At 31.4% G+C, this 72,089-nt stretch overlaps 2 protein-coding genes across 3 annotated transcripts; one reads left to right on the top strand and one right to left on the bottom strand.

Moving 5' to 3' along the window:
• Positions 1-9,458: 9,458 nt before the first annotated feature.
• LOC133703130 (uncharacterized) lies at positions 9,459-10,503 on the top strand. Its single transcript, XM_062127563.1, has one exon. It carries the CDS (start codon positions 9,848-9,850, stop codon positions 10,385-10,387), a length of 540 nt encoding a protein of 179 aa, XP_061983547.1. The 5' UTR covers positions 9,459-9,847; the 3' UTR covers positions 10,388-10,503.
• A 13,788-nt stretch (positions 10,504-24,291) lies between these two features.
• LOC133703100 (protein LIGHT-DEPENDENT SHORT HYPOCOTYLS 10-like) lies at positions 24,292-38,797 on the bottom strand. 2 transcript variants are annotated; one of them, XM_062127525.1, is made up of 3 exons: positions 38,102-38,797; positions 24,950-24,972; positions 24,292-24,565 (listed from the first exon to the last, which is right to left on the bottom strand). In XM_062127525.1, the coding sequence occupies exon 1, from the start codon at positions 38,658-38,660 to the stop codon at positions 38,127-38,129; it is 534 nt and encodes a 177-aa protein (XP_061983509.1). In that variant the 5' UTR covers positions 38,661-38,797; the 3' UTR covers positions 24,292-24,565; positions 24,950-24,972; positions 38,102-38,126. The 2 variants fall into 2 exon arrangements, with proteins under 2 accessions (XP_061983509.1, XP_061983508.1); XM_062127524.1 differs by lacking the exon at positions 24,950-24,972 and having other exon boundaries at positions 38,102-38,795.
• Positions 38,798-72,089: the final 33,292 nt, after the last annotated feature.

Here is a 72,089-nt window from a genome sequence, read left to right as displayed (position 1 = left end):
TCATCAAAATTGCCCTTGCTACCAAATTTAGCCCTAAGACGACTACTCTCCCTCTTCGGACGAGACTTATAGAGGCCATTCCTATATGTATAAAACCTATCTATGGTTAAAGATAACATTTTCAGATTTCTTTTCAGAGTTTTCAGCCACACTTTTATCTTGAGATGAAACTACCCTTCTTGAATTTTTCCTAACTTCTCTATCTTTTTTGTTAATCCCACTTTCAACCCTAGTCTTCAATCTCTCAAACCTACTCATCATCTCCCCAAGCATAAATTCAATTTGTTGGCGCAATTTAGAAATCTCTTTATCTAAAGTTTTAGTATTTTTTTGTGATATACTATCTAGAGATATTTTTTTATCCTGCACGAAAATATTAGTAATAAAAAAATAATATCTCATACCACTCGTGTTTGACATAATTTATAGGTTTTTTTCACTCTATTGCCGTACTTTAATTCTTAAAAGCAACTAGCAACCTATCAAATAAATCAATAAATTTTGCAATGATCTTATAGAATAAATTTAAGACTTAAGAATTAAGAAAATTACGAAACTTTCAAAACTAAACTATGATGATAAATTCACAAATAGCAATGCAAATTTATGTGAAATAAATTTAGAAATAAATTGATAGTCATACGTAGGGAAATCATTGATAGTTCACATCAAAGTCGCCTTCATTTGAAAATTATATTTTCTTGAGACATCATACGTTGAAGTCCTAAATGACCACAACTAATTCAACTCGTCAGTTAATGGTTGAATAAAAACATCTATATTTATACTTGGACTATTAGGACTACGTATGACCATAGATAAGAACATGAACTCTAACCTTATACATATCCCTGGTGACAAGTTGTAAACTGTGAGTTTTATTGGCCAACAAGAATGCAAATGACCTAAATTGATTAAATATATTTATACATAACCTAACTCATACATTCCATGGTTCCATTGAAAACTAATAATGCACCCTATTAAAATGCTTTCAGGCTTCACCATCGGAAGGTTGCAGCATGAATCCATTCACCACATCATATGTAAGATGTCATGTCATGTGCTCAACGGTCTTTGAAGACATGAATAACCTTTGCAATCAATGAGTGATTGGGAAGTATCATTTTCTATATGTGATAAAAGTTATTCCCTTGTCAGTTCTAAGTTTATACCGAGCATGCCTACAAGTTCTACACTTGGTTAAATTTATATTTTCAAGGTATCATAGGCCAATGGGTTTCATCATAGATTTAGCAGTATAAAAGTTTCTTTTCAACCTATTCCCTTAAGGTAAAATGCTTCTCATCTATTTGATGAATCTGTCATAATTGGCCTCACTAGGCCAATGATCTGACTAGATGGTGAACACTTGTACAACCATTGATAATTTGTTATGATTTATGCACCCATTCCATAATGGTTCATCAAAATCTTTCAAAAGTTATAAGAAATTGGTTGCATCTGTATTTAGTTCTTCATCTATAATTAAGTATTCACATGCATAACCTTGATTTATTTTCATTGCATCCATAACAATCCTCTTATAACGATTGCTATTATCATCTACACTCTTTGCACATTACTAGAACTAGAAGTTAACCTAACCATCCTTTCTACTATAGTCTCGTAAGGCAATATGGTTCTCCATATGCAAATCAATACAAATATTTTTCCATGAATTCTTTTTATAGAAGATGCATCGTACCAACATCTAGATCAAGAAATTTTTTATTTTTACACCTATTACATGAACTTCTAATATCATCTCCACTAATATTTCTCAAATTAGATAGTACATGATTAATAAAACCCTCAATCTCATTACAATAATCCATCTTACGCGACTCTTTGAGAAAAACTCAATACATCAAAAAATGATCATCCATTACCTATTTGAAACCTATATAGAATATTGATGATAACATGTTTTAATTAATAATGTTAACTAAAAAATTATTGGTACCTAATTAATTAGTTATCATTAGTTGAATTCAAAATTATTAAATCCATTTTAATAGTACCCATTAATGATTATGAATTTTCTCCAAGAAAATCAAATTCCACCAAATTTACCTAAATTTTCAACTTAACAATAAAATTGATAAAATGTGAAATGTACCTATTAAATAACCCATTATTTGTTTCATTATAAAACACCTAAGTTACAAATCAAACTCAATTTCATAAAATGACAAACAAATATAATTTTTTAAAATCTCAAACAAACCCTAACATGTACAAATCAAACAATAAATTTCTATAGAAAAAAAGCTATAAAACAAGTAAGCACACAAAAAAACTACATATACTACATAAAAGTGCCAAACAATAATAAAAAAACGGGTTACAAAAAAAAATAGTAGGTTTGCTTACTTCATATGGTGAATCTTCAAAAACAATTTAACCAAAACATGATAGACTGAGTGTTGGGGTGGTTGGATTTGTGATGATAGGAGCTTGATTTGTGATAAAATAAGAGGGAAAAAAGTATTGTTTTCAGAAAAAATAGAAAGAGGAGGAAGAAATGTAGGTTATAACTTAAATATTACCGACGGATATTAGTGACAGTTACTGTCCTAACCCATTTTTAGGTTCTTCCTAATTACATTTTATTTTAAAAAAAAAGGAACACGGTGCCATTTGAAACGACACTGTGCATATTCTTCTCCTCTGCAAATGCAGAGATAAGGGAGAAGAAGGCTTTTAAAAAATTTTCCCGCTTTTCTTCCCCTCTCTCTTTCCCTTCCCACTTGCACAAAACCCATACCTATAAGCCCATGCCGCCATGATGAAGAGAACAGGAAACCATGCCCTGCCAGCAGCTCCCATCACCCACCTTACCCTGAGTCATGACAGGGGTAAGGTGATCCTCTCCTCCTCTACTTATAAATACCAGAGAAGGAACCAACAATGGGAGGGCAAAATTTTAGAGAAGGAACAGAGGAATGTGAGAGAGAGGGGGAAACCGAACAAAACAGAAAGGGAAGAAGAAGAAAGAAAATAGAGAAGGGAGGAACGGTTTTGGGTAGAGTTTGTTTATCTCTGTTCTTCCTTCTTTCTTTATTTCTGTGTGGCTTCCTCTGTCTGTCTCTGTTTTTGCTTCTTCTTCTATTTCTCACGATGCAGGGGTTATTATCGATGACGGGGAGGATGGTGGCTCTAGTGGTGGCGCTGCTATGCTGCTCCTCCTTCTATGCAAAGATATCAGCCCATGTGTCTTCTCTTTTATTGTTTTTTTTTTATGTTTTCCTTCTCTATTCGATTCCGTTTCTCCCCTCTCTGTCATTGCTTTCTCCTCTCTTCTTCCCTCTTCTCTTCCTTTTTCTTTTGTTTTGCCCGAGCTTCTCTCCTCTCAAAAAACAAAATTTTATGTTCGTTTGTAAACCCCCCTGTCTTCTTTCTCAAATCATTCCTCCCTTATCCATTTTTTCTTCTTCTTCCCTCTCTGTTTTGTTTGGTTTTCCTTTCTCTCTCACACATTCCTTTGTTCCTTCTCCAAAATTTGTCCCTCCCATTGTTGGTTCCTCCTCTGGTATTTATAAGCGGAGGAGGAGAGGATCACCTTACCCCTGCCATGGCGCAGGGTAAGGTGGGTGATGGGAGATGCTGGTACGGCATGGTTTCCTGTTCTCTTCATCATGGCGGCATAGACTTATAAGTATGGGTTTTGTGCAAGTGGGAGGGGAAAGAGATAAGGGAAAAAAAGCGAGAAAATTTTTTAAAAGCCTTCTTCTCCCTTGTTTCTCCATTTGCAGGGGAGAAGAATATGCACAGTGTCATTTCAAACAGCATCGTGTTCTTTTTTTTTTAAAAAATGGAATGTAATTAGGAAGAACCCAAAAATGGATTATGATAGTTGCCCCCCTCTTTACAATGCTTACAGAGCAAAGACTTTACGTAGTTTGCTTGTAAAGAAAACAAAAAGAAATAAAATGATCTGATTATCTTAGGCAACCTGTCCATTTTGAAGAAAATTTGTCTACTTTCACGGGCGACTTATCCCTTTTGAAGAAAAACAATCTATTTTCACGGGCGACCTGCCCACACATACTCACACTAGTCTATTTTCAAGGGCAACCTGCCCACACACACTCACGCTGGTCTATTTTCATGGGCGACCTGCCCACACATGTTCACAGTGGTCTCTTTTCAGAAGCGACCAATCCACACACTCACACTCATTTTGGTCTATTTTCAGGGGCAACCAGCCCACACACACTTACCCTGGTCTATTTTCATGGGTGACTTGCCCACATACACTCACACTAGTCGTGGTCTATTTTCATGAGCGACCTGCCCAAGCATACTCAAAGTGGTCTATTTTTAGGGGCAACCATCCCACACACTCACGCTTACCCTAGTCTATTTTCATGGGCGACTTGCCCAAGTAAAAAAAAGGATGAGTTGCCTCATTATGATGGGTGACCTATCCAGGTGAAGGAATGGTCTCATTATAATGAGTGACCTACCCAGATAAAAAAAACATGGAGAATTTGGTCGAATTGTAATGGGTGACCTACCCAAAATGAGAAAAAGGAAAAGTGGTCTTGTTGTAATGGATGACCTACCCAGGTGGAGGAATAGTTTCATTGTAATGGGTGACCTACCACCGCGACAACAACACCACCACGACCAGCACCGCGAGCCACCAGCGCTGCCCGGTCAGTTTCCTTCTCTTGCTTCTTCTTCGGTCGCTCTCCACTGTTCACTAGGCCGGACAAGACCGGCCCAACCCAAAATGAGTGGGCCGATCCAAAAACAAAATTCAAAAAAATATTTTAAGAAAAATTTGTGATTTCCCCGCGTATTTTTTTTTACTAAATTTTGCTTAATATTGGTTTGTATTTTTATATCGTAAAAATACAAATCTGGTATTAAAATACCCGGTTTTTGTCAAAACTTAAAAAAAAAAAATATTTTTGTTTTCATGCATATGGCCAAGTCTCTTAAGGAAAAAATTACATCATATTTTCATACAACAAAGAAAACTTCAAAAAAAAAATATTTTAGTAGGCATTTTGGCTTTAATAACCATTTTATTAAAGTCACGAGAACTTGACCAATATTTCAAAAATTCCAAAAAAATTATTTTGTTTTCTTAATATCAGGGATTATGAATTTATACGTAAAACGTACTCCCGATATTAAAAAGATAGTTTTCTTTTATAGACATTAGAACGGTTAGGCTTTGCCCCATAAGATAAGAACCTCCTTACTGAGGAGGGCTTTGCTTGAACAATAGACAGACCAACAATTAAAAAACATCACAAGACCTTAGATTTTTATTAGACAATAAAACAATGCAGCATACCTTAGGTAGGGTGTATTTGGGGTGCTAATACCTTTCCTTTACGCAACCAGTCTCCATACTCGATCTCTGAGACCAGTTAGAGTTTCTAGTGACCAAAATACTAGGTGGCGACTCCCATTCTATTTTTCTCTAAAAAGAGACAAGAATTCCTTGTCTCCCCATATTTTCCAGATACACACACATTAGTATGGAAGACGATCGCCGCGACACCGCACACGTACGACATTTATATTTCATTAGTAATTCCGTTTGTGATACTGACATGTCATATATTTTTTTTTCTTGATTTTCAGCCGTAATTCACCAAGGGAAACAACGACGTCATTTACCGATAATATCTTTTTCATCATTATTTCTATTTATATTTGATAATTTTTTGGTAGTGTTGTATTTCCTATCCAATCCAATATCTTACCATTTTTAGGGGGAAATAAAATAAAATAAAGAAAAGTGCTGCTGCCTGCAGGGATGAGAGAAAGAGATCACAAAATGAATCTTACCCTCACATGTAGTGCTCACAATTTCTCTAAATTCCTTATCCTCTAAATAATCTGATAAAAGAGGAGACAGTAGCAAAAAACTAAGCTCACTAAATTTGATATTCCATAAAAATCGGCTTTTATGACCTCTGGTGGGCCTTCTCACTATGCAATTTGACACAATCCGCAAATTTCGAATGTGGTTGAATTTATTCCTGGAGCCTTGCTGAACATCCTCATTAATTTCTTTGAATCAATTTATTAATTTTTATCAATTTCTTGATAAAGTATCTTTAGAAGAAATTGGCAATATTAGAATAAATGTGCTCGAAGCCAGTTAGAGAATGTTAGTGAAAGTTTTTCTTTTTTGACATAAAAAACTGAGTTTCCATGTGGACTACGAAAATCTTAAATTAGTCTGAGATCGGAATGTGTGTTAATTAATTGTTTGACAACGAGTGTTTTTTTATGAGTTAATTAGCTAGAGCCGACTAAAAGTTTTTTGATTTTTTCAAAATATTAAAACCATGTTGGACTATATATAAAGTTTGTTTGTAAATATTATGAAAAGATTGTTATAATTTTATTGGAAAATAAAGGAAAAATTTAATGGTTTTTAATAAATTAACATCTGAATATATTGTTGATTAATCTTAAAATTAAATTAAGTAATATATCTAATATATTTTAAATTAGTTAATTTTAAATTTGAATTTGAATGAAAAAATAAAAAAAAAACCAAAAATACGCTAAATACACGGGCCCAATACGCCTGACCCATTTTAAATAAGACCAAGAACATGGGCCTGTCATGTCATGCCATGCCAGTGAGCTTGGACCTTTTCTTTGCTTTTTTTTTCTACCCCTTTCTTTTTTTGATTTTTTTTTTGTAGAAGGCACATCTTTTGTTTGCTTAGATTTCAACCATTAGAGAGGTAACCGAAAATTCTAGCTAGAGATTTTTGGACCCTAAAATTCATTTGCTAATTAATTTTCACATAAAAACAAATAATAAAAATCCACAACACCTTAATAAACCAAAAAATCGACTACAACACTCATAAGTATATCTAAAAACAAAAAGTCAAATAAAAAAATTTCTTTTAACACCTATTTACTTTTCTCAAAAATCTCTCTTAACACCTATCTACTTTTCTGGACAGAATAGAGGGTAAAAAACACATTCATAAAACTTTTCTTGTTGAATAAGACCTATTAACACCAATAATAACCTTTTTCATGGGCAAAATATGATCAACCAATAACTTTCATTATTTTCCAATGATTTCCTCCCTCTTTCAAATCGAGGAATTGAAAAATAAATAAAATGAGATTTTGAATTAAAGTTAAATTTATAGGAAAGTAGATGGAGTAAATAAAACTTTTCACGCTAATGTTTTTCACTTTAATCCACCTTTTTTGAATCTTGCCCTTCCTTGAGAAATTAGAAGTAATAGGCACTAATTTGGTCACAAAAGAATCTAATCAAAGAGAGAAAAAAACAAGTTTAATTATCAAAATAGAAAAAAAATGAAACTACTCCAATTTAGAGTGAATTGTGAAAGAGTGAATAATGCCAAAGTGTACATTGAATTCTTTACATGTTTTAGTTTTTATTAGTTATGTGACTTGCATTTCCCCATAATTTGGATAATTCATTTCAAAGAAAAAATAAATAAGCAAGCTTTTCTAACATGTTTTTTTATATAAATAATTCTAAGATTAAATCAAAAAGCTCATACATGCATTTAATTAAATAAATTGAGAATAATTTATGTCAATAAAATATAATTTTTTTTTTGTTAGTGATAACTAAAGACTAAATTAGAAAAATCAAGAGATAGATGTAAAAATCAAACGATATTTAACCAAATAAAAATTAAACGATATTTAACCAAAGAATAAATTGAAAAGTTGAGAGATATACGTGGGTGTGGAAAATATATTTTCAACCTGTTTTAACCCAAAATACCTAGAAAATACCCTACACACCTTGACAAATCTATCAATAGTCTCAAATAGCTCAAATAACGATCCGAAAACCTAAAATCAACCCAAAATAAAAAACTTAGATCTATAATTTCAAGAGATGGTAAGGTAAATAAGACTCCCCTCATCAGATTGGAACCCCTGATACTAAGATCGATGTTTTTGTGGTCTAAATTAATGTCAATCTAGATTTCCTCTCTCCAATATCTCAAACTAGAGATTAAAAAAATCAAAAAAATAAAGTTCTAGACCAAAACTGAAATTTTAAAAACCAAAGGATCCGAAAAGAAAGATATTAGAAAGTATAAGTACCAAAATGAACTTTTCAAGTAAACTTTAAAGGTGCCACCAAGTTTTTTTGCCTTTTCTACTTTAGACCACAATCTTCCAATCATGCTCTTGCTTAATAAATCAAAGCCAAACAACCATCAATTTAGTCACAAAAGAACTGAATTGAGAAAAAAAAAACTTTAATAACCAAAATAAAAAAAAATCATCACAACACTGTAAAAAAGTGAACAATGACATAGAGAACAATATTTCTCCCACAGTTTCTTATACTATAATTGTAATAATGTAATAAATGCTTGATTTTGTGATGTAAACAGAGATAGAAGATGGTTACAACATCAAAAATACCCTAAAAATGGACCCTCCTCTCCATACCTCACATGTTGCCCACTAACATCTACATCCAAACCATTTAATGGATGGGCCACACTTTAGATGGGACATTACAAAGATTAATCGGCAATCGAACAATTTAAACAGTTTTAACTACCTTGTTTTTCTTGTAGCAAATCTCAGTGTGGGCTCACAAATCGATTGGTCTATGAGTCAATGTGAAATTATAGATGTAGATCAAATCAATCATACAGTAATGAAAATCACATTCAAATGGATCATCTTGAGAAATTTTCTCAATTATCATGATGGGATTTTTGAATTTTATAGTTGTTTTGCTTCCCAGGTAAACCTCTCAAGTCTTAACCACCGCAGGAGGAAAGAATCCAAACAATGACGTTGCCTTTTCCAATATATGAATGAACATACACCGAAAAACAATATATTTTATTTTTCTTAAAGCACAGAGGCTGGAAACAGTAGCATTATTGAACTGTCTTTTGGCAGAAGCGCGAGTAGACAATTTACCTTCTCTTGAGTCGCAGCGCTTCCCCAACCTAAAAATCTACTAAAGAGATAAAGCAAAAGAAGCCTACACCACTTCACTTTCCAGTGAAAGCCACAGCCCACATGATGTGTTTGGGGAGGTAGAAAGAAAGATCACCATTTACAGGCCCTCTCTCGAAGGAAGATTTCTCTATGCCCTAACTCATCCGATACCCACCTCATTCCAAGCCATTCTAGTCTCTTTTAAAATGACCCCACCTAATAGTCTCTTCACCTAATCCTTCTGGCTGATTCAGTCGTCTCTTGACAAATGTCAAATCTTGATTGATACACATGTCTTGGATCACCCCCTCGCAGAAGGGTCTTGTCGTGGCTTACTTGGCAGTCCCAATCATGCACTAACATGTGTTGCCCTTACCCATGAGCCCCCCAACCTTGCAAAAACCAACCCAAAAGTATCGAACTTGGTGAATATAAGGCGATGGGAGGGTCCCCAGATGATGGATTCAAAAGGCAAAGTACAGAGTCAGGTGCAATTATTAATGCCATGAATTCCATCCTAAGCGAGCGAGCGAGCTAGCGAAGTTCCTCTCCCCTCACACCCAAAAAGCAGAAGAAAAGAATTAAAAGGAAGCAAAGAAAAGCTTTAAAAGAGACTATCTATTGAAAATAAAAAATAAAAAATCATTTGTGCAAAATTCTCTTTAAGTGACTGATTCCCACTGTTAGATAGCCACAAGAAAAGAAAAGAAAAGAAAAGAAAAGAAAAGAAAAAAAAGACCCTTCTCTTTCACCTTTCTCTACCTCTTTCTCATATATTGATCTCCATCAATTTCTACAAAGCTCTCCCTTCTTCTTCTCCCTCTCAAATATGAAAGACTCGTAGAGAGAGAGAGAGAGAGAGAGTGACAAAATCACACACAAAGTACTAGCCATGAAGAACACCATAAGGTGTTGTATCTCTTGCATTCTACCATGTGGAGCTCTTGATGTAATTCGAATAGTACACTCTAATGGTCGGGTAGAAGAGATCAGTGGCACAATCCGTGCAAGTGAGATCATGAAAGCATATCCAAAACATATCTTGAAAAAGCCCTCTTCACCTTCTGATGATGGGTTTGTTCCAAAGATTGTTATAGTCCCACCAGATGCAGAGCTACAACGTGGAAAAATTTATTTCTTGATGCCAGCTCCACCAACACAAGAAACCAAGAGTTCTCGATCATCAAAAGGTTCAGGTATGAGAAAGAAAAGAAGAGAGATTAGTAGTAACAACAGAAGTACTGAAAGCAACAACTCAAGCCATATCGTTACCAACTCCATTTCATTGACAACGAACCTTCTCATTTCTGATCAGTATTTGAGTGAGATTCTATCAGAGAAGCTATCAACACAGAGAGATCGAAGAAGAGGCCGTGCTGGTGTGTGGAGACCTCATTTAGAAAGTATAACAGAGACGCCACATGATGCATAAAAGAGGGTTGAAATGTCAAGTTATATTGAGTTCTCGTTTACTTTTTAGAGGTTCTTTTGATTTTCATTAGGGTTCATCAAGAACTCCCTTCTTATTCAAATTTTATCTTCTTTCAATTTGCTTCTTTCTTAATGTATATAGAGGCATACAGAGAAAAAGAAAAAATAATGCAAAAGTCGGGGGTTCAGTCACAGTTTGGAAATTGTGGAGAGAGATGATGATCATATCCTGAACAGTTGTGGTGGGATCTTGATTGGTATCATACCATTAAAGGCCGTATGCAAGCTTTGAGCTTCATTTAAGTGTGGCTTTCGTGCTCTACAGAACAATATTTCCTGGAAGCTATAATTCCGTAGTCTTGGGAGACGGAAGAATTAAGAGGTGCAAGCAAATTTTCTTTCGAGTTCAGTACTTAATTTTGCTGTTGTTGATAGATAGAGATCCCACTTCTACTGTGCAGTACCTGGCATTGTACCTATCGAATTTAAGAATGATTGTGATATAGATGATGATTATTACACTACAACTGAAAACCTTCAGCTACAATTCTGCTCATCATTTTGTTAAATTGATCCTTATTTTCTGAATCAAGGATAAAGTGAAATGTCATTGTAGCTCAAATTGGTCTTCCAAGTTCTAACTGTGCCTTTTTTTTTTTTTTTCTGTGACAGGATGCTTGCATCACTCTCCATCTGTAGACATAAAGCAGAATATGTAACTAATATGTTATAATGTTCACGATTTAACTGCATATATATGCAACATATAATAAGCCGGGTTAATTAATTATCTTAACAATGGATTCCAATTTTCCACCCGCCCGTGTGCAGTGATCTTTCGATGAAAAAGTAGCCAATTTTTCATCCATCGTTGAGGTAATATTTCTCATTATAGTAGCTGTTTTTTTTTTTATAATAAAACAGTGTTTTTTATTTTAAAATATAATATCAAAACAATCTAAAAGTATCAAAAAAAATTAATTTAAATTAGAAAAATTTTAAAAAACAAACATGAAACCACACGAACAGACTAAGCGTAAGTGATACAATGAAGAGGCAGTGCTAGCTTCCACAAGAAATCGTAGAATATATATTGATTTTAGATCATGACTCGTGATCGTCAATGGATCAACTATTTATATTAGTTTGTTGAGGTAATCTGTACAAGATATTGTTTTCTTCTCTCTTTTTTCCGAGTAATTAGTGCGAGGGTGGAGGCCTAGTGCTAGCCCATCAGCCATGATAGAGGTCGCACCCATCGCGTACGTTCCCTATAATCAATAGACCTTGATTAGATGATCAAAGTGACTTTGAGGTGGATGGAATAATAGTCCCCGCAATACTTTACACCATAGAATACATAATAATGCACTTCTACCAAGCTTGCACAGCCCACAAGTGGGCTGGCTAGCTGGGGCATGGCATGTCCTTCAGCATTTTGTTCTCGCGGAGATGATTATTAGATGGTGCCAACAGCATCTGTAAAGGTAATTTACAGTAGATTTTGACCTTTGAATTGGCTGGATGGACTTTGAGCAGCCTCTGTTCAAAATCCTAGGCAAATATTTTGCAAGTCCCACCATCTGGGACCAATGAAAAGGTGACAGAGCCTTGATATCATGGGAATGTAATCTAATTCAAAATGATGCAAATCCATGACTTGTCAGAGTGGCAGAGAGTCAGTTCATACACCAGCTTTTGTTATGCTATTTGTTTCCTTCCCCTTTTGATCAGTACTCCTCTTAGAATCCCACCTCAATCTGATCAGCGCCAGTTCAAAACATGAATTTAACCTCTAAACAATCCTATATTTTTATCTCCTCCATCTACGACACATTTGATGAAAAGATTTAAAAAAGAAATTATTGAAAAATATTTTAAAAAACAACAATTATTTTACTTTTAAATATTTATTATTATTATTATTATTATTATTATTATTATTATTATTTACCTAATAGGACTTAATAAAGTTGATTAGAATAAGTAACACTATATAATTAATAATAGAAGAAAAAGTACTTTATGGTTACTGTTAATTCTTAGTTTATATATATATATATATATATATATATATATATATTGATTGCGTGTGGGTGAAGGAGTGACATTAAAGACCTTTGAATATTCTTGTTTAACTTGATCTAGTTAATAAGGATTAATTAAAAAAAACCTTGCATTGTAATCGGTTGATTAACTAATTTATATCGATTATCCAATGAGTTTAACAAAATTTACACGTCATCAAAGCTTTAGACATCCATGTGGCCCGAGCACCAGCTTATTTATGACTCTCTTAATTAGTCTTTTGATGCCTTGCTTTTTTATTTGATCGAAAAAATATATTTAGTCTAAATACATAAAAGCTCATTTAATATGAAAGGCAAACATCATTCTTTTTTTATGATTTCAATTAATTCCAGATTATCTCCTGATAATGAGAAATGTTGAATATTATTTTGGGTTCATTTCACCTAGCTTTGTCCAGGACTCATAATTAAAAAAGTTTGCTCCACAGTTAGTTGATTAATTTACATAGTTTATTCAGCTAGTAATCTTTAACAAAATTTACACATTATAAAGAGCAAATATCTTGATTAATAGTAGTCCAACTTAATGATCACATGTTAAGTAAAATGCTAAAATATATGGGAAAATACTATTCACACTCGCATTGTAAACACATATTCATGATCATTGTGGATTTACTATGTTCATGAGTTTCAATTTAGTCCTCATACATTTCGAATTATAACAATTTGGTCCCTTTAATTTTTTATATTTTCAAAAAAGAATATTTTATCCTAAATTTTATTTTTTTTATTTTCAGTTTTTGATTTAAGAGAGGAGAGACAATCATCGGATTTCAATGATAGAAAAGAAAAATCACCGTTGACACTGATTTTGGCTACTAAAAGAGTTGATCTTGGTGTCAACGAGTTCTATTTGACAAGGTAAGTTCCACTTAGATATTTTTTCACCTTCAAATTTTTTATATATAAAAAAACATATCTAAGCTTGGGAAGATTTTTTTTCTTTCAAATTGATTTTGGGTTTATGGATGAGTTTATCAAGGTATCTAGGTTGTTTTGAGTATGAAAAAACAGAATTGTAAAATATGTTTTTAAATTAAAAAAATATTAGCCTCAATTTTCCAGCTAACATAATGGCTTGAATCTAAGGAAAATCAGACAACACAATGTCTAACTTTATTTTTGTTCAAATAAAATTCAGGTGAATGACATGTCATCCACCCCATCAACAATTTTTTTTTCCTTTTATTTTATTCAATCAAATTTTATTTGTGACATTTTCTATTATCATTTGATTAAATAAAAAATTAATTTTGCTAAACAAAGTCAATAAACACAATAGGGTCAAAGACTTGTGTTGCGAGATCAAATATCTTAATCTATATATGTCTCTTGATTTTTCATTTTTGTCTTTATTTATTGTTAATGACATTTTTTCATTTATTAACACACTCAATTCTTGATTTATTTAATTAGATGCATACATAAAAATTTTGAGTTATACTTAATAATTTTTTTATGTAAAAAAACATGTTGAAAAAGTTTGCATATTTAATTTTTTTTATTGGAAATAAAAATCCAACCTATGGTGAAACGTGAGTCATATAGCTAGTTATAACTAAATGATGTGACCCAAAAGGTAAGAACTTTAGAACCTACAATCAAGATTGAACACAACACGAGCGTGAGTCAATAACAAGTTATAATTAAATAATGTGATCCAAGTGCACAAAAGAACTTTAGAACCTACAATCAAGATTGAGCACAACATAAAAAAGCTAAAATCAAGTTGAAGAAAACCCAACACAATGATTACTTGAACTAAATAGTTATAGTTATTGGATGAAAACATAATAACAAACCAATAATTGAAGGTATAAAGATGAATGCCATAAAGAAACAATTTTTGATAAGTTTCTAAAGTTTCATGTAGGACCAAGAATAAGAGAAAATTCTCACACAAGTTTTATTTCTAAATAATCAACTCTTCTCCATAAGTAAAAGCTAAATAACCTTATTTATACCAGGTAAAACATACTAAACAATGCTAAAAAAAAGGTTCTAAATAAAAAATGAAAAAGAATCCTAATTCAATTTAGAAAAATTGCAAATACTGAGCAATAATTCCTAGACCTTATTAGAATGCCTTCTTGATATTTGATTGCTATACAATTTTAACCTCATGGGAAACAATACATTTAACATCATTTGACAAAATTACATCTCAATCCAATGGTTAGATCGAAAGTTATGCCTATTAATATAAAACAACACATATGTCTATTAAAATAAAACTGCATATTAGAAAAATAAGCCCAATCTATGCCTGAAACCCAATAACCAACTATTTCTTTTGCTTGGATTACATTAATTAAAGTTTAATCATCTCTTGTTGCAATCTTAATGCTTGACTTGACCTAAATATCTTGAATTATATTATTGAATACCTCTTTAATCTTATTGGCCCTTAACCTTGTAATTGACACCTCTAATGGATCCTTTGATTATGCTTGTTGATTCTTATCGCGGGGTGTGCACAACGTCGAATGATAATGAGTCTGCCTTCTGAGTGATGGTGAAAAGGGGTTTTGGGTTTAATCATAAATTATGATTATGTAGTTCAAGAGTCGCCATCTAATATTATGGTTACTAGGAAACCTATGGTCCACTAGAGTCCAGCTAAGGGACTAGTTGTGCAAGGAAAAGACAAATCATCCATAATGCACCCTACTTAAGGTCAACTGCATCGTTGTTTGATTGTTTTTCTAGGTCATATTTCTATCCATTGTTCTTATATATGGTTTAAAGTACATCTTGTTTCGTGGGGAAATCTCTATTTTACTGGGTTAAAGCCTAACTGTTCTAAAACCCAAATTTTAGCGTCGCATTTATTTTTTAAATATAACTAATTCCTAACATTCTGAACAAAATAATTGTTATGGTTTTTTGTATTTTGATCAAACCCTAATGGATAATCATAAACTAGTTATGCTATCCATTTTTGCATTTTTAAAAATATGATAAAAATGATTTTATCTCCTTTTTAGAAAATATACATGAAAAAATTCTAGGATTTGACCATATGCGCGAAAATAAAATTTTTATTTTATTTTAATGAAAATTTATTTTGATTTATTTTGAAGTTTCGAGGGAAAATGAGTATTTTTAATACCGAATCCATATCTTACAGTGTAAATTTACAGTCCGATATTATGCAAAATAGTTGAAAAAACATGTAAGGGACCCACAAATATTTTTAAAATACCCTTTGAAAAATTTGAAGTTTTTTTTTAAAATATTAAAATATTATTTATTTAATATATTGGATTGGACCCGACCCAACCATCCAGGTTGGGCTAGAACGGTCCAACCTGACTTAGTCGGGTTTGGGCTGACTAGTAGCCCAACAGACCTCTCTCTCTCTCTCCTCTCTCTTTGAGTTTGGGCTGGACTTGGCCTAGCCATCTGAGCTAAGCTAAAACAGGTCTAGGCCAACCCATATTAATGACATTTTGCCATTTGCATGCAGAAGAAATTCTTCATGCAAATGACTTTAAAGGGTGAAGGAGAAAAAGAAATGGAAGGCTTACCTAGTTAGAGGAGAGGAGTTGCTAGTGGTGTTCCTGGTCGTGTAGGGAAGACTGGCATGTGGTTGGTGGCGGCAATGACAGTTGAGACGCAATGGTTATGGTGGCGTAAAAGAGGCTGGCGAAGGAGAAGAAAAAAAACTGAGGAGAGACTGATTTTTTTTTTCAGACTTTGGCCTCAGATTTGTTGATACTCAATGCTTAGAATCAACCCTATATATAGGACGTAGAAGAGAGACACCTTGTCTTTACTGGTGCCAAATATTGGCCCTTGATTCGAACAAGAAGGATCTCAACTGTTGGTTCAAAGTTGTTATAATAAACTGTCAGATTTTGACAATTCAAGGCTACCTGAGTTGGCCTTTTTAGGGTGGCACCACCGTATCTATTGTGTCAATCAGCCAGAGAGAGCTATAAGGGGGTGTAATCAAATGTCAACCTATCATGGTGGTGTATGTTTTGTGAAATTTGGTGAAGAGACGAAGCATTAAATGCATTTGAAAAATAGCCCTCTAAGTAGTCTTTTCGGGCTAAAGAAGAAAAAGACAATAAACAATAACCACGCGACATGTCGTCTAGTAATTTTCTTTTTTACTGTTCAAAATGGTGATGTTTTGGACTTTTTAGGGTTTTAATTTAGGGTTTTGGTCAAAGTTCATTTTGATCCTTTGACTTTTAATTTATTTCAATTGCACCTATAATTGACCATAAACTTTTAATTTTATGTAATTTTGCCCTTACCAAACTTCAATATCAGCCTCAAATTTTAGCGTTGTTTTTTTTGTCATTGATCTTGGATTTATGCAAATTGACTCTCAATTAACCATTAAATTTTTAATTCTTTTCAATTTCGCCCCTAATTTTAATCAATTAGGTCCTAGAGGTGCGGTTTTCAAAGTAGTCCTTGGCTATGAGTTTCTTCAATTTAGCCCTTAATTGACCCTCAACTTCAAATTTTCTTGCAATTTGACTCTTGATCTGAACCAATAGACTTTGTAAAAATTAAGTTTGATCTTCTAAAATTTCAATCTTTTAAATTAAGCCCAAATTGGTCTCCCAAACTTATTTTTTCACCAATAAAGTCCCTAATAAAATTAATTTAACCCATTTAAAGTATAATTAGCCCTTGTACCTAATTAAATCCTTTAATTAGACCCAAATTAATTCTTAATAATTTGATTTTACCTTGAATCTGCATTATCTCTATAGTTTTGGGTACAATGAGATACAATTAGGCTCCCAATTCATTCAAAATTGCAGTTTGATCTTCCTTTATATTTGAAATCCTTCTAGCTTGTCTTTTTTTTTTTTTCAAATCGCAAGTCTTCTTGCCATTATTATTTATTATTTATTTTAAAAGGAAAATAGGTAAAATTTTGGAGAATAACCCAAAATAGGTTATGAAAGTTGTCACCTCCTTATAATGGTTATATAGAAAGTCTCATAAGAAACTTTAGATAGTAAGCTTTATAAAGAAGAAAAATGAACAAGGGATAACAGACTCACTAGATCAAGAACTGGCCAATCCTTTTGAAAATGTTTGAAGTGAGGGCTCAAAAGCGCACTCATAAAAAAAAGATACACGACTAGAAAGCACACTAATTGAAGGACGCGAGCTAGAAAGCTCACTTGAACGAAAATTAGATAGGGTTAGAAGATGCATTATCAGAGATAAAAGCACACAAATATAAAAAGAGATAGTGCTAGAAAACGCACTATCTGGTATACGAGGGCTAGGAAGCGTGCTTGGAAAGATATTAGGTTAAAAATACAAAGATTTTTCAAGATGATCTCATTGTAATGGATGACTTGTCTAGATAAAAAAATACACATTTTTAAAAATTAATGAAAACAAAACTACCTTCATTAAATAACTTAAAGGATTCATTGAACTTGCTAATATACTAAAAACCAAAATACATTACAAATATGAATAGATCATTGACATATTACAAACACGTTTTCATTTATAAAGAGATTACAAATTAATATGAATAGCTCTCTCTCTCTCTCTAATATATATGTAAATGAACTTGTAATATTGCTAGATATGATATAACAGAGTAGATATAGAAATGATACTAATAATATTGCATGTATCGTGCATATATTAACCACAAATAAGCATGCAAATCATTAAAAAAAATGTTTCAATGTTTTAGTACTGTGTTCTCTTAGAGAAAACAATGCGTGCGGGTTTGTAAGATGTTTGTTTTTTTTTTATCCTTCTATTTTTTTTTGCTGCTATTTTTTTTCTCCTTCCACATTTAGTTAATTTATTGTTATAATTAGTGATTTATCTTGATTAACTTCACTAGGGTTTCTCAAATTGTTTTGAAAAAATTATAGCATTAAATCAATGCTTGATTTGACATAAATAAAATAAAATTTCTTGATTTAAGAATAATTAAGACTTTAAGGACTAGAACTGACACAAGAACAAATTCTAAAGCTCTTTTTTTTTTTCCTGTTGTTGAGGTTTGCTTTTAGCATTTTTAGTACTAAAGGTTTTTTTTTTTTTCTAGTTTTGTTCATTTTTAATCCTTGTTTTCTAAGGTTTTTACATTTGTTCAAGGACTTCATTTTCTTTGAGCTTGAGAGATAAGAGAAAGAGTCGTTGAAAAACAAGGAAAGACAGAAAGAGATTAGTTGGTTCGATTTAGGTGAAAATATAGACAAACTTAGTATAAAAGTGTTTTTTTTTATGAGAGTAGTGTAATTGAGGTGTTTTTGACCTTTTACATCGCTAAAAAAAAGTATAACGAAGTTGAGAAAAGTTTTTAATTTTCAGCCTGATTTTATGTTTTTTAATCAATTTTGGGTTTTCTTTTTACTTATAAAGTTAGTTTCTTGTGATTATAAATGTATTTTTGAAGTATTTGTAAGTGAAAGCAGGTTGGAAATCAAGTATTTGTATAAAAGAATGGACTGCTTGATTTTTTGACAACCTCTTCGATGGTCAAAATCTTTGTTTGCAAACAATGTATCGCCTGTTATTTTTTTGAAAAATAAATTGGTGTCCTTCCCAATAATAATAAAAAAATTAAAGGCTTGAATGCTCAGGCCCACACTTCTTTTAAAAGGCAGATGCATGTTGAGCTACTCAAGCCCATATGCCTAAGCCATTTAAAGAAAAACAATTTCTAATGATATTTAATATCTTAAAAATCAAATAATTTAAAATATAATATTTATATTTTCTTTTAAATGATTAGGTTGATCAAGAATATTTTTAGATATTATTTCATTAAATTCCATTCAATTTTTGCTTTACTCTCAAACTATTATTTTTTTGTACAATCCATCATAATCATTTCTTTTATATAATTACTTCACTGTGATCGCTGATTTTTGTTATTATATAGTTAAAAAATAATGGTTTTAAAAAAATAAACTTATTGTTCTAGGTTTGACGGATTAACTTGAATTGATTTACTATGTCACTGTTCTAAAATTTTTTAAAAATATATTCTTTTTTTTTTTTAAGTGAAGCAATGTTTTCACCAGTTTTTTATGTTGCTTTTAGACTCGTCAAGTCAACAGGTTCACATAAGATAAACCTAAGCCTGTTTGGGAGTGTGGTTGCGGTTGCGGTTGCTTTTCAAAGTACTTTTTCATGTCGAAATACATCAAAATGATATTTTTTTTTATTTTTTTAAAATCAATTTTGAAACCAGCGTATTAAAACGATTTAAAATATAAAAAAATTTAATTTTTAACAAAAAAAATTAAAATTTTTAACTTGCATTTCCAAATACTCTTCTAATTTGAGATCTAAGCTAGTCAAAGATCTTAGAGGGTTTCAAAGATGACCAATTAAAATGTGTTTAATAACACTTCTAAAGAGTTTACTGCTATAACATGTAACCATTGTATTATTATTATTATTATTATTATTATTTACTACACTCATATTAAAATTATATTATAACAATGTTATTTTTTAGAATTGAAACCTGCTTTTTAAAATAATAATTGAATATTGTTAATTTGAAAAACAAATGTTCTGTTGATTTGTTTTTTAAAATAGAACATGTTGATGAGACAATGGAACTTTAGTTATGGAGCTATATATATATATTTTTTATCTTTCACTAACTTTTATTTTTTATTAAATAATTAGTATAGAAAAATGTCATTTTTTTTAAATTAAAGATATTTATTAAGAAAAAAAGGAGACTTTTACTAACAAATAATTTTGTTTCCATGGAGTTTAATTATTACTTTTCTATTAAAAAAATATCAGTGCCTTGTAATTAAGTTAAAAAATTAACGGATTCTCCCAACACATAATCAAATATCTTTATTTACACAACGTTAAAATCTATTTTTGGTATTTATTGGCTAATGTGATCCTCAATATGTTTTATTAAATGCATGCTTTAGATTTTAAGTTAAAAATTATGATTTTTCTTTTTGTTGAAAAATACATTAAAAATATTATAATATTTTTTGTATTAAATTAAAAATTAACCCAACTAAGATCATAACATGATTCACTTATCTAGTTATTTCTCGGGACCTATACTCTGATTGGCCAAAGGAATAATAAAAACTGAAAGAAATTTTCTTATTCTTTTTGTGGTGTAAAGTACTAGTAGTGCAAAATATATGCAACAATCCAAACGGCGCCTATCACTTTGCAACGATTAGTCATTACAAATGGTAAAGAGTCGCTGTCTTCCACCTTTTTCCATGATTTCTTTTTGGAGACGGATATATCTGTGATCACATATTTTTTTGTGCTATAAAGCTCCATAATGTTGTACCTTACATGTTGTACCTTACAAATGGCACAATAAGTAATGGGGCCCCAAGGTTAGCCCACTCTCTTGTCATGCTATATTCACTACAGTTTTCTTATGCCTTAGAATTGGCTCTTCATAATTTATATCAAGAGATCTTCTGTAAAAGAGATTAGTAAGAGTTTTAGACTAAAAAAAATATAATTTTGATGAGAGTTCTAAGCCCTTTAATTTTTTATTGTTACATATTTTTTTATATTAACTTGGGTGTTCAGGTCAGTTTGCGGGTATCTTAACTAATTTCACTTGCCCTAAAGTTAATAACCATGTAAATCTATAGTTGCCATCGTAATATTATTGTTAGCCATTTTAATTTGGCATGACATGACTTTTACGTTATTCATATTATCAAAAAATAATAAAGCATTAAAAATTAAAATTAGATTGAGAGTCTCCTTGTTTCAGTTTATGAAAAATGACTTTTAACTTTAAATCATAATATAAAGGTTAATTTTTATAAATAACTTATAATACAGAAGCCTTAAGTTAAAAATCTGTCTGATAAAAGTTACTGAAAACAACTTTTTTTGAAGAACATATATGGTGTAACCGGGAATTCAAAAATTAAAATATTTAATTTTTGATTAAATAAAAAATTGAACATGGTATTTTAATAAATTTTTAAATTAAATCAAAAGTTATTTCTAATCAAATATATTTATGACTTTTCTATAAGTCTAAAAAAAAAACTTTAATGAATTTACAAAAATGATACCAAACAAAACCTAATTAGTTTTGGAAGCAATTTCATTAAAATCAATTTATTCTAATCATAAATTAATCCCAATTTAATTTTGTCTAATTTGGCAGTGAACATTTGATATTTCTATTTCAAGGCTTCAGTTGGATTTCTATACATTTTATCTTTCAATTGGCTCTCCACTATATATGACTAACTGATCAACTATATAATCCAACAAAGCCAAAAGCCTGCCTTATCCAAACGGATTCTAATGCAATTGGAGTGCTTTTCCTCTATCGCACTTGCAAAACTTGTTTGGATATATATGCGAAGGATTATAAAGAGCTGATATCAAAGTGTGGCCTATTTTGTTTTTTTGTAAAGCAGAAAATTCATGCTTACTTTTCATTGAAAGAGAAAGAAGAGTGAGTTTTTACGAACCATATATTAGATGGAGTTCAAATTTTAGATAAAACTAGATACTAGATACACAAGACTATATTATAGTAAACTTTCAGGTCAATTGGAGTTCAGAAATATATTATGCAAATTGATCAAAGTTTTTGTTACTGTTTTGGTATAGTTGTAGATAAAATATTCTTTCTTTGTTATTTTTAGCCCAATCAATCCAGACCTATAATGGTTTATAATTTTAAACAACAAATAAAGATTAAATGAGGCTTATTTAAACTCTAAACTTGTGCATGATCTTGGGCTATAAGGGTTCCTAATATAGCTTGGATTCATTGAAGAATTAGAATATAATTTGCAAAGACTCCAAGTCCCACATGAACTTGATATGGCGGCATCTAAGGAGATTATTCTTTCGGGCTTTTTTTTTATTTATTTTACAGGTATTCCTAGCACATCAAGGAGATTAAGAGGGGGAAACATAAAAAAGAAAATTCTAGCAATCAAAACAAAGTTTCATAGTTGAATTCTTATACTAAAAGTTTCGGCCAAAACACCACTTAAAGGAGCTTGGAGATTTAAGCTATATAGAGTTCTACCTTGAAGATTTTGTTTTTAGTATCCTATTTTATTTCTTTGATGTTGAACAATTATTTTTGATTTGGGTTTGTTCTTGTACATTAGATATTGTTTAGGAATTTATTTTATTGTTGGATTTATGTTAGTTAATTCTTAATTTGGACCCATTGACTTGCAACCCAAAAGGGGTTTACTAGAGTTATTTCAGAGGAAACTATATAATTTTTTTTTGAGTTGTAAATTTCGGTAGCTTGATGATACTAAATGTGAGTTTCTTTTTTTTGATTATTTGTGGTAAAACATCCTTTTTTGCAGGGATAAACATCGCAAATTCGACTTATCAAAGATTATCTGGTTTCGTGATATTATTTGCATACTTTGGGTTCTTATCTACATGGTTATTTATGGGTCTAAATTTATTTCAATATCATTGGTTTTTAAATATAATATTATTTCTGGGTTAGAATTCTATTAAACATGATTTTTAGTTTTTTGAATTGTATTTTAATTTTATTGGGAGTTATTTTACCATGTAATCAAGAGATATGAATCATCTCTATTTGCCTTTCCTTTTCTTCCTTTTCAAAACCAGCACATTATACCATATATATCTATCTGAAGCTATATTCATAAATGTATGCAACAATATGGTACTATTAAATATAGTATTTAGAGGTTACTATTAATCTTTTTTGAACAATTAAAATATCTGATTTTTTAATTTCATTTAATATTATATTTACCTTTTTATTAATTTTCTGAATTTTTAGCATGCAACGCTAATTTTAAAATTATTTTTAAATAAGTTCTAATTAATAAATCAATTAATAATCTGATGATTTGTTTTTTCGACCGGACATTTAATTACTAAATGCTTTTTTTTAACTCTTTGTCCATCATGATAAAGTCGTTATTATACATAATCATCATAAAGAGAATAATACTGAAAATCACAACTGGTCGATGCCCATTATGTAATTCACTGCACAATCGTAATTCACCAGCATTTTCTAACAAATAATATAACGGAAAGTCATTAGTAATTAAATCATTAATCATGCAAGGCCATAACTAAGACTAATTAGTTTAGGCTCTTCCTAACATAATAACAATAGAGAGGTTACATATTCAATTCCTATCAAAAACTAATTTTGATAACAAGAAGCTCTTTCCGGGCACTTTGCTGTAGAACGAAGGGTTTAGGTAGTGTTTAATATTATGTTTTGGAAGTGTTTTTGAAAAATTTTAAATATATATTTTTTTAAATTAATATGTTTTTAATATTTTCAGATCATTTTAATATGCTAATGTCAAAAATAATTTTTTAAAAATAAAAAAATATTATTTTAATATATTTTAAAATGAAAAATAACTACAATCACATTTTCAAATACATTTTTAATCACCACCCTCATTAATAAAACTATATATTTTCGATCAACGAATTGGAAGAGATCCCTCAAAATTTCCAAAATATCCATTTTATCACTAGATTTAGTAGTTCAAATTTACCCCCTTTCCTTTGACATTTTCCCCCATATTTCTTGGAAAAGTTTTCTTTGCCCCTCTTATTTAAATCCTACTTTCCTCCCTGACTGCATGCATGCATATAGAAACCAACTAGTTAGCCAAAGAGGAAATCTATATGCCCGAGCGCTTGCACAGGAATAAGATTCACTACGAAGAAAAACTAGGTTCAACATTCTCTACAGCTCATTTAACAAGAGGTGAGCCCAGAGCTTCATTTTGGCAGAAGCTGAAAGCCATTTTCACATTAGCAGAAGACACTAGTTAATCTTTTCTGCAGCAAAGGAACAACAGAGCTGGATATATAGTGTTAACGTTCTACAAATTAAGAAGTAAAGGATGCAATAGAACATAACGACTAGAGTTTTAAATTCCCTCGGACTTCGAATGGTTCAGACCAGCCTACTAGGACAAGATTATTTAGAAGCAGGCTGTGCCATATATATAACAACATCTGCGAAGAGAGAACCTAGCTAATAGTAGCGAAGTAGAGGCTAGACCTCCAACATTTGCCTTTTTCTCAAACTTCATATCCATTTGTCCTATTGTGTGATCCTGCAAAGATCAACAAAAGCAAAATGTTACTTGCAATTACCAATGCTTTCAGTAACCAAATATGCCTCTTTCAATCCAATACACACACACACACACACACACACACACAGAGGATTTTCCATGATGAAATAATACTAGTATTCCACTACCAGATTCTGTATCAAACTGTAAAGTCATTAATTCAGAAGCACAAATCTTTTCATGAAACCGCCTGAACCCAGCATTTATGTTATAGTTATTCTGGTAATTTTAAACTACATTCTCTAGCCACTAAACAATCTGCAATATCGAGGTCATCACAGTCCTCCCACTGAACCACTCCTACTGCCAATTTAGGTTAGATATCTACTGCCAGTACCAGTTATCCATGGATAAAATCTTTACCTGATTGAATTTAATAAATTTCCCTGCATTGAGGAGAATGTTACAGACGTCAGAACATACAGCTTTGGCACACAGAACCAAAAGCAAATAAAGGAGAGAATAGACAAAAGAATTCACCGTTAACCCAAAAAAATAACAAAAAACAAAAAACAAAGCAAAGAGTAATAACTTAAGAGTTTTTTGTGGTTTTCAGAAGTTTAAAAAATATGGATAAAATAACATAGTAAAAAAATATTTAGAAAAAAATACAGTTTAGAGAGTAGCAGGTGACATCTACGACTCGTGAGTCGTAAGTGTCATATGTGACTCTTTACAAAATTAAAAATAGATTAACACAATTTAAAATAAAGAGAGGAGAGAAATAAACAAGGAAATAAAAAAAGAAAAAACCTTAAAAACATACTGAAATTCCGATAACAACACCATTTGTACCGTTAAAAAGATATCAATGAGATAAATCCAACGACACCAAATAAGATCACAAATGGTGACCAGAGTGAGCCACACGAGCCGTCTAAATATGTTGGGGCTCATTTGCCTTCAGACAGTTCGTGTGGCACACTCCGGTCATCATTGGTGACCTTTCTTTATGTCATTGGATTCATATTGTCGATATCTTTTCAACGGTGCAAGTGGTATCATTATCAGAGCTTTGGTGTGCCTCTAGGGTCTTTTTCTTTCTTTTCTTCCTTGTTTTTCTCTCTCTTATCTCTTCTCTCTCTCCTCCTTGTAATTTGTGAAGAGAGAGAAGAGAGAAAAAGTAAAAAAATATAAAACGATTCCAAAGGCATACTAAAGCTCCGGTAACGACACCATTGATACTATTGAATAGATCTCGATGAGACAAATAAAATGACATTAAAGAAGGTAACAAACAATATCTATAGTGTGCCATTCGAGTCGTTTGAAGACAAATGAGGCTTGACACATTTGAACGGTTTGTGTGGCCAACTTTGATTACCTTTTGTGATCGTCCTTGGTGTTGTTGGATTCATCTCATCGATATTTTTTTATTGGTACCGATGGTGTCATTATTGAAGTTTTGATGTGTCTCGAGAGTCATTTTTCTTTTTTTTCCTTGTTTCTCTCTCTCTCTCTTATCTCCTTTCTCTTTATTGTAAATTGTGTCAACCTATTTTAACTTTGAAGAGAGTCATAGATGTCATATGCAACTCTCTAAACTATGCTACTTTTCTAAATATTTATTTATTATGTTATTTTTTTAAGTGCTAAAGTACAAAAAAAACTCTAATGCCTAAAGATTTAAATTGTAGTTAAGGTTGTGTTAGGTATATGGTTTTAAATATAGAGTGAGATGTTGAAATATTAAGGTTTAAGAAAGAAGTTTTAAAGGTGTAAAAAGTCTTAGAGAGTGAATTGTTAATGATGTTCAGTAGTAATTGAAAAAATCATAAGTTATAATGAAATCCATACTTAATAAATTATGTTTATAAATGGATCTACAACTTAAAATTTAAACTATGATAATAAATGATGAAATATTTGACTTAAATTAAATAAATAAAAGATCAAAAAAATAATAAAAATAGGACCTTACTTTATTTTATTGGAGGGTAAGTTTTACTATTTATGCTTGGAGGGTGCAGTTAAATGTTAATCTTAATTTTTTATCCTCTCAACCATCATGCACCAAACATATGCTAAATTTTCACTCTATCTTCTCATACAAAAAAGAAACATCCTAATAAAACCTAAAATAAAAATAAGCATTGCAAATAAACTCTGAATTATTAGCTTCGATCTAATTGTAAGCCTAGCATGTTAGGCATGCCATCTTAAGCGAATAATATAGTATTATGTTTGATGAGTAACGAACATCATTTTATTAACCTTATTTATATATTATATAAACTATAATATAAGGTGTAAGGGAGAGGGATAGAGGGAGGGAGTTGTGGTCTAAGGTTAAAGAGTTTTCAAATATATAGCTCATATTTACTGTATAAAATCAAGTAAACAATTAATCACAATATATAAGAATGTGCAGCAATCAACCAAGTTTAACAAAATAATAATAGGTTGGGAAAGAAAAGCTTTGCTTTTGTATTACTGTTGACTAATAGATATTTACTGAAAATAATAGGATGTTTGTACGAGGGAAAGATTTTTAATTTGAACCAAACAATCTTAATAAGAAATATGATGTCGACTGTAAATTCTTCTAACAATTATTAGCAAAAAACAATTGGATTAAGTTGTATATATTTTGAATACTTGTAATTATGGAGAATTATTCTCGTTTCCATAACTATAGAAAATAGTATTATTATAGGATATTGTAATATTTAATTTATTCATAAACAACATTTTTTGTATAAAAAGCCTTTAATGAAAAAAAAAACAAATATAAGGAAAAGTTATTGGATACAAGTTACAATTATTTAAGATCCTAGTTTGACATGATATTAAAGCGTAATTCAACTCTAAAGAACATGTTCAAATGAGTTTAATCTTGAATTGAAAAACTATTTTTTCGAATCCAAACTCTTTTCACAAATTTGTTGTTTACTCAAATCTTTTAATTCCCTAACTAGTATCTAGCAACAACATATCTAGTAGAAGTAGTAGCAATTGCATTAACAATAACACTGATCCAACAATGAAATCTACCACTTTAGTAGCAACATTAGAAACCACTAAACCAACAACAGTAACAGAAACCAACGATCTAGAAACAACACATAACCAATAATCCAATAGATAAAAGATCTAATATCAGTGAGTTATAACTGATCCACCATAAGCACCAATTCAGACTTTGTGTTTTGATAAAAGGATAATCATCACTAAAACTAAAGTAGTTTCCTATCGGCAACAAATCACTTAACTTGTAGTAGTTTTTTAGCCGTAGCATGTCTCTATAATTATTATACAAATCAAATTCAGGCAAACATTTCCCCTTTCTGAATTGGTGAGACGATTCTAAATGAGAATTACTATCGACATCGAACATTAAATTATATATTAGTGCCCAAACGTACTCTTAGCACTTGAAAATCCTTTATTCAAGAACAAGCCATGAAGAATGATAGGGTCAAGAGTTGGTTTACTAACTCTATGTTCTCCTAGTTAGCAAGTTGATATATTGATCTTCCTACTACCAATGATGTATAGGATGTAATCTTAACTACATACTATGACAATTCAGATCAAATCATAATTTTTGAAGTAAACTATCAAAGCTTATTGGCAAGTCAGAATGGACATTCTCTCTTAACCTAATACAATGAATTTGTCACTGTGTTTTTTAAAACTCACCATAACACTCTATCAAATGTAGGCATAAATACTTGTTGTTATTGCTCAACATTTGCTTCATATGTTTCTTAGTGTACTGGACCTTGTTTCTAACCAAGTGCTTAATAAATGTCTATGCAAATACCGATTTATTACCTTAAAGCAAAGTTATGCATATGTCTAGAAATTAAGAGAAAAGTTATTGGAAACACCTTTGTATTTTTTTAAATTGCAATTATGGTTGCCGATCATCAATGAAGACCATATTCAATTTTCTTTAAACCTCTTTAAGAGAATTGATATAAACAATTGAAATATTCCTACTAAGGTGAGAGCAACCATTCAAAGTAGTAATGTTATGAAATTATATGATATCCTGAATGGTGGGACTTTAACAAAAATCCTCGAAAGCAATTGACAAGTAAGGTGGCCATAACAATTATGAATGCAACACCTTTGATAGGTAGTGCTAATGTAGCCCATCTAGGTATTGTTGGTAAGGAAAAAAAAAATTTCTACACATTCTTTTAATAACACTTAGATAATTGACATCGATGCTTCAGATCATATGACTAATAATTCAAGCCTATTGTATTCTATCACCACCTCACCATATTCCATTATTTCTATTACCAATGGTAACGCCTCTCTTACTGGAAAGAAGTTCACAGTTTTATTTGACAAACTTATTTTATATATTATGGATATTTATAAAAAATATCTCATAACTTATTCTTTTTTCACATTGCCTTAATTATTTTAAAAATCATACTTTACGTCCTCAGTCAACTGAATATTTAAAATTAGAAAAAATAATTAAATTAACCTCATATGCCAACAAATAAACCCATATCAAACTCCTTAACTTCATAATTCCAAGAAAAAAAGCCCATATCATAAAACCAAAAAATTCAATAAACGATCTAGTTTTGATCTTCCTTTTTATTGTTTTTCAAATATGCTTTCTCCTATTCTTCTTATTGTTTTGTTTTTCCCTTTAATTTTTACAATTGGGTTCTATGAACTTTGTGTTGAGATTTTGGCTTAATGAGGTTCTTTTTTCAGTGAAGAGAGAAAGAAAAATGATGATGTATATTACTTCAGGATTGGGATGATGAATGGTGAACAAACCTAAATAAATAAAAATAGATGGGTAAGTAAATGGAGACATAAGCATTTTAAATATTGTTTAAGTTTCAAGCCTTTAACAATCTGTTGGAAAAAACTGAATAACACATGATTAAAAATTGGAATTCATTTGCTATGGGTTTTGAATAACATAATCATAGTTTCACTAACGTTAATCACTTTTTCAAGGTTATGGATTAGCTATGGGTTTTGAAAAATGCATTTGTACCTGCAATTTGACAATGTTTTGACTTATTTTTTATTATACAAAGAGAGAAACATTTAACTTTTTATACCTAAGATACTATTAGATATGGTGAAAAATGATGGATCATATTGTGGTAGAAAAAGGAGATGGGTAAGGGCTGGTACTATAAGGTAAGAGATGAGGTGATGCAATGGTTGTTGGTTTTGGTTTGATGTTGAATAATATAAAGGATGGGTTAGTTTTGGTTAAAGTGTGAAGGAGAATAATGGCTACGGTTTGTCCTTTTTTTTTTTTTTTAATTTGATGGAAAAATTATAATATTTAATATAAGGGTTAATTAGTTATTAATTAAAATATAATGGTAATCTTGTAAATAATCTAATATTTCTTGTTGACTTTTTCTTAGTGGACTAGAGTGAGGGTGTAAAGTGTAATTTTTAAAATAGAAGAGGTAATATAAAAAAAAAGAGTAAACTATAAGATTTTTTTTTAATTATCCCTATATATTATTCTTGTTGTTCAATCCTTTTCTTACAACTTCCTATCGATAAGTCAAATTACCCCAACCTTAGTTATTTTGTTTTTGCCTATATTTTGTGTTTTTCAAAACATTTTAATCAAACAAACTCTTGGCTATGGTGTTAGAGGATGCAAGTTATATTAGTTTGACTTAATCAATAATTGATTACAAAAGTTGAGATAGACTAATCCTTTTAGAGGGTAGACAATGAAAAATAATTGATGTGGTCATGACATCATTGTTTAGGTCATTTATCTTATGGTTATCATTGAAAACTAAAACCTCATCGATTCATAGATATTATTAAGTCAACTTTTTATTATGATGTTTATGAATTGGCTAAGAGACATTATATCTCTTATTCAGATTGTTTTAACAAAAGTTCAGAACTATTCATGATTATTTATTTAGATGTTTAGGAACTAAGAAAAATTCCTTATTTTCTAGCACTTGTTATTTTATAAATTTTATTGATACTTGTATGAGGATGACATGGGCTACTCTTTTTTTTTTTAAAAAAAGTGATGTATGTGTAGTATTCCAAGAATTATATGGAATGGTGATGACTAAGTATTAAACAACCATCTTAGTTTTTCAATTCGATAATGGAGGGGTTTCATTAACTCTTCACTAACTCAACTTTTTTGTAGTAATAGGCTTCGCCACCTAGCCTCTTACTTAAATACTCCATAACAAAATAGTTCGGTAGAACAAAAGAATTGATAATTAATGCAAGTGGTTCAAGCCTCTCTCTATAGTATGAATATTCCTCAATCATATTCGGGAAAGAATGCCTAATTTGCTATTTATCTTATAAATTGAAAACCATCGACTGTTATTGATGTTCAAACTTTATAGAAGAAATTATAGACCTTTCTTTTTGCTCCTACTTTTCCTAATCTAGAATCATGAGTTTTTTTTTAAAAAAACTATGTATGTTTATATTCCTAAGCATCAACAAATAAAACTAGACTTGTGTGCCTATAAATATATCTATGTAGGCTATGCATGATTTCATAAAAGGTATTGGTGCTTGATCCTAAAATGAATATATTGCATATCTCATTAGACTTCCCTTTTCATGAACCAAAACCCTATTATTCAAGTGGAGTTTCTAAGTTTTTTCTTTAGAGGTAGAAATTTGTGAAGAAAATACCCAGAATGATGGAGAAGAGTTTAAAAGATTGGAGTCAATCAAAGAACAATTAAATTCATATACAATTCTCTACCATGAGAGTCCTTTAAATCAAAATGAAAACAATAATTTTGGCCACTCAAACAATACTTAGAATTGATTGTTGAAAGATTTATAAGTGACTGATTTCTTTATGCCCCTTTTACATCAAGGATCGAAGAACTTGTTTAGGGTGTTTTTTTCCTTCAAGAAACCTCTAACACTTTTATTGATGAATCATATAACTCTATATAAAATATTGAGTTTAAATATCAATATAGATCAACTAGATACATCCTTATAAAATAGTGAACCTAATTCCAAAGTCAAAACCAAATATCCTATAATAAATCACATGTATATCCATCAATTATCTAAGTCTTGTGCATTTACTTGAGATCAATTATTTTTTATATCCACTCTTAGCAATATATAGGATGCATTAGTTGACCATAAGTAGACTAAGAAATCAAACATTTATTTTTAGAAACTAAATGAATTGATTAAAAAATAAATTTTCATTGAAAAACACAAAAATATCATAAGAAACATAAGTAAAAAAGAAAAAATATAAAAACATATTACATACTTTGTTTAGTTAAGAAAACTACTAAATACTTTAATTAATATCCATACTAGCTGAGTTCAAATATATTCAAAATAAAAAATTAAGATTGGATAATTTAAAAACATTTAAAATTTTAACTATACAATTAAATATTAGTTAATCACTATGCATAAAACATAAGCAATTAAAGCTCGGTAGTTTGAAATTATTAATGGTTATTTTCATTTTTTAAATAAAATAAACAATCTTTCATATCAAAAACATCTCTTTCTATATCTTTTGAAATGGAAGCTAATATATTTTTAAATTTATTTTTTTAATAAAAATCATCTTATACTCGAAGAATTTAACTAGTTGATTATTAAAATCCTAATAAAAAACTTTTTTAGTGCTTTCCTTTAGAGAAAAGCAATAAAAGCTACGAAAGCAGGAGGCCAAACAGAAGCTATATCTTTCAAAAAATTTCAAAAGAAAAATAAAACTTTATCTCATTTGTTTCTTCTAACATAAAATCAATAATAAGGCCTTATCAATCAACTTAAGTATTAGAATTGAGTTTGTTTGTTTTTTTTTTGAAATTTAATTGAGTATTTCTTTGGTATTTTGTCAAAGTATTAGGATTGAGTTCAAAATCTTCCAACCCCTTTTCTCTTCTAATTAAATTATAATAAAAAAATAAGGTGGGAATGAAAATGAAATTCCACGCCTTTTCTACTTCATTATTTTCATCAAATATGATCATTTTGTTCCATGTCTGTCTGAATTATAGTTTGAAGAAAACATTTACAAAAAAATTGTTCAATCGATATTGCTTTACAAGGTTAAGTTCAATTGCCGTTCAAAATTTAAAAATTTAAGGATGGTTCTGTCATAAAAAATAAAATGATGGGAATGCCAATTTGAAACTTTCATATTTTTTAAAGTTTTTGGTTAATGGAACATTTTGAAAGGAAATGAAAATTAAAAATGTGTATTTTCATTTTCTGGGAGGAGATGAAGATAAAAATGATGAACAAGAATGAGACTCATTAATTTCTTAAAAATTAAAACTTCTTAGTTTACTCTATTTTATAGCTTTTATAAAATGATGAAGATAATAGCTTTTATATTAATTAAATTTTTGGTATATGAACTTCTTAGTTTACTCTATTTTAAAGGTATCTATACCTTTTTTTCAATTATTATTTAAATGTTTATACTTGCACTTCATTTCTTTAAAAAAAAATTAAAAGGGAAGGAAAACACACTGTATACAAAGACGCAAATTACTATTCATTATAATAGTAAAATTATGGTTTTTCCTTTTCTAAAAACTACTTATAGTTGTTTTGCACTTGTTTTTGTATGTTTACATAGTGATTAGTCATTAAAAGATTATTGAGATATATATTTGTAAAAAATCCTAATTTTTCTAAAATACAAAACATTATAGCACTAACAAAGAGTGGCATAATTATCTTTTCATTTTTTTTTTGTATAGTAAATTGACAAGTACACCAATGGACTAAAACAAATCAAATCATAGGTTCAAGGGGCTTTTTCTTTCCCCTCAGTTTTAAAAAAATTATTTGTTTACTATCGTTGCTAGTTTTTTTATTGTCTGATTAAAATAAAACTAATTTATTAAACATAAGTGGAGTTATAATTCAAGTAATTTGTTTTTTTGATTTCTTATAAACACACTTGCATTACTTAGACATTATTTTTACACAAAAAATATAAACCCGGGCAAATATCTAGTTTCATCCAAAGAACGATGGTTGTTAAATTTACATGTAACATGCCGGCATACTCTTCAAGGATATATTCAACTTTCAATTTATTTTTATTAGAGGGTTTGTATTTTATTTATGTTTTTATTTTTTCTATTTGAATTTTTCTACTTTTCAGAATCTTTAATTGTGTTTTTGTTAGAAGTGATTAGGTGATAATATGTTTGTTTTTCAGTTGATGTGGTTGCCATAACCAAGTAAATTAAGAAAAAGTACAAAAAAATCCGATTTTGATTCAAAAAGGAAATTAAACCAACCCATCATATAATTTTTTTTTTAGTTTGATTATAATTGAGGTTTTGTTGAATCTAACTGTCATGATTTTACTTAGTTTTATAAACAGGGAGTATTGATGATGAAGTAGAAGGAAAAACAATTAAATAGTGATGATTTGTTTCTTAAACTTGATATAGATTTTTATATTTTGTTTTTAGTCAATAAGATCAAATATTTTAAGGAGAATTTATAATTGTTTACAAAAAGTTATCTTTGTTGTATAATGAATTTATAATTAAAATTTCCAATGCCTTACAAACTAATAAATTTCTTTTTTTTATTTTTTTATTAGAGGTGGTGTTTTTTAGGTCTATGGAAAAGTGGAGGAAATTGAATGAATCTAACTTCTCTCTTTTTAGAGAACAATTTGCCTTTAAGTTTTTTTTAACTTTTAATTTGAATGAATTTGATATTTGTTGTTTTAATATCTATATATAGTCTATAAATTTTTTTACTTTATCAAGTATAAGTTGTTGAAGAATTTCATATAGGATGAAAAAAATAAAAGAAAAGTACATTCAAATCACATAATAAAAGTAAAAACACATAATTAGAAATAAATTGAAAATTTCAAGTGCACTTATTGAATAGGTCAATATGCCACATCAATTTAACAGCCACATAAACATATAATAATGGAAGCACTGATTATAAAATATTTGAAAGTTTGCCTATTCAAATTGTAAAAATAAAAATATTCAAATGAAAATGAAGAAGAAAGTTTCATACATGAAGAAACCATTGATTATAAAATATTTGAATGTTCGCATACAATCACAATACCACGTACACTTACAATAATATCGCTACTATAACAATATCTATCAAGAAAAACAATAAAATTAAAAATAATTTTAAAAATTCCTTGAATGGAAAATGAAATTGAAAATGATTTTTCATTAATTTTATTTTTTCTAAAAAATTATTACATTGAATTAAATGATTTTGAACTACGTTCTATTCCAAGCATAGAATTAGAATCAAAATCTTGTTCTAATTCCTCAATTTCGATTCTATACATTTTAATTTTTAGCTGATACGTTTTATTCACTCACTATATCTAAATGGTTCTTTAAGGTGCCAATTTACTACAAAACTCTTCGAAATTATTCACATTATTTACATAGAAAGGATTTACTTCTGCCTTGTGTTCAGCATAATTATTGACGTCTAATCTTAAGTATCCAGTATTTTTTATTTTTATTTTTTGGCTAACTTGCTGGAAAAAGGTACTCTGTTATTATAATTCACTGCATAATTTGGCTTAAAAGGAAATTTCACTACGCTTTTGCTTCTTAATTTCTAGTTTTGAGCACTCAATGTTTCAGAGAATCATTTAACTTGAAAACTTTTTAAGCAATTTGAGTAGACACACGCTAGTTTTTGCTATTAAATTTTAACTAGAAGGAGAGATATAAAAAATATTAAGTACTTAAGTTTGAGGGTTGTTTAACTCTCTAATACAGTGGCCAGTGTACGTATGGGTAGAGCGCTAGGTAGAGACTAGTAAGAACGAGAAAAAAATTTCCATCCTCCCCCATTCTTCCTTAACATCTTTATCCCTCTTCCTCTTTTGTTCATTGCTCATATGCATGCCTAGAATTCCACCAAAAATTTCCAGCAAAAGAGTATAATTCTTTTCTTTTTCATCCCTTGGTGTTAATTATATCATGATTTCCGAGGCTAGCCTCATGGATATATTATCAATGTTATCCATGCTGCAAACTTTCTTTTTCAATTGCTTGAAAAAAAAAAAAAAGCTTTATATATGTAGACTTGTAATATGTGAGCTAGGCACCAGCTGGTACATGGAAGCAAATGCCCATGGGAAATGAATTCAAGGAACAACTATATTAAACAAATAAAAAAAATCACAGAAAATTTCTCACACAAACATGTTTGCAATTATTATTTTTCAATGAGAAACCAATAACTTAAACTTTATACATTACATGAAATTATTTTTAAAATATCACTTAGTAACTTAAAATCTCGATAACTGAATAATTATGAGTTCTAATCTTACGGCTATTATTTAAATTTTTGAATTAAAATAATTATTAATTTACTGTTATCATGTATCATATTATTTTGTATGAAAATTATAGTACAAAAATTGTGTTTGTAAATTATTTTTCTTCAAGAAATCTCTTATAAGCTAAATTTGAATGTTATTTAACATATTCTTACCTTGAATCCTTAAACCATAAGCTGCCTCTAAATTACGAAATTTGTTTCCCAGTAACATCAATAATATATAATTTTCTTATAAAAACAACAATAATTACATAAAAATTGTTTTCTAAAGAAGAAAGAGGAAAATTAATTGTTGATTTAAGGCTAACATATTTCATTTATAAGATTAATTTAATGAAGAATATCCATCTTCTTTCTATGATGAACTCGTAGAAATGAAATTGATTTCGATGTTCATTTGCAAACAGTTCGCAAGATTGGAGTTTTTTTGTTACTGAAAGATAGATATTTGAAAAGCACACATAATTCTTGGTTTCACTTACCTTGAGACATTATATTCATGTGGAAAAATAAAATCTACCTGCACATACAACAGATTGATTGGATATAAAGTTTTTTAAAAAAACATTATGGTAAGGAATATTTTCGTTAGCCAAGTTCTTTTGATTTATCTGGACCATATTCTTTTGATTTATCAGAATTCTAATAGAAAACATTAACCTCTCCTAGCATAAAACCCTATTATTTCTAAGAGTTGAAGCTGGTATTAGAGAGCTTAATGGCCAGCAAATTTTGTGCCCTTGCCACAACTATGCCTACCGCTTCTTCTACTTACTCGAATGCCTACCAATTCTAAGTCTCAGTCACGTCTCTCTTTTTCCATAAACTAACGGCAGCTAAACATGTCCGGAAAACTAAAGTCATCCCTCTGTTGAATAGCCACTGGTCTAACTAATGGAACAGATCCCTATTCACAAAACTTCAATACTTGAGTCAGGTGTTGCTTATGAAACTGCTGATGGTGGAGAGACTTTACTTGGATTAAAAGACCTAGCTAGTATGCTAAGTACTTAGAGTGTATAGGGTATAGAATAGAGTGTCTATTAGGAAGATCCTCTCTCGTGGTTCAACAGCTGAGCTCGAGAGTTATTTCAAGGACTAATAAAATTCCAGGTTGCCTGCTTAAATGAAAAGATGCTTTATTTTCTCAAATGAAAGTGATCTTTAGAATAGAAGAAATCATGATTTTCGCACAACCACTAGGAAAATCTATTGATGAAGACAGTAATGCATAACACTACCTGGGACAGACATAATATTTACTGACTCTTTCTCGATATTTGTGCGTCATCCTTGCTTAGCCCTGGCTTTCTTTTTTATTCATAAAAAGAAAAAAAATAATATGTAGTAACTCATAAGAAAAATAATATGCATTTTTCTTCATTTATAACAAACGGCTGTTATATAACAATGGCAGCAAATCCATACATTGTATACACACACTGACACACAAGATATTGGTTCTACAGCAAGAAGATTAATAAATAATTCGTGGGAAGATAATATTATTTAAATATTAAGAGATATAATTGTGCATGTTAATTCAACGTCAATGTGTATAAAAATCACATGCAACCTCGGACATATCACATGATGGTCATTCATGGGGAGCAAAAAATCACGCAGAATCACAAACGAGGCAAAACGAGGGAAAAGTAAACAAGTTGTGAAATTTAATTAATTCGGAAACTGCACATGAACAGTGTTTTCATTGCATGATTTGAGAGAGAGGGAACAAAAATACTGTTCTTCCTTTCCAATCATAGTATCTGATATGTATGTGAATAATAAATAAATAAGGGTAAAATCTGTTGAGGTAAAATCATCATTTCACCAGAGTTGTTTCATCTTGTACAGCCTTGGAAGTGATAGCCAGATTAGGGTTTTGGAATGTGGGTTTAGGGTTTATGACAGAGAACGAAAACCCCAACACAGACTAGTTATTGTATATCATCAAGTCTTTGAATGTATTGAAAGTCTAATCAATCATCGTTTCTTTCTACTAACACACAATACACGTCTAACTTGTTATAATTCAACTATTTTAACACGTATGCCATTTTCAAGAATTGATTAAGTGGAACTTGATTTTTTCTAGCCATGTGGTTGATCGAAGATACATTTATATTTGTTCATTCTTAATAGAAGATTTCTGAAACAGCACACATTAATTACTATGTATTTAAATTTTATGATCAAGAGCGAAATTACCATTTATCTGAAGAAGCCAAAGGACTTAAGCTGACTGCATAGGAGGCTTCGCTTCATTTCTTGCCCTTATTTGAGTCTTCTTCTTCGTTTTCTTCTTGTATGGAATCCCCCTTGCCTTAGCTTGACACTCTTTCACTTCACGCAAATAAACCCGAATAGCTCCATTTCCAAAAGGGTTAGTCTCTGCAGATCCTCCATGCTCCTCGTAAGCTGCTCGAAGCCGTCCGATTAGGGCATCAAGGCTTCCCCAAGCTTGCCTTAGAGGGCAGGTACAAGGAGCAGGAGGATTAGGTTGTCCAAAAAAGACACAGCCATGTAGATGGACCTTAGTCTTGCCAAACTGATCGAGATACCGAAGGAAATCAAGGACGTGGTTGCAATTACTCTGAGATAGTGAAACTGGGGGTCTCTGATTCTTCAAGTACTGCCCAAAAGTGTTCCAGTCTCGCCGTTTCTGCGACTCATACCTGCTCAAAGGAGCCGGTTGAGGCTGGTAGTGATCGCCGCCAGATCGCGAAGAGCCCTCAGCAGAATCTTTAGGCCTTTGATCACCTGACATGATTAGTTTTTTTCTGCGGAAGAACTCCAGACTCTTTTGACAAGAAATGAAAAAAAGGAAAAAAAAAAAGGGTGGGTGATGGAGAAAGAAAGAAAAGAGGTGATAGAAGAATAGTGTGATAGTGCAGTGTGGAGAGATGAAATCACATCTTTGGGTCATAAATGAGTGGACATGAAATGGGCCCTACGAAGATGCCTTTGTTCCTTTTTTTTTTTTTTTAATGTAGTCATAAGATTTCACCATATAACTGGATTGGTTGATTCTGGTGAATTTATTGACCCTCTAACCCAAGATCAGTGAAATATATTTCTTACAAAAATAATATTATTATAATTTTTTTAATTAAAAAAATAAAGAATTAGGTTGATTCTGGCCACCTGAGTAGTTATATGCCTCTTTAATTAGTAGAAATTCTTATTTCTTTCCTTCACTGACACTATTTTGCACTACCTATATTTTTTAAAATGATATCTACAATTATTAATCCATATTATCATCAATACAATCATTACCATCATTTTCATTTGAATAATGATTATTTTGCTACTATACACATGAACTCAATGACTCAGCAGTCGGTGCAACTAGCTAGGTAGTCAGAATTAGTGACTAACTCAATTTATAAACTCGAATATATAAAATATTACGAGTGAAAATATATATCTTCCTTAATTTAGTACCGATTGTATAATATTTGACCTGAGTCTTAAATCGCATCTAGAAAAACTAATTGTTGATCCACATAGGTTTAGCTGGCTAGTGAGGAAAATTATTACCCCCCATCAACTAATAAAGTAAAGACGACTAATAATACAGGATATAGTATTTAATTCAGTGGAATTGCTGGTGTTTTCTTCCTTTATTAATATCACTATCAATTTGCTGGATCTTTCATCCTTGTTCTTCATTTTTTAGGCGAGGATGGTGCTCGATAAGTAAATTTGAGTAGCTACTTTCTAAATCTATTTTGAAGAGAGATTGATAAATGATGAAAGAAAAAACATTCAATCTAAGATAAAATAAAATAATTATTTTTTTCTCTTATTTCACTCTTATGAGATATTACATAAAATATGATTAGGTACTCGATAATCATAAAGCTTTAAAAATTAGGTGAAAATAAGAGATAGTAATAGATCATGTTTTGAAATTAATTACCATAGATGAAATGGATGAATATATGCAATGAAGTAAAATTAAAGACTTACACGCATACAAGGTTTTTGTTTTTTCTATTTTTTTTTTCTTTTTATCCCGTAATAAACAAATAGATGCTAATTTACCTATGCAAGAAAACACAAGTTCAATGGGATTCTAGGCCTACCTGCTGTTGCCTTTTCAATTACTTAATTTTGGAGGTAATATTTGATTCATCAGTTTGAATTGAAAAGTTACTTTGATCTGAGAAAACGAGGAAGGGAGAAGTCGGCATTTAATTGCGCTAACATGGGCCCTAAATCAATAATAAAACTTCTACATAGCAATGTTTTTTTTTTCAGGTAATTTGTTTTTGTGTTTTAAATATATTTTTTTAAAATATATATATTTTTTATTTCAAATTAATTTTTTGATATTTTCATGCTGTTTTGATATGATAATATCAAAAATAAATTTTAAAAATAAAAATAATATTATTTTAATGTATTATTAAAAAAAAAACATCATAATATCAAACAATCTTTTAATAGAAGGTTAAATTCTTCAATATATATATATATATATATATATATATATATATATAAAGAATGCTCAATCTCTAACGAGCTATACACCCATAACCCTCTTATAATTTCCGAATCTGCATCCCCATCCTTTATAGGATTTGGAATATTGCGCAGTTGAAAAAAAAGAAGAATAAGAAATAATAATAATACTAATAATAATAATAATAATGTAAGCATATATAGTCTATAATTATGGGTGCAAGAATTGACTTGGCCATTTATGTGTTTGGTTGTTCGGACTCTCAAACTTCAATAAGGCAGCATATCATGGTATGAAAACTTGCCATTTTAGACTAAGAGAATAGTTCCTTTAGTGGAAGTGCACAAATTTACATTCGAGGATGAAAATACAAGACACTAAAAAGAAGGATTGATCCAAATTTACGAGACATGTTTTGAAAGATGGGTCCAATCCGCAGGAAATGCCACTGATGAATAATAATGGTGTTTTGTACAGTGCCTTTCGTACAAGTTGCTTGGCAATTCGGAGTGGCTCTTGGTGAGCTTCATCCTCTGTGAGAATAAATGTACATTCATCACTAAGATCGAACTATTGAAGATTTGGACTCTTCACTCTTTCTCTGGTAGAGATGCTAATTCAAGTTTTATGAGGTGTAAAGGGATATAATGCCCCTTTTGTCCAAGGGAATAAAAATCATTCGAGTGTACCTGAAATTAAAGCATCAGTCAAGTAATTCAAATGCTAGTAAGTACCGTATCTTCTTCTTAAGCAATTTGGAATCAATGCTGTCAATTCTATTATGACTGGTTTTTTGTTTTTTTATTAAAATAATAAATTTTACTTTCAAAATACAATTTTAATTCAAATTTAAAGATAAATTAACTTCAAATTATACCATACAAACATAATATCAAGTATTTAAATATAATATCACATTTTATAACATTTCTAAATAGTAAAGATCAGTAAAGACTAAATAAATCAAATAACTTTATCTCTTTAATTATATATAATTAGATCAAATTATATATTAATTAAAATTAAGAACGCATCCCTTTTTGGAAACTTTCATAGAGAAGCAAACAAGTAGCTCATGAGCTTGCATACACTCACCCTGTGGCCATTGTTTGTAAATTTATTAACAAGATACAAAGAAAAGAGATGAAACAAAGAAAATAGGGATTGAAAAGGGGGAACGTAATTAAAAGATTACAAAAACAAGGGTGGTGAGATAGAGAAATAGGAGCAAAGAATTTTGCTAAAACTAAGAGACTATCTGAAGGCAAATTAATTTGAAGGTGAAAATCTCAAAGAAATTTTGGGTGATGAAAACAGGAAAGATTTTCTATTAATTATTGATTGCATTTGATGGCTTGATGTTTCGTTTCTCTTCTTGCTTACTGGCTTCTCATGAGATTCATGGAAGCTAGTTTCTGAAAAATCAAGAATTTACCTCTAAATATAGAATTATTAAGATATCCACGAGTTAAAATAATAACTAATAAAAAAAAAATACTTAAATCCACTTAGAATGAAATTCCTAACTCGGCATTTTACGAGTTATTGCACCATTTTCTATCTGTTTTTTTTCTGCATGTGGATTTCAACAAAAAGCTTCATCAGTCTTGAATCGCACCTAAGCAATATAGCCTAAAAAAGATATTATTTGTTAAATATTTTCATACAATACAACTATTTAAAAAACAAATATCATATAAAAGAGAATATTACGATATGTTTTGCATGTGAAACAAATAAAATAGATCAGCTGGTGTGTGTGGTCAGGGAATCATAAATCTCATTGATCCGAATCTTCAAACCATACTATGACCGTCTCAAGAAACATTATGACATCACGTGCTGGAGATAAATGTTCTAAATACTCTTTGTGACTTACAGAGATTTGAAATCCCTCCACATGGCCACATCATCCCAGCTTGAAAGAAGTTTATCTTTTGCTTATTTCTTTGGTCTTATCTTTTACGGGCATCATACTAGAAATCATGCAACGTGGTTAAAATTTTTTGAATAAGATAACAAAAAATAAAATTTTAATATTTTAATATTTTCTTAAGAAATATAAGAATTTGAATTCAATCTTACATATTGGCCTTATAGTTCTGTTACACTCTCTTGGTCATGCTATTGTTAGCCTCCTCCTAATAAAATTTTTTCTTCCATGTCAATTTCATGAAATAATTTGTTTATAAAAATTAAAAAAATAATTGAATTTGATAATAAAAAAATAATTGTTTATGTATATACTAACCTTGAACTTTTCAAATCAAGCATCAATCATAGACTTCCATCCATGATTTTTAAAAACCTAACTTTATTGAAACAAAGGCATTTCCATTGAAAATTTCATCATTAATGTTATCGTGCAAGCAACCTCAACATTTATAAACATGAATTTCATTTCATTCATTAAAACTAATTATTCAAATTTTATCCATTGTTGTTTAATTTTTTATCGTGCAGAAAAAAAGAAGAAAACTTACATGTTGTGGTCGGACTTTCACTAAGCAACATACTTCCTAATGTATACATCTCGCTCAGAATGGACACCTGCTCTGCAAATCATACTCGCACTCGACGAGCCTGCATTGAGAAAGGGTGTCTGATGTGCCTTGTCATGGTTGGCACCTAGCGATGCTAGTAAATCATGCTCATCAGAGTACTACCAAAAGAATCAGCAACACTCCTATCCGTCTCTATATTTACTAACCTTCTCTTCCTCGTATAAAACAAATTTGATAAGAAACATAATAATATTATTACTCTATCCTATTTTTTATATAAAAAAAAATCGATAACACCTCTCAAATACAAGAGCCTGCCCAATATTAAAAACCTGTAAATACACAACAATAATTCATGCTGCAAACTAGTTTATTTTATTTATAACTAATATTTAATATATGTAGAATAAAATTATAAAATGATTTGTTGGTTTAATAAACTATGATATCAGAAACTGATTCTATCAAAAGTTATAGAATGAACAAACTTGTTTGAATAACAATAGTTATTAACCTGAAATTAAAGACAACCCCACCAAGCAAATATCTATGAATTTACCAATAATCTAATTTTCCAAAATAAAAATAGAATATATAAACTACTTGTATTTCATACAACAAATATTAAAATCCACAATATAGTATACCAAATTCAATAAAAAATAGTATAAATTGAAAAATATACACAAATTTACTTCTTCTTTTTTATGAACATGAGGTATCCTTAAGCTAAGCTTTTCCCTCAATTTTTTTTCAAAGAAATTAGAGTATTATGCAAATTAAAGCAAAGCTAAGACAATTTTTCTATCATCCATTCTAGAAACAAAAAGAGACTAAATTAAGATTGGTAAAAAACAGGACTAAAATGACAGGAAAGAAGGTACCATATCTCAGTCCTACTGATTTAAGAGTGGAAACACGAACTAGGTTTCAATGAGCAACTAAGATGACTCATCAAAGAAAGAAAAGCACATAATAATAATAATAATAATAAAAGATTTTGCTTTGTTTCATAAAAAAATTCCAAAAGTAAAAATAAGATTGACAACCCAATTTAGAGATAACACTAACATGGCCAAAAATAAAATTAACAAAAGCAACAAGAAAGAATCATTTCAATAAACTAGGGTAACTCAAAGAACAAAAATTTACTAGCCAATGGAAGAATAACAAAACTTGGTAAAAGCAATGTTGATTGAAATTACTAAATATATAAAGAAACATGAATTAAGAAAGAATTGACAACAATAAAGAAATAACTTACTAAAAATATAAATTACATTAGAGAAAACAATGATGAGATGATAAGTTGTTGTCGTCAAAGTTGTTATCGTTGGCTGGAGTTGGACTAGTGAGGAGAGCGAGAGATGAGAAGGAGGGTGAAGGGAAGAGAGGGAGAGATAAGGGTTTTTTTTTTTTGGAATTAGGGATTGTGGTCTATTATTGATGAATTTTTTTCCCAAGGGAATTATTGATGGTATCTTCGTCGATAAAATTAACACATCATTTATAATCAATGGAATTACCAATGGAAAGTTGCATATTAAATACTTTTTACCGTCCATTGATAATTCTGTTGATAATTAACATTGAAACATTTTGAGAACCCCCTAAAAGTTTCGTTGAAATTTAGTTTCGTCGGTAATTTCATCAGTGTTTCGAATTTTTAGTTGTAAAGTCATGTAATTTTTTTTCCAACTCTCTGGAACTTTTCAAGAGACTTAGTTCGTCGACAATTTCATCGGTATAAAACAATAACAAAGTCCTATTACTTTTTTTCAACTTTTTGAAACTCTCTGGGGGACTTAGTTCGTCTATAGTTCAATTAGAATAAAATAGTAGAAAGTCCTGTAATTATTTTTCAGCGCTATGGAACTCTTCGAGGGATTAAGTCTGACGGTAATTTCGTTGGTATTTGACATTCCATCAGTATTCTCATTAGTATAAAACAGTGGCAAAGTCTTGTAATTTTTTTCCAACTCCCTAAAATAGTTTTTTCCTCCTAATATTTTTGTATTTACTATCTATCCAACTTGCAAATATAGTAAAATCACCATACAGTAACACCGTTTCTATTTAATAGCAAAATAGTAAAATCACAGTAATAAATATTCCAATTATGTTAATAATAGTTCATTATAAAGCAACAACATATGGGAAAATTACATTAATGTCAATTTCATTACACATAGATATTTTACATATAAAATCAGTTCAAAATCTTTTTAATCAGAATTGTCTTCTTCTTCATCAATTTCATTATTATCATGTCAATCATTGTCTTCTTCATTTAATTAAAGCTCGTCAATCTTATCACCTTCATCAATTTATGTATGTACACTAATTCTCAATATATCATTTAACTCCTCGACATCAATATCAACTTCAACACCAACATCCATAAAAATATTCTCAGCAACAAGAAAAATTGAATTTTCTTTTAAATCAGTAGATAGAACAACTCAATATATATCAACTAACACATCAAGTTCAAAGACATCGTTTCCTGCAGTTGCTTCATCGTTACCATCTTAAACAACTTAGATACAACCCTAAGTTTGGTTTTCACAATGGATAACCAATTAACTCTAGAAAGATAATTTCTAAAGAAAAAAGTATATATGTAATAAACTTGGCATTGCTTGGAAAAAACAAAGATATCGTCAACATTGTGAAGTTTATCCTTTGTATCTTTCCTTCACTATATTTTTTTTATAAAGGTCATCTTAGATAGGAAAATATTGACAATTTTCAACTTGAAGGTATTTACCCACCACCATTATGTCTTAAAATGCGATTGATTCTTGTTCTCAAGTGAGACTTAAAATAGTATTAGATAAAAGTTAAAATCTTTTCAACATTATAATCCTTCCATATCGAAGCCTTAACATGTGTTTTGTTTTTATTTTTTAAGGTTAAACAAGTATTTGCATGGAATTAAATAGATATTGAATAAATGAATGTTTTAATTTATTTTAAAAGAAAGACATTAGAAATTTAAGTAGTATGCATATGTAATCCCTAACCTCTCGAATGGATTTATTTTTTTTTATACTAGATAAAACCTCCAACTTTTGCCTTAAATGGTAAATATGTAGGTAAATGCTTTATTGAGTAAAAAATGAATGAAGGGAATATCATCTCAAGATTGTAGATTGTCTAGATACTATTTGTTTAAAGTTTTTTCATAAGTTGGGTATGCAACTTGTTAAAACATATATCTCTAAAAAATGATTAATCTTCGTGAGTGCATCTCATATCTCTTTTGACTAAAAAATCCATGTAAGCAAATGGATTGAGTGTTTACATAAAAACATGGCAGTCATGACTCTTCAAAGCATTCTTGTTAGAAAAGTAATTATGCATTCTTGTCTAAGGCGAACAAAGATACATCCATTATAGCCTTCATGTTGTCATTTTTCTTTCCTTTCATGTCCATCACCGTGTTAAATACTCTTTTCTATATACATGACATCCAAATTATGGTGGATGAGATTATTCTTCTAATAAGAAAGCTCCTAAAAAATACTTATTTTTATCCAATTGTGGGTTACACCTAAACCAAGAAAATCCTAATTATTGAATTGAAAATCAAACACAATACCCTCATATTGCGAGACCACATCAAACAACTCTTCGCCTGACGATACCAACGATGCAATATCCCTTTCAACTCTGCCTATAAAGAAGTCTTTTCTATACTTATGATAAATTGGCAAGAACCTCTAGTGACAATCAAAAAAACATGTTTTACCATTATTTTTTAAGGTGAAGGCTTTGTTTTTTATATATATACAATATAGACAAACTAATTTTCCATACGTCCATATTCCTACATGGACTATTAGGACCGAGTATGATTGTAGATAAGAACATTATACTCCAACCTCAAACACATCCTTGATGACGAGTTATAAACTATAAGAATCACCAACCACAAGAGTATAGTACAACAAGTGACCCAAATGGATTGAATTCATCTATGCATAACCCAAGATGTATGTTTTGTGGTTTCATTAAAAACTAATGATGCACCCTATTAAACTTCTTCCAAGCTTCACCATTAGAAGAGTGCACCATGACTCCATCCATCACATCATGTGAATGAGGTCATATCATATGCTCAATAGTGTTTTGAGACATGAATTACTTTAGCAACTTAGAAGTGATTGGGAAGTATCTCAGCTTTCTATATATGACAAGAGTCTATACCCTACTAATTATATATTTGTATCAAGCTTGCCCATAGGTTCTTCACTTGATAAAACTTGTATTTTCATGGTAGTACAAGATGCAAAAGTTGGACACATGTCAAGTTTCTAGAATCCTAGGCTAAGGGGGATTCGTTATGGATTTAACAGCATATAATTTCTCTTTCAACCTATTCTCTTTAGGAAAACTATTTCTCGCCTATTCAACAATTTTATTGTAATAGACGTCACTCAGCCTATAATCTAACTTCATGGAGAACACATGTATAAAAATTAGTAATTTACTGTGATTTGTACACTCATCCAATAATGGCTTGTCGGAATCTTTCAAAAGTCAAGAAACCTTGTTGCATTTGTGTTTAGTTCAAATTCTTAAAATCAAACTCAATTAAATAACCCATTATTTATTTTATTATAACACATCTAAGTTACAAAATCAAACTCAATTTCATCCAATGACAAACAAATAAAAATTTTTAAAATCTTAAACAAACCGTAACATGTATAAATCATATATTCATATAACAAATTTCTCTAGGAAAAAACTATAACACAAGTAAACAACAAACTAACTACATAAACTACACAAAAATGCTAAAATATTAACATAAAAAAAGGTTAAAACAAAAAATAGGTAGGTTTTCGTGAGTCTTAAAAAACAATTGAATCATGACATAGATACTAATAGACTAAGTGTTGGGATGGTCGGATTTGTGATGATAGAAACTAGGTATATTACAAAATATAAGGGGAATGGTGTTGTTTTTTATAGAAAGAAAATGAAAGAAGAACAAATGGGTGGGGGGGGGGGGTCGTGCTGCTGGTTATAATTTTAATATTACCGATATATTTACCGACAAAAATTAACGACTGAAGTTCGTCGAAAATATTGACATACCAGATTTGTTGACGGAATTAATAAGGGAATAACTTTCCTTTTTTTTCTTCTTAATTCCACTGGTAATTTTATTGTTATTCATCTATGAAACTTTTTCATCAATTATTACTAAATGAATCAAAAATATGATTTTTTATCGGTAAATGTCATCGTAATTTATCAATGTTATTTTTTTCATTTGTATTGTCATTGGTATTTGACAATTTTGTAGTACTGGTATGTTTAACTATGAAGTTACCAAATGGATGGATCAAATACAACTTTTTTTTTTATGGAAAAGGTTAAGTTGTATAAATCCAAAATTAATTACAAGATATGATAGGCATACCCCAAGTAGTATAAGTCTAAAGACCAGATAAAAATACCATAAGGTCGAAACAAAGAATAAAGCTAAAAAAACAAGAAAACAAAGAAAAAGCTAAAATAGAGACATTTGGTCGACAGGTTTCTAATAAATCCAAAAATGATTTTCTGGTTAATCGAAGAAAAACCAAGGAGCTGGTCAGCTAGTTTCTAGTGACCAAAAAAAGGTCGATTGGTTTTACTATGATACCCGGTAAAAAACCTAGGAACTAGTCGACCAGTTTGTAGAAAATCCATAATCAATCAACTGGTTCTACAAAGACAGCAATACTGTGTAGTCAAACTAGAGCTGGAGAGCCTAAGATAAAAGAGAAGCATTTAGTTAGAAATCGTGTTCTTATTCTTCTTTTTTCCTCCGAGTAACAAGGGAGAATTCATCATCTGATAGGATCTTAGGGGTGACATTTGCTTATTAGTAGTGCACTGGGTCAATTTCAGCTGGCCTTGTTAAGATGGCCTAATATGGCTCTATTTTGATGCTGATAATGCTCGAGAACCAACATTTTTACCATGGTCTGATCACCGAGTTGGTGTTGGCAATACCTCCTGAAAGATTTACAGGTCCTCAACAACTAAAGGAATAATCCAAGTATCATCGCCATATTTCTTTAGAGGGATGTAGCTAGGATTGGTTCTGAGGGGTGAACCTTAAAAGCTGTCAAGTTTGTCTCAATTGTAACCATATAAGCATAAAGGGCATCACCCTTCCCCTTGTTCTTATCCTTGCAGAAGTGACCAAAAACCTTGCATTTTTCACTTGCTCGACTTCCAATTATAGAACACACCAACACTAATCAATTCATTCATGCCTTCAAGGTCGACCTCAAAAGTGTGGACAAAAAGCAGTGGTATATCTACCTCCATACACAACCGTGTATACTTTAGATGCTTGTACCCATAGGTCTGCTAATGGTCTACTAACTATACTAACAATCACGCTTAATCCTTTCTTATTCATTATAACATATGGTAAATCATAGATTTTGATCCAATTTAGAACCTTAGTGATCTTGTTAACATCAAAATCATAATCGTGGTGCCATTATTAAAGAATGATGGCCTTCCTCCAAGCATCTAGGGATCCTTTTGAAGGACCTTTTACAGGCCAGTTTCCATTTTGAAATAAAACATCATAAACTAATCACTCATATAAATGTCATCCTCAAGGTCGAGGCTCATCCATACCCTATTTACAATTGATTTTACAGCATAAAACACCATTTTGATACCCAAAACAAATTTGACAAGGCAACAATACAACTTATCGATATCATCACACATATCTTTAGTAAAATGAAGGCGAGAGCCAGTCTAGTGACGAGGATTGAATTGTAAAGTAAACTGAGTGCTAGAATTAGTAACTCTCACTCTTTCACCCTAATAACCCGAGGGGATGTGAGGTTTGGTAGTGGTGTACGTAGGGGTGGTTTTTTGGTGTTGTTTGAAGATGTTTTTGGTGGTGGTGGTTGCAGTGTTGGTGGTTTGTTATGGTGGGTTGGGAGCCATGTTAAAAAGCAGTGTAGGGTACTATCTTATATGTCGGTCAGCCGCTTCCTATAACCAATTGACTAGCTAGTTGCTAGAAAACAAATAGGGGCATAAACAAATTCTAGGCGGCAGTTATAGCAATTACTAAGAATATAAAAATATGCAATTCAATCCAAAGGATCAAGTTGTAGTTCATCATAACATGAAAAACATATTGCAAAACCAGCTTCATCGATCCAACGGTTAAAATACCAGATAATGGGGTTTAACTAGACTAACTTTGAAATTGTCAAGCAACTGTTCACGTAAAGTAACTCTTCACCGGATAATTTCTCGGCAAACTCCATTGTTCAGAATAGAGAGCACACATTGGCAAACCTCCTTGAAAAGTTCCAAGAAGATCCAATGATGAACGAGCAAGAAACAAGCCAGCAGCTCCAGCGAGGCTAGGGTTTTTTTTTCCAAAAAAATACTAACTACTTCTACTAAAAGCTTAAATTAATGTTAAGGTTCCACTTTATTTAATTTCTTGTGCATGTTAAAAGAATCATGTACTAGGTGGCAGGTATCTATAAAATGTTACATATATAATTATAACACAAGTTGGACAATTAATTACGGTCAATCATGTAATTTTCAATAAATCTAAGAAAATAATAGAGGAGTGTTATTAAGTAGAAGCCAAAATCTAATGACAATTCAAATTAAATATTTGTTTAGTTTAACCTTAAAAAAACTGCATTTAAATACTATAGGCATAAGATAAAACTAAGACCTTAACTCGCATGCTTGAAGGAAAATTATATAAATAAAATGTCAATAAGATAACTAAAAACATTAACTCATATAAGCTCTTAAAATTTGATTGGAATAAAAACTTTGTTGTTAGTAATTGAGAATAATTAGGAGGCTTAACCTAATGGTTAGGCAACCCTTTCTATATATATGTGTAGGGCAATGTACAATAGTAATGGTGGAGGTTACCACACAAGAGTATATAGACAATATTTTCTATACAGTATTTCCTATATAAGTATATTCTATAATATGCCCCTTCAAGCTGAGGGTGGAGGATCAACCTGAAGCTTGAAACAAAAGGCAGTAAAAGAAGAAGTAGGAAGGGGCTTAGTAAAGACATCAACAAATTGATCTCGAGAGGAAATAAAATGAATCTGAATTTCCTTCTTGGCAACTCTATCTCTGACAAAATGATAATCGAACTCAACATGTTTTGTGCGAGCATGAAAGACAGGATTTGCAGATAGATAGGTGGCATCAAAATTGTCACACCAGATGATAGGAGCAGAAGCAGACAGAATCTGGAGATCTATTAATAAGTATTGAAGCCAGATAACCTCAGCAATGTCATCGGCTAAGGCTTTGTACTCAGCTTTAGTAGAAGAGCGAGCAACTGTGCGTTGCTTACCGGATTTCCATGAAATCAGCGTCTGACCAAAGAACACAAGGTAACCACCCATAGATTTTCTATCCTCAACACTACCTGCCCAATCTACATCTATAAAACCATGTAAGGCAAAAGAGAAACTGCGAGTAATATGCAAGTCATGGGATGTCGTACCCCAAAGATAATGCATGATGCATTTCACGGCAGCCCAATGAGAATCTGTAAGAGCATGCATAAACTGACAGACTCTGTTAATAGCAAAGCAAATATCCGGGTGCGTAAAAGTGGGATATTGAATAACACCCATAATTTGATGAAAGTGTGTAGCATCAAAAAATAATGGATCGGGCAGAATGGTAGCTTTGGATGTAGAGATAGGAGTATCAACAGGTTTGCAAGATAACATACTAGCCCGAGTGAGGATATCAAGTGTATATTTATACTAGCGGAGCATAAGACCCATACTAGTAGACTGAACCTTAATACCCAAAAAATAATGAACAGAACCCAAATCACAAAGCTTAAATTCTGAGCTTAGTAGTTGAATGAGGCGTTGAAGCAGAATAGAGTTGCTACCCATAAGCAGAATGTCATTAACGTAGACCACAAGATAACAAATATCAGCACCACTAGAGAAGATAAACAATGAGGTATCCACTTTAGATGCACGGAAACCAATGGATAATAGGAAATCATTCAGATGAGTGTACCAAGCCCGCAGAGCCTGTTTTAAACCATATAGAGATTTATGTAAGCGACACACATGAGAGGGGAGAGCAGAATCAAAAAAACTTGAAGATTGTTTCATGTAGACCTCCTCGTCAAGAACACCGTTAAGGAAGGCATTATGGATATCAAGCTGATGAATTTTCCAACCACACGAAACGACAATGAAGAAGACTAATCTGACGGTCGCATGTTTGATGACAGAACTATAGGTTTCAAAGTAATCAATACCTTTTTGCTGAGTGAAACCCCTAGCAACCAGACATGCTTTATACCTCTCGATGCTGCCATTAAATCTGCGTTTAATCTTGTACACCCACTGACTACCAACAACATTCTTGGAGGGGTGAAACGACACTAAAGTCTAAGTTCTATTTGCGCATATGGCCTGAATTTCCTTATGCATAGCACTATACCATGCCTCATATCTGTTAGCATCATTAAAAACAAATGGCTCATGAGAGGGAGGAGAAACTACCCGGCTGAAGGAGGCAGCAGAGCTTGTGGTAGTGGCAGTGGACAACGCTGTCTTAAGATGTCTTGGACAGAGGACCATGGGATGTTGACGAGCTGCTGAACATGGAGAAGTGTGACCTGTAACTAGAAGATGCTGAAGAGGATATGAAGAGAGCTCTACACAGAGCTTTAGACTAGCTGAAGAAGCAGTGGATAGACTAGTTGGTATTGCAGAAGATAGGGAGGCTGCAGTAGAGCTGGGATATTCTGCAGTAGAATCGGGCTGCTCTGCTGCAGCAGACCAGAGAACATGTGTATCTAATGATGGAGAACTTGTTCCTGCATAATAATCATTGGAAAGACAAACATATGGTGACAGTATGGCAGTGTGGGATGGGGATGAAGGCTGATAGAAGCTATGGTTAAAGGGATTGTCTAGTGGGGTGCGGTAGAGGGCAGAATTGGATTATTGAGAGGAGCAGTTTGGGGAGTAGTAGGTGGAAAACATAAGGGGGGGTTCAAGGTTGGAAAATATATGGGTTGTGTGGGAGGTACCGGTCAGGATGTAACCTGTTCAGACTTCTCAAAAGGAAAGATATGTTCATGAAAACGAACATAACAGGAAACATAAATACGATGAGATTCTAAATCAAGACAATAATAACTAAGATGGGATGAGCTATAGCCTAAAAACACACAAGGAGAAGACCGAAAATCTAATTTATGAGCATGATATGGACGCAAAAAGGAGAAACAAAGACACTCAAAAGTACGTAGGAAGTTATAATCAGGAGTGCGACAAAACAGACACTTAAACGGAGATGTATTTTGGAGAACAAGAGTAGGCATGCAATTAATAAGGTATACCGATGATTCAAAAGCATAGTTCCAAAATCACAATGGTGCACTACATTGGCCTAAAAGGGTGAGGCCAGTTTCGACAATATATCGATGACAATGTTCAACAGTGCCATTTTGTTCATGAGTATGAGGACAAATTAACCGATGATGAATACCAATGGTCTGAAAAAATTTATTTAATTTACGATATTCATCGCCCCAATCAGTTTGAACAGATTTAATTTTAAATGAAAACTAACGCTTAACAAGTGTTTAAAAACGTTGAAAAGTGGAAAAGACATCAGATTTCGCAACAAACGGATAATACCATATATGTTTGGTATGTGCATCGACAAAAATAACAAAATAGTGAAAGCCATGAGAAGAAAGCATAGGGGCAGGACCCCAAACATCACTAAAAATTAATTTAAGGAGGGCAGAAGTTTTGTGACCCGTAGGTTGTAATGAGAAACGAGATGACCTGCCTAAAGGACAGGCTTGACACCGAGTAAGAGAACGTCTAGAAGTACATATAATTTTATTGCAGGAAACTAACAAATTGAAAATGCGAGGGGTTGGATGACCTAAACCACAATGCCACTGGTCGGTAATCGCGGAGATGCAAGGAGAACAAAAAGCATAAGGAACTGATGTGGCAGAAGACTCGAAAAGGACATAAAGACTATCATGACTCTAACCGGAAAGGAGAACTTCCTTGGTGACGAGATCCTTCACATAAAACATAGAAGCGTGAAATTCAAAATAAACATGATTATCACGACATAATTTTTGAACAGATAACAACGGTTTGGTAATGTGAGGCACATGGAGAACATTAGCTACTGTAAACATGCGTTTTGGGGAATGTAATTTAGTATGTCCAATATGGGATATGTCAAGGCCCTTACCGTCACCAACATGCAAATAATCATTACTAAGATAGGGTGCAGAATCAGTCAAAGTTCCAAGATCAGGTGTTGATTTGCACCAGTGTCAGGGAACCAAGTCGTAGCAGAAATATTCCCAATAGCAAGATGAGTAGAGGGTTGCTGAGCGCTGCTGCAAAACTAGGAATAATGGGGAGTTGTGTGCCCAAAACTGGAGCACAATTGGCATCGTACATGCTGCTGTCCAGACCACTACCCAGCCCTAGAGTTGCACCTGGTCTACTGCCAGTGGTTTGGCTGCCAATCTGCAGCAGATTGGCCCTTGTTTTGGGGAGTGGAATAGTTGTTGAGGGGACACCAATTACCTCTATAGCGACCCCTGTTGCGGCTGAAATTAGGGCTATGATGAGACATAGCATGGTGTGCAAAAAACTAGGGTGTTAGCAGCAGCGGTGGCTGCTACGGTAGAGAAGAAGAAGACAGCAGAGAGGAAGCAGCAGCCATGGAATGGAAAGAGTTCTTGTGCAGAAATTCATGGATAAGAAGATGGTTGTGAAGATCAGCATAGGACAGCGGTTCTGCCTTGGTTATGAGACTCGTTACCAAGTCTTTGAACTCGCCATGAAACACATAAAGATTGAAGTCTTCAAGAGACATGAGGCGACCAACAACAACCAATTCGTCAAATAACAATTTGGCTTACTGCATGTATAGACTAACTAATGAGTCACCTTGCTGAAGGTCTTGAAAAGAGCCATGGAGTTGCATGATGCAAGAATTAGATGGAGAGGCAAGCACTTTCTCAAGAGTGCGCCAAACACAATGCGAGGTAGAATAATCTACCATGAGATACAACACATCCATGGAGAGAGAGGAGAGCAAAGCACTCAAAATAAGTTGATCTTATTGCTTCCAACAAAGAAAAGAAGGGCTGATGGTAGAGGAAGAACCAACAGAACTGTCAAAAATATGAGATGGAGGACACGACACTGAGCCGTCAACGAAGTGAAAAACACCTTGACCAATGAGATATGGCTTCATCTGCATTCTCCAATAGAGATAATTTGTGTTTGTAAGTTTTAGCGAAACAACTTGGTGAGTGTTCGCTAAAGGAATAATAGTTGTAGTGTGGGTTCCCATGAGAGGTAAAGGAACGACAGGGACTTGGGAGGAAGAATCAGAGACAAGCTTTGCAAGTGGAGGCTGCTTAGGGGAGAAAAGGCACCAACGGCAGCACCTTGGGGATGGCTGGCCGGCTGTGTTGCACCACCGGTGGAGAGGGAGAAGTCGGCGGTAGCAGTAGAATCCATGTAGAGAAAGTAAATAGAGGATCGGCTGCAAAGGAAGGGAGGGAGAAAAGAGTTCTGACGGCAGAAAGCTCTGATATCAAGTAGAAAATAATTAGGAGGCTTAACCTAATGGATAGCCAACCCTTTCTAAATATATGTGTAGGGCAATATATAATAGCCATGGTGGAGGTTACCACACAAGAGTATGTAGACAATATTTCCTATACAATATTTCCTATATAAGTACATTCTATAATATTAACAAATGATTAATTATATTTTTCTTAAGATTTGATTCCTTCTCATTGAGTAAAAATAAATTTAACGCAATTATTCTTTCAAGATTTCAACACATAACTAAAAAATATAGTTATTAGCATCGGATTTTAGCGATGCAATAATCTAGATGCTGATTTAACAACAGAATATTTATATATGATTTTTTTATCAACAAAATATGTATATATGATATTTTAGTGTCAACAACAGATTTAGCAATGAAAACTCCATTGCTTCAAAACAATAAATAATTTTAATAAAAAAAAAATAAAAAAATATGGTAGGATAAAATCTGTAATGAAAAATCTATTGTTGATTCCATAAAAAAATTAAAAAAAATAAATATTTTTTTAAATCTCCGTCCTCTCTCCTTCTCTCTAGTCTCTTCCTGGTTCTTCAAAAATTAAAAATCCAAAAACTTTTGAATTCGTTCTTGTGCAGGCTTTGCTCCTTAATATATAATGGCAATTTCCTCTCTCACATAGATAAGAAAAAAAAAACCACAAAAAATTTGCCTCACTTTCTTAGTACCCAAACACCACACTAATGGCGCAAATAATCAGCTAATGCAAAGGCAACATACGTCTATCACCTAAGGTGGACTACATCCTTTATGTTTGTAATTTACCATTCGACATATCAAGTGAAAAGATGCATTATATATTTGGAAAATATGGAGTGATTCGTAAAATCCAAACCATAATCAACAAGGACACAAGAGACACTACTTTTATGGTTTTATGCGAAAAAGCAGTGGATCACTTGTCAAGGTTTAATGTGGAGAATCAATATTTGATTGTTCTGTATATATTGTCAGCAAGTGAAAATGAGTAATAAGTTCAATCAGAAGAAGAAAGAAGAAGAGATTGCTAAGATGCAGTAGAAATATGGTGTTTCTGCTAAGGGTAGAAATGTGCAGTAGAAGTTCAATCAGAAGAAGAAAGAAGAAGAAGAGATATATTTTAATAATTTTCTTCTTCAATCATGGGAAAAAAACATGTTATTAACAATGATTTTTTCATTACTGATGCATAAGAAATCAGAAATTTGTATCTAATATTTTTTGTTGCTGATTTTTACTAGCAATGGATTTTAATTTTATGTACAGTGAATTAGGAAGTTGCTAATCATCTCAATTTTTTAATAGATCAAAACTAAACTTTTAAAGAATACAATTATTTAAAAATATATAACTAAATGAATAAGAAAACTCAAAATATCTCTACAGATGACTGAAACTTAAGCTCTAGCATAAATACAAATGGAAAAAAAATAGCTCAACAAATTATTAGATAACAAGGCTTAATGGTTATTGCTAGGTTTATAGCACAACTTCTCTTCAACCCGTTTTTATACTAATTTTTAAAACTTAAATTGATGGGGAATTGATTACTAAAATTAGTTTTTATCATTTTGATTTAATTACCTGTTATAAAAATAAAATTAACATGAAAATTTAAAAAATCACATATTTTATATATAATGAATTATGTTCAGGTTAAAAAAAAATTATAAAGACACTTAATTTATAGGATAGAGAAAGAAATGGACTAACAAAAAATAATGTATTATGTGCCATGAAATTATTTTATAACAAACTCAAATTCAAGTCCAAATTAGATTAGCAAAAAGCCAAGAGCCTTATGACATAAAACCTTATTTAAGTTCAAATCCAAACCCAAGACCTAAGTATTTTCTAAAACCGAGCCAAACAAGTGCGCTTATGACTTTAGTTCAAATTCATTTTATTTAGGCTCATCTATGACTCTTTAATTTTCTATTATGTAAACTACAAGAAAATCTTGTATATTTTCAATGTGAGATCGAGGGTTTTGGATTTCACAAAAACATGTCAACCAATAGTTATTTGAAATCAATGTCTTATTCATCCATAATTTATTTTAATCATATTAATATTTCATGTTAAAAAAAGTTTGTTGAATAATAATTTATAATAAAGTTTTAACTATAATAACAAGTGGATTCTACTTTTAATTTGGCTTCAAATGTGTCAATTAACTATGTTTTTTCAAACAAATTTATAAAAATTCCAGCATAAATAGAAATTATTTGACCAATATATAAAGACTCAAAGATCCATAAAGAAATAATGATTTGATGGATCACTACATTATGATAAATAACTTTTTACTTTGGAAAGTTCTTATTGAAATACTATTATACTAATTCGGCTAAATAGTGAATGTAATGTCTTGAACTATTCAGCATTTCATATAAACAATGATAGTAGTACCTACACAGTTCTCCACCTAGAGATATCCTTTGTTTTTCATGATTGTGTTTATTTTGGCCTTAAATAACTCCTAATTTCATGAGTGTATTAAAGAATTTAACCTTTTATAAATTCTAAAAGAAACAACCATATTTCTAATTTATATAGATGATTTTTTTTTATTAAGAGTATTCTACTATACTCTACAAGGTATACCAATATATGAAAATAACAAAGAGCACTACTCACCCTTTATCACACTGGAGCTAACACTTATTTTATCATAGAAATATGTAAGACATAATAATTTTAAAGTGATATTAAGAATGTTCCATGAATTAGTTTTTACTTTGAATCTCGATCTTGAGATCTCTAGTCATCTAGGTAGGGTTATCATTATAATACATTATTTTTTATATTTAAAAGCTTTAAACTCATTCCCTTTAATGAGTTATACACAAGCTCTCTTGATAAACCTTTAGTTAATGGATCCACAATATTTTTCTTTAATTTCATATACTCAATGGAAAATATCTCATTCAAGAGAAAATGTTTAATGGTATTATGTCTACAATGTATATGTGTAGACGTATCATTATAGATGCTACTTTATGAGCTTTCAATTGTTGACTAATTGTCATAATGGACATACATTGTTAGCACTAGTTTCAGCTAATACGAAATATCCTTTATGAAATTTCAAAGTCATTCGGCTTCTTTTCTAACTTTATCAGGAGCAATAAACATTGTTTCATTATGGATATTACATTATATATTTTCTTAGAAAATTTCTATGATATAGCTCCTCTACTAAGTGTGAAGACATATCCACCAATGAATCTTGAATCCTTAGTGTTGGATATCAAATTTACATCACTATATCTTTCTAATAGCTTTAGGTAACCAGTATGGTGTAACTCATAGTCCAAGACATACCTTATCTATTTAAGTACTTTTTTTTATGATCGATACTCAGATTACTAGGAAATTAACTTAGTTTGTTTATTGTGTATGCAATATCTAGTATTGTATAGTTTATAACATATATCAGGTTCCTAATTATGTGACAATATTCCAATATGTTTATTCATTTTTTTATTTTTTGACAGATACACACTTATATCCACTGTTGTTTTGATAGTGTTGTTATCACCTTTAAAAATAATTTTCTCAATATAATGAGATTGAAACAATGCCAATTCATTAGATGTCCTAGTAACTTTTATTTATACTATGACATCAATAACACTCTAGTCTTTTATATCAAACTTGTTAATTAATATTTTTTTTTGTAGACTTGATCATGTAATCATTGCTATCTTGAATTAGCATATTATCCATATTAAGACATACAATCACAACCTCTATATGTGTTTTTACGTAAATACATTTATGAACTTTGTTTATTTTAAACTTGTCAATTTTTTTCATACCATTGTTTATGTACTTATTTCAAACTATATAATGACTATACAAGCTTATAGACTTTCTTTCCTTGTTCTTCAATAACAAATCTTTTAAGTTATTCCATGTAAATCTCTTTGTCAAAGTCACAATTTAAGAAAACTATTTTTATTTTCATCTAATGTATTTCAAGTTTATTAATAGATGTGATGGTTATTAACATTTGTATGAAAGTTATTATTGATATAGATAAATAAATATATCAAAATAGTCCACACTTTCTTGTTATTAACAAGTCTTGTTTTGGATTTTTCAATAGTTTCATTAGATTTTATCTTTCTATTAAAGATCCATTTATATCCTAATGCTTTACTTTTAAGTGAAAAATCCATTAGTTCGCATGTATTATTTTTTATAATTGATTCAATTTCACTATTGATTAGCTTGTCCTAATAAAAAGCTTCAAGATAGAACATTGTCTTAAAGTAGGTATGAGGTTTGTTTTTAATATAAAAATCAAGACCAAATATTTTAGTTATTGTTTCTTATTTTACTCTTTTTAGGCTCAACTTTATCATTTTTTTAATTGATGATGATTATTTGAGCTAGCTTCAAACATTCTCTTAATTGAATGATTTTCTTATGCTTCCTTAAATGGAACACATCTTTAAGGAATATAATATTACTTGATTTCATTATAGTATTAGGATGAATGTCCTTAATACTTGACTTGTGTATAAGAAATTAATAGTCATTATTATTGTAAGCATATCCACTAAAAATACAATCCATAATTTTAGGTATTGCCTTAACCTTTCTGGAATAAGAAACTACGACTTTTACAAGACACCCTCATACTTTGAGGTATTTGTAGGAAGTGCTTATTTCTTTCCATTATTTACATCATATGTTTTTTAATTTTTTATTGGGTACTATATGAAATATATAATTAACAATCAGAATGGCCTCACACTATAAGTTTTAAGGTGTTCCGAAACTTAATAACATGACATTCATTATTTATTTAGTGTTGAGTTTTTACATTCCACAATGTAATTTTATTAAGATTGATAATACCATTTTGAAAACAATAATTGAGGAGAGGATAGGGGACCAATGTGAACAGCAAACCCCTTCCCCAAGCAATTTAAAATGATAAAATGAGAGAGAATAAGGAATAAAAGAGAGAATATTAACTAATATAAAAAGGTAATATGAAGAAAGAAATTGGGGGAGATTTTTACAGGAAAAAAAAAGGAGAGCAAAAGAGAGAAGAAATGAGAGAAATATTTGATAGAAAAAAAATATATAGTGAAAGAAAAGAGAGAAAAACAAGAGAGAGAATTTTGTTTAGAAAGAAAGATTAAAAGAAAGAAAGTTTTTTTTTTAAAAAAAAGAGAAAGATGAAGAACAAAATATGTAAAAGAGAAAGAAAAGAGCAAGAAAAATAAAAAGAACAAATCTAAAATAAAGAAAAAACAACATGATAATAACCTCCTCTCTCACTCTCTATTAACTCTGACGATAGATCCATTAATAGCTCCACCAATCCTTCATCTCCTCCCAACATCAGCCATAATATACAATTATCGTTCCCAACCATACTAGACCATCATCATTCCCAACAATAACAAGCCTTCATCGTGGCCAGTTTCTTCGATTGGTTCTTGGAAATGGAATACTAATAGTTCTATTGATAAAGTATTGAGAAATCAGAAAGTGAAGTGGATTTTTTTATCATGTGATCAAACAACCTCCAATGAAGATGAAACTTCCCCAAAAAATTTAAAAATCAGGTTTGAGAACCTTGACCCGGAGTTAACCTAAACTAAGAACTAAAGATATTGAAATTCATGAATTAACATCATAAGGTCAGTTACACCTTGATAAGTCAGGATTTCTTTTTTGTCACAACAAAGAACATGCTTGATTCAAGCAAAACATAATAATATTGTTAATTTGAAGGCTACTAAAATTCACAGCAAGGAAAACATTATATAGTCCTAAGATAATTAACCTTAATGGATCCATATTAGGTTGCAAACCATTGAGTTTTCAGCTAACATAAGCCTAATGACTAAAACAAACCTAAAACACTTAATTTGGGCCAAAACAAACCCAACTGAACTTAAAAACCTAAACTAAAATATTATGATTCAATTAATACTTGAAACAACAAAAAAACTAAGTAAAATCTTCAAAATAATATAAGGAAACAATCAGCCATGTTGCACGTGTGTAACATTGCAACGATCATCTTTCTAGATCAGGATCTTCGGTGGTGAGTTGGGTGAAAATGATAAGGAATTATTTTCCTCTATTAATAAGAAAAGGGAATAAAAATCACCACTTAGTATTTTGTTATTAGAAACTCTAACTGGTCTCTGAGTTCGAATAAGGGGACTGATTGCGTAAAGAGAAAATATTAACACTCCTAGTATGTCTTACCTGAGGTAAGCTACATTGTTTATTTGTCTAATATAAAATAAGTTATTGTCATGTTTTTTAACAGTTGGTCTATTTAGGGTTTAAGAAAAGTCATCCTCAATAAGAAGATCCTTATCTTATCATGTTAAAACCTAACCATTATAATATAAAAACATAAAATAAAATGAACTATCTTTTTATTTAATATTGGGAATACGTCTCACATACAAGTTCATAATCTCATTTATTGAAAGAAACAAAATAATTTTTTTGTGTTTTTGAAATGTAAGCCAAGTTCTAACGGATAATCATAAACTAGTTATGATACCCTTTAATTGATTCTTGTATTTTTTTTATAAAAAATAAAATATGAAATTTTTTTTTATAATTTGGTCATATGAAAGAAAATAGAATATTCTGTTTAAAGTATGATAATTATAAACTAGTTATGATACCATTTGATTGATTCTTGTATTTTTTTCAAAGTATGATAAAAAGCAATTATTTTTATAAAATATGAAAGAAAATTCTACAATTTGGTCATATGAAAGAAAAAAAATATTTTTTATTGTTTTATTATTATTATTTCCTAGGCTTTGTTTGACAAAAACCTATTTTTCCTTGTAATGAAACTACCAAAACAATTACAACTACCAAAACAGGTTTAAGGAAGTGTTTATCAGAACTAAAACTCTAGGATTAAATTTCATCAAAAACTTGTTATTGATGTAAATAAGTCATAGATTATTTACTAATCAAGCATAAAGAAGGGTTATATGCAAAGAAATGGACCAATCCTAGTTTGAATCAAGAGTCTAAGGCAATGTTCTTTCCAAGAACATGGAGAATATGTCCAGACCCAACCAGCAACATGAAACCCAAATCATACTAGATAAGGTCAAACAAAAAGTACATATTTGTTAGAAATCATACAATGATCAATAATCAAACATCCATTCACTTTTATTATCATTTAAACATCACAATTTTGTCAAAATAGGTTTTGGTTCAAAACCAAAACTCTAGGATTAAATTTCATCAAAAACTTGTTACAAATCTATCTTTCTTATTTTCAACTCCATTGCAGCTTCTAAACCAAGAATGCAAGCCTCATTTTTAGTTGTATTGTTAGTGCATTCAAACTATAGCTTAACCAAAACTGGATACTGCTTTTTATCAAGAGAGATTATTATCATACTAGCTCCATTACAAAATACATTTATTGCCCCGTCAGAATATGGTTTACCAATTTGTCTTCTTTTCTTCTTCCTCGATTAACAACACATTTTCATCAAGAAATTCAAAATCCAATTTCTTATAATCTTCAATAGAATTGTTCGCCATATGGTTAGCAATTACGCTTCATTTCACAACTTTCCTCATCATATGCATTATGTCATATTTTACTAGCAAAACTTGTCATTTTGCAATTCAACTTGATAGATAGGGCTTCTCACATATATACCTTATTGTATTGTATTACACTAATAAAACTTGTCATTTTGCAATTCAACTTCATAGATAGGGCTTCTCACAGATCTACCTTAAAGGATCTACCTTTGAAATCAACCACATAGTATGATACAATATATAATGTCATAATCTTTTTGCCACCTATACTAGCACACAACCTAACTTTTCTATCACCATATATCTAAGCTCGTTGTGAACTTTTTACTCAGATAATATATGGCACTTTCTTTCTTTGTGGTTTCATCATGTTAGCCTAACACACGACCTATATCTATTTTAGTAACTGTCAGATATAGTACCAAAGGCCTTCCTGATACATTAGGAATAAACAAAGGTGGGTTCTGTAAGTACTGTTTGATTTTACTAAAGGCTTCTTGGCACTTCTTATTCTAAGTTCCATGATTCTTTTTCCTCGGTCATTGAAAGATAGATTCACATGTTGTTATTAGTTGGGATATGAACCGGGCGATATAGTTCAACCTTTATAAGAATCATCTCACCGTTTTCTCTATCTTATAAGATGACATAGATTAAATCACCTTCATTTTATTATGATCCACCTCTATCCCTCTACCACTAACCATGAATCTTAGTAACTTTTCAAACTTAGTTCCAATTAAACATTTTGTAGGGTTGAGCCATAGTTTGTACTTTTCTAATCTCTCGAATAACTTTTTTAAATCCAAGACATGACTCTTTCCTTTCTTGGACTTGGCACATACACTTCAATTTTTTTGTGCATCATATCTTGAAATAGAGTCAACATGGCCCTCTGGTAAGTGACCTTTGTATTTTTCAACTCAAATAGCATAACCTTATAGCAGAATGTTCTTTCTAGGGTGACAAATTGTTTGACTAGTTTGCATTATTCTATAAGTGGTACTCTATATACTACGGTATAGGTATTCAAACCAGACATATCCTAATAGGATTAGGCAAAAACATATGTATATTCTTGTAACATGTGTCTCTTTTAGCTATATTTTAGTAGCATATTAAGAGTTAAGCAATTATTAATAAGCAATTTACCTATGAGGCAATCTTTACATTAGATAGTTATATACATGGGCTTGTTGTGTTCAGTTCCCCTAACATCCAACTCATCTTTTATAAACTACAGGTAATTGGTCGCATGGATTGTCCCTACTACATCTTCCATGGTTTTCTACATAATGTCCTGAGGTATATAAGCCTCGTTCAACACCTTTTGTAAGGCATTTTGGTATGTCTCAGAGTTGAGTATCAAGGACATGAAGAAGATCTTAGATAAGGTTTCTTTTAGTTGATCTATTATATAATATTCACTATACTTTATCAACTTCAAAAAGTCATTCGAATCTTTCTCAACCACATGTTTGTTAACCTCAAGTTCTTTATCAAAATCTGTCACCTCCTTGCTTTTAGCTTTTCTTTACTCTTTAGACATGAAGAAAAAACCACTTTGAGTCAGCCTATTGATCTCAATTTGGAACAAGGGAACAAGGGTCTTAATGTTAAAAGTATAACTAAAATCATAAGGCATCGTATTATAATCTCCTATATTTGCACAAGAAGGTTTAGCCAAGATCAATTTGGGTGGCCTATTAACTATTGGTTGGACCCTACATACCTCTAACTATTTCTCTTGACTTTCTATCATCCTTACCTCATAATTACCTTTCATGGCCTTAATCACTCTTCTAGGGTTAGCATTCTTACAACCTTTTGGCAAAACTCAATGCACTCCCCAATGTGATGTTCCTTCCTTTCATGGAATTCATAATGGTTACCTTTCTCCAAGTAATACTCAGTATCTTTTTTTTTTTAATCTTAATTATACCAACATGTTGTATAACCTTTACATAGACTCATAAAATTGTCTTTACTCTCGACTTCCACCATACCCACTCCACTATTACCTGTAGCATAGTTAGGTAACATATTCAAATTAACATTAACTGAATCCTTAAAAGTTACCCATCCTATCTTGATGAGTTCTAACAACCTTTTCTTGAAAGCGTAACAAGTTTCAATACCATGGCCAGAATTGCCACTGTAGTATTCACAAGTTAAATATGGCTTGTACCAGACATGAAAAAATGGTTATAGTGGTAGTACAAGGATAAAAACTATATTCCCAATACTCAATAATTTGGCATGCAAATCTTTCAGGGGCATAGGCAAAGGTGGTAGTTATTCCAGGGTATTTCTTATGCTTGGTTTTTGGCGGTTCTTGTTATTTAATTTGTTATTTGATTGATTGGTTTGATTCGGGGCAAATGGTTTGCCAGAGTTAATATAGGTAACTTTAGAGGTAGATGTTTGAGAGTTACGATAGTTTGCTTTCGTACCTTTATACCTATGTTTCAAGTTGTTCGCATCACTCTCCTTTTTTTCCTAGCAAAACCTTTCTTTTCCACCAACTTAGCTATATGTCCAGACTTATTCCCCTGATCTAATCTTTTAGCAATACATATAACAGTGTAGAAATGTTGAGATGAGCAACCCATTAAATGTTTATAATAAAAGGACTTGAAGGTATTGGTGAACAAAGTCACCATTTCAATCTCTATCAAAGGAGGTTGGATATGTGTGGCATCATCTCGCCACCTTTGCACATATACCCTCACAGACTCTTGGTTTCCCTTCTCTATTGTCATTAGGCTAGTTTTGCAAAAGGCAATTTCTAGGTTAAATTTATATTGTTTTAGGAAGGACTCAACCAATTCTTTTCATTTCTTAATCTTGCTATTGTCCAATCTCATGTATCAACACAGGATAGACCTTGTGAGACTATCTTGGAAGAAATAGATAAGCATTTTATCATTATAGATCATTTCATCCATCTTGTTGTAGTATGACCAAAGATTGGGGTTTGAGCATTCCAGTCTGTAGTACTTGATAAAGTCTGATACTCTAAAATCCTTTGGCACCAGACATTTTTTAACTGCTTGTATAGGGTCAAATATATCATTCCCTCAACTACTTTCAATCTCTCTTCTATAGAGACAACTTGTTATGGTTCATAGGCTTAATAGATATATCATAATAAGGTCCTAGAATAGTTATATCTACAACGATTGAAGCTTAAGCTAGCTAGATGGAGGGAAGGGGACAATTGGTGCTCAATTGTTGAATTTTCCCCTAAGTTTTGAGATGTATGATAGACGTGAGCTATTAGTGCTTCTACAGGAGGTTGTGCAGATGTCTCTTTCCTATTCTTGGATCTTAAATGTTGATCGAGTAGATGGTCATTTGAGCAACTTTATTCTTCATATATTCTAACTCGTTCTGATAATGTGATTCTAGAAGAGCTCTCTCCTCATTCTCTATTCTTTTTCATAGTTGGGTGAAGTAGACTTTAGGCGGGGGATTTATGTTTCACAATTCATAATGTACGATAATTTATGTCAATGTATATTGGATATGGATTTACCTTTCCAAACTGATTCATAACTTTCATAACTCCTTAGACAAGATTTTCTAAGTCTAACTAATTATTGTAAAGGAGCATTTGCTAAGCTTTTATTATGATTGAATCCCAAAACATATTAGAAAGAAAGATAGGTTGTCATCCTCTCATAAATTAAAGAGTTTATACATCGTTTGAAAAATTTAAAAATTCAAAACCTTTATACATCACTACTCATAGAAAGCATCTCCTCTATTAGCTATGTTTATAATAAAGGAATTGATGACACTTAAGTATTCTCGGTACTTTATAGAATCATTTCCAATATAGGTGGCTTGTTGCTGCAACCTTTCAACATGACAAGCTATTTACTCAATCTGCTTTGTTATTTTATCTTATCTTATCATGGAACAAAGTATTATCAGTGATCAATACTCCGTTGTTGGTTGTTAAAACCTCATTGCTTCTAGTACTTTTATTATAATCTCCAATTGTTCTAGCTTAGTCATTGCCCTTTACAGCTCCTCCTTCTTAATGTCAAGCTTAGCTATTTTAGAGTTAATTTGAGCCACAAAGCTATCAATATAGTCTTAGTCCTAATTAACTCTTCCTTCATCTCAAAGTAATAGCTTATTAACTTTTTCAAGCCCTTCTTTTAGATTTCTACCTTAGATTGCAATACCATGATCTGACTTTTGAAGACTAAGCTCTCTTCTGGTAGTTTCTCATATTAGACTCACCAGTTTTCCTAATGCTTCTCTCTTCCTCATATTACACTATATATTGGGGCCAAATTATTCTTTCCTCTTCTATATCAATCCTGGATAACTAATATTTCTTTTTCTCAGCTTTCAATTATTTTTGTATTGTCTTTTATTACTTACAAGAACTGTAGTGATCTTAATTACATCTTTAGGATAATATTACATGCATTTGTGTGGTGTCGTCTAATATCCAATTATGAGTCTACATTTGCCATGAAATCGACCCTTAGTGATACCCTTAAAGCCATTCAACAGAAACCATAACTTATACAAACCTAGATGACCAACATGTATAAGAGAGTTAACCCCTAGAGATTTTCCAAACAAGGCACCCTAAAACTAGTAAAAATTACAATAATAATCATTATATAGAATTTCACCATTGACACCACTAATAAAACTACCATTTGGGTTACTCTAATCATGATAACTCTCATGATCAAGGCATAAGATTTAATAAAATAAAGAACTATACTTTTGACAATTATCATGACCTTCGGATTTTTAATAGATGGATGCATGATATGAATCATTTTTTTTAATGATCCAACTAGTCTAGAAATAAAAGAGTTAGATTTGCTAAGATAACCAACTAGTCTAGAAATAAAAGAGTTAGATTTGCTAAGATAAGCTCATTAGTACTGCCCAACTTGACTGAGAAAGTGTTGAAGATTATCTAAAGAGGAAAGGTAAACCTCTTATTAATTAATATGTGGCATAGTTTAACAAGTATCAGATGAGATGTTTTGTATAGAAAAATGAGGCCATGACTTAGAGTAGGTTATGTAAGGATTTAAATGATAATTTTAGAATATAAGTTGTGTTTCAAGGTGTTTCTACTATTAACTAAGTTGATACTTTACTACAAGACTATAAGTTGGATACTAAGAGTCAATGAACAAAATTTTAGGACCCTTGTATTACCTCTACTAGGTTTTAATTTAGGAATAATAGTCCTTTATTAAGTGCTACATCTCATGAACCTAGCCTAGGTCCTAACTATAGATATGGACAACTAGTCCTTAATGAAGTGTCAAATATGAGTTCAAAGGTTTTGTGTGCTAAATATTAAGGTTTTTGTTATATTTCAACCAACCATACCATTAAAACCGTAGTCATAAAAAAACATAATGATATAGATGAAGAAAAAGAATATTGTGATCAAGTGCATGAACTTATCCCTGAGGATTTTAATGACCTAGATGAAAAGCATATGAAAGAAGAGGGACTTAACATATTAAGTCCAAATAAGATAGAGAAAAAGGTTAAGGGAGAATATAATATGTCCATTTTAGTTGTAAAGAAAATTTCAGGAAAAGTTTTAGTAAAACTATTTGAAGAGGTAAGTGTGGTGTTGAAAACATTTCAAGACATTTATCCTCATGAACACCCTAATTCATTTCTCCCACCCTTGACATCTAGCACGTAATAAATCTTGAGTAACATAATAATATCCCTCATCCCTTACCTTTCATACATGATAAGGAAGATGGAGATGATCCTAATTGACTAGTTTGTCTCCAATCCATATCCAATCATGATTTGAATAGTATTTGTTTCATTCCATAGCTTTAGTAATGTTGTAACCCATTTTTGGGTCCCCAAATAAATGAAATAAAATAAATAGCCAAAGGAGGTTAGAAAAATAACAGGAGGCAGAAGCGCTCAGCAAATGGTCAGAAAAATCAGTCAAGGAGGTTAAAAATGCAAAGATTGGATTTTTTACAATATATTATTGAAGGAGGAGAGCCCTGTTGAGAAGGAAAATTTGGATTGGAGGAGAAAAGCCCAAATTTGGATGTTTTTAGATTTAATTGGATTTTTAAATGATTTTATAGGGGATTTGATTGCAAGAAAAATTGATTTTTAAGTCAATTTGGGCTTTAATTGGAAGAAATTTAAGTTCTGGGGCCAAAATATATTTTTTAGGAATTTATTAAGTCAAATCAGGGGCTTAATTGCATAAATATTGAAGTTTAAGGGCCAATTAGGGACTTAATTGAAGAAATCCGAAACCAGGGATCAAATTCAAGAAGGCGCGTAAGTATAGGGGCTGGAATTAATTGATTCAGGGGCCTAATTGAAGAAATTGGAAGTTATTTGATCAATTAAGGGCTCAATTGCATAATTCAGAGGCCAAGGACCAAAGTGAAAAACGCGGCCAAATATAGGGACGGGGTTCGAATTCGGCAGGGATGCAATTGAAGGGATAAAAGATGATTGAGGGCTGCTTTGTAAATTGACGCGTTTTGGCGTTTTGCAGGTTTTAAATGAAACGGCGCGTTTTCTCCAAAACGACGCCGTTTCATCCGTTCAAAAAAAAAAAAAAAAAAAAAAAGAGAGAGGGCAGAACGGTGTCGTTTTGAACGACACTGTTCATCTTTCTTCTTCCCCCCGAAACAGACAGCGGGGAAGAGGGAAAACGGTGCTTTTTTTTGAATTTTTGCCGGCCCCCTCTCTTTCTCTCGCCTGGAGCCCACCGACCGAACACAATGGCCGACCACCCACCGCGCACCACCCGCCGAACCTCGACAGCCGCGCCCATGGCCGACCAGCCGGCTGCCCCCCCCATGTGAGCTGTAAAAAAGGCCATGGCCTTGGCTCTATAAAAGGGGGACCCGAGGGACGGAAAGAAGGGGGAGAAAAGAGGTGAAGGAGAAAACGAAAAAAAACAGAGAGAGAAAAGGAGGAAGAACCGAAAGGGGGGGAGAGACCCGAAAGAGGGAGAAAAAAAAAACAGAGGGGAAGAAGAACGAAAACAACAGAGGGAAGAAAAACAGAGAAAAAAAAAAGAGAAGCAGGAGAAGGAGAGACTGAAAGGGAAGAGAGAGAGGGGAAGAGAGAAAACGAAAAAGAGAGAAGAAAGAAGAGAAGAGGAAGAGAGGGAACGAACCGAACCGTTGGAAACAGCCACAGCCGCAGCGCCGCCGTCCGTGAGCCGCCGGCCTCCGCCTCCTCCACGTCAGGTATGGTCTTCTTCGCCTCTGCGTTTTAATTGCAAGCGCTGGCCTCCTGCATGCAGAATCGTTCTGCATGCAGGAGGCGGGGGGGAGAAAATAATTCTCCCCCTCCCGCTGGGTTTTTTTGCTGGGCCAGCCCGATGCTGGCCCAGCCTTGCATGTCTGGGCCGGTCCCGGCCCAGACTGAAGAAGATTTTTAGTTTGGGCCGATCTCGGCCCAAATGATTTTCGGGCCGAGTTCGGCCCAACCTTTTTTGGGGCTGAGTCCGGCCCAGTTGGTTGGGCCGGACCAGCCCAGCCCATTTAATAATTATATTATATATTATATTGTTTTATATTATTTATATATAGATATATATATAAAAAAAATTACGTAAATTCTTCAAAATCTATTTCAAAAAATATGTGATTTTTATGTAATTTTACTATTGTATTTTGATCAATTTTGGTTTGTATTTTTATGTTATAGAAATACAAATTCGGTTTTAAAATACCCGGTTTTCATAAAAAAAATCAAAGATTTTCAAAATAAAAATGTCTTTAGCTTTCAAAAATCTCCTAAATATTTTTAAAAATATTGTTGATTTTTCTGCATTTTTTTATCAAAGTGATTTAATATTTGGTTATATTTTTATACCGTAAGAATATCAACCCGGTATTAAAGTACCCGATTTGCGTCAAAACATCAAAAAAAAATATACAGAATTAAAAAATGTTTTGTTTTAAAATACGGCCTAGTCTCTCCAATATATATATATAAATATTACAACATCATATTTTTCATACAACAAAGAAAATTTCGAAACGATATATGTATTAGCATGCATTTTGGCTTTAATAACCAGTTTATCCAAGCCATGAGAACTAGGCCAATATTTCAAAAATTCTAAAAAAATCTTTTTGTCTTCTTTTAGTATTTGGGATTAAGAATTTATACGTAAAATGTATTCCTGATATTAAAAATATAGCTTTTTTTTTACATAGACATTAGAACGGTTAGGTTTTACCCGATAAGATGAGGACCTCCTTATTGAGGAGGACTTTTCTTGAACCATAGACGGACCAGCATACATAGACATTAGAACGGTTAGGTTTTTTACCCGATAAGATAAGGACCTCTTTATTGAGGAGGACTTTTCTTGAACCATGGACGACCCAACAACTAGGAAACACAACGAGACCTTGAATTTTATCAGACAAATAAACAATGCAGCTTACCTTAGGTAGGGCGTATTTGGGGTGCTAATACCTTCCCTTTACGCAACCAGTCCCCGTGCCCGATCTCTGAGACCAGTTAGGGTTCCTAGTGACCAAGATACTAGGTGGCGACTCCCACACCATTTTTCACTGCTAAGAGACAAAGAACTCCTTGTCTCACCATATTTATTAGATATATACCCCCCATCACTCACACCCCCTGAGGGTGGACGATCGCCGCGACGTCGCGCACCCCGCGACAGAATGGCGACTCCACTGGGGACCTTGTGGACTGAGCTTTGTTTTTGTCTGATTTGTTTTTGTTTTCGTGTGTTTATTGTTAATATGCCTTTCCTTTTGTTATCTGCTTATATGCTTTAAATATTTTTACACATTGTTCATGCATTTGTGTAGAACTGTCTCATACATCTTATAGAACTGTCACATGCATCACATACTTTGATTATTGAGAGCACACACAAACTTTAAGTTAAGTGGGGGACTAGCAGCTTACTTTATGACTGTTAGTC

Source organism: Populus nigra, chromosome 9 (assembly GCF_951802175.1).
Source record: "Populus nigra chromosome 9, ddPopNigr1.1, whole genome shotgun sequence".
Classification (NCBI taxonomy): domain Eukaryota; kingdom Viridiplantae; phylum Streptophyta; class Magnoliopsida; order Malpighiales; family Salicaceae; genus Populus; species Populus nigra.
The sequence above is the reverse complement of the archived record's forward strand: the minus strand, read 5'-3'. Positions and strand labels throughout refer to the sequence as shown.

Bases quoted from the DNA above. Each gene is read 5' to 3' on its own strand.
- LOC133703130 (XM_062127563.1), top strand. From the start codon at position 9,848: ATGAAGAACACCATAAGGTGTTGTATCTCTTGCATTCTACCATGTGGA.
- LOC133703100 (XM_062127525.1), bottom strand. From the start codon at position 38,660: ATGTCAGGTGATCAAAGGCCTAAAGATTCTGCTGAGGGCTCTTCGCGA.